The sequence below is a fragment of the Narcine bancroftii genome, chromosome 1 (assembly GCF_036971445.1).
Source record: "Narcine bancroftii isolate sNarBan1 chromosome 1, sNarBan1.hap1, whole genome shotgun sequence".
Classification (NCBI taxonomy): domain Eukaryota; kingdom Metazoa; phylum Chordata; class Chondrichthyes; order Torpediniformes; family Narcinidae; genus Narcine; species Narcine bancroftii.
In genome coordinates, this window is record NC_091469.1 from 427,811,849 (window position 1) to 427,883,937 (window position 72,089).

The window sequence follows — 72,089 nt, forward strand, 5'->3', positions numbered from 1 at the left end:
AACTTTTTTTTCCCCTGTTTAGACATTCACCTGAATCATGACTAGTGCTCTTCAGCCACAGAAGAACTTGCTTTTAATTATGCTTTAAGGATAAAAATAAACATAAGGGGTCAGATACACTTGCTATCATGGGAAATGTGCTGGCCACAACCCTCTGCCAAACAAACCTCAATTAGTCTGATCCAAACTGGAATCCTAGATGCCATGTCCCAGTTGGTATTAACAGGTACATCTCAAAATTAACATATTTCTTTTCAAAAATAGAAGATGAGCTAATCAGCAGATTGGGCTTCAATTCCTGAAAGATCTCGAGGCTGGGTCTCTGAGAATGAGACTCACCCTGATTTTCACTTCGAAAGAAAAGTAGCCACTTGAGTTTGAAAATAATAATTAAAAAAAACAACTGCCGATGTTAGAAACTTGATTTGAAAGTTGAAAATATTGGAAACACTCATCAGGCTAGGTAGAGTCTGTGCAAAGAAAAACATAGTTGATATTTCAGGTCAAAGATGATTTGTCAAAATTGTGGTCAAGAAAAAAACAAATTCTCTCTTTTTGAATTCTAATATATATATAATCTCTTTAAATTTTAACCTTCCACAGATGCAATCTTACCTGGTGAGTGTTACCATTATTTTCTGTTATTATTTTATACATATGCATATTTCAAATATATAAATAAATATTTTTTTGTATATGTAAGTGTCTCGGATGGTTAGTGTGAGCAGTTCCTGTTAGCATTCTCACTGTCCATGGGAAGAAGTTGTTCCTCAGCCAGTGGTGCGGGCTTTGATACTCCTGTATTGCTTCCCTGACGTGAGCAGCTGAAAGATGCTGTGTGCAGGGTGGAAGGGGTCCTCAATTATTATGTGTGCCCTCAACAAATCCTTGGATATTTGACAGGCCACATATTAGTTTAATTCAGTTACATCCATTCAGTTCTGTCTTTTGCTGTTGAACAGTGAGATCAAGTTTGAAGTGTCATTGAGCATAGATCATAAAATTCAGAATGCAATCTGGACTGGTTGGGCATTATGAACAATTCTTCTTTCTTTCTTTATTTGGCTTGGCTTCGCGGATGAAGATTTATGGAGGGGTATGTCCATGACTGCTGCAGGCTCGTTGGTGACTGACAAGTCCGATGTGGGACAGGCAGGCACGGTTGCAGCGGTTGCAAGGGAAAATTGGTTGGTTGGGGTTGGGTGTTGGGTTTTTCCTCCTTTGTCTTTTGTCAGTGAGGTGGGCTCTGCGGTCTTCTTCAAAGGAGGTTGCTGCCCACCGAACTGTGAGGTGCCAAGATGCACGGTTGGAGGCGATATCAGCCCACTGGCGGTGGTCAATGTGGCAGGCACCAAGAGATTTCTGTAAGCAGTCCTTGTACCTCTTCTTTGGTGCACCTCTGTCTCGGTGGCCAGTGGAGAGCTCGCCATATAACACGATCTTGGGAAGGCGATGGTCCTCCATTCTGGAGAGGTAACCCACCCAGCGCAGTTTTAATAAATCGGTTCCAATTGTACAAATAAGCTTAAAATGTTGCCCAAACAATTCTAAATATTCTCTGTAGCTTTCTCTCAGGGGTTCTTAGTGTACAGCCAGAATTAATACATAACTTAAAGCAAAACATTAGATATCCTTTTATAGCACCAAAACCAAATAGGAAAAAAAATGTTCAGCCTTGGTGAAAAACAGAAGCTAAAAGGAGCATTAAATGAAGACTTGACAGGTTTTTTCCAAAATAAACAATAAACCTGAAAACTGAGATAATTTCAAAGAAAAGTTATTTGGAAATAGATAGTATAATGTATTACAGGTACTGTATCAAAGGTTAGGGATTTGCTATTCTGCTATGGGTAGTACAGAGGTTCAATGGTTAGCACTGGATTCAGTTTAGGAAAGAAGCTAAAGAGTAAAACTTTGTCTGGGATCTCACTGAAAGCAAAAGGGGTAAATGGCCTACTTCTGCTTCTGTTCTCATGTTCTTATTAACGGTGATCATAGCTTAATACTTGGATAGGATCACAATTATATTTTAATAAATGCAAAATTTTTGAGATATTTTACCGTGAGAATAGTTTGTAACTACCAAATATGCTCAACAATTCATTAATTTTTGCTGGTTATTTATCTGCAGGTTGCCTGTGGATGAGTAGACTATTATTGGCAGTATACTCCAAAAGTGAATCTATGAATGTTGGATATGATTTATAGATTAATATATCATGTGAATTTGTGAGTAATGGGGTTGGGATGCATTAAACACCACGTGAGACCACTTGGTGTTGATGGCAATTGGAGAAGCATTAATTGATTTTGCCGTTTCTGGCTGAAAACCTTATAGCAGCAAATTCCTGATGAAGGGTTTCAGCCCAAAATGCCAACTCTCAAATGCTTTCCATGAGATGCTGACTGACTCATTGAGTTCCTCTTTCACTTTGTGCATGAAATGTGAACATTATCTCTTTAATTCATCATTTGAACCCTCCCCAATGCGATCTACCCAATGTATCCCAAGGATGAGAGCCATGAGTGTCAACATCAGATTCACATTTTCAGTTTTTCTATTAGGAATCATGGATATGTATTAGTTCTGGTTAGATTATAGTTAGGTAGTAAAATGAATTATTAAAACTCTAATACCAAATTATACAAATATCATATTGATAACAGCTCTCCTGTCAATATATTACCTCAATATTTGCAGATGAGTTTTAATGTTTAGGATTTGATTGTTTAATGAGGATTTACCAGGAATTAACATAATTTTTTTGAGAGCACTGTATTTATTGCCGTAAGTCAACAGGATTGTGGTTCGATGTGATGCAGCTGGGAAGCTTTTTGTGCTGCTTAGAACCAGCCATTAAAGATCAAAACAATGTGTTAACAAAGCAAAGGTGAAGTCGAGTGCAACAGCCCAATGACCTGAAAAACTACAAACTTAAATTTAATGTTAAACTAAATGAACTTTCCTGACAAGAACAATTGACTGTTGCAGTGATTGATTGCAAACTCATCTTGTAATTCTAAGTACACAGCCCTGTGATTTACACTGAAGAAGAGTTTAATACCTTTCAATGTTTCACTTCAGATCAACTATTTAAACATCTTTCCAGTGGTTTTTTTTTTGTTTCTGTTGAAAATATTAACCAACTAATCAGAATGTGCTGGTTACTGCCAATGTCCTAAACACTTATATAACTGACTACTATTTCCAAATGATTGCTTAATATTCAGGTGAATCCCATGTCGACTTGCAATGCAATATTTCATTATTGGTTAAGGGCTAATTTAATATAACTATCATGAATCTAAAAATAACCATATTGGAAGCTAACAAAATGGCTCTGCTGCAAATGGATCAAGCAGTCCTGTTGGGCATGTGAGAGGGAGGGCTAAATTTACTGATGGAATCAGAAACATTTCCTTTTCTATTCAACCGTTTGGGTTGTGCTGCACTTTTGGAGCTTTTAAACTGGGTTTGTTTCTCCTGGCCAAATTACTTCCACCTTGTTCTTTCAAATAGATTGACTAATTTACTTTTATTCTGAATCAATTAAGTCCACCTTTTTGGTGGTGCTTAGCTTTCAAGCACTAAACATTGAGGTGAAATGTTAAAATGGAAATGAGTTGGCCCCTGTGGTAGTGGTTATGAAATATTTCATGAATCTAAATAATAACCTCTTCCTATTTCAAGTGTGAATAATTGGGGATTTAGGATCTTGAGCTGTGTGATGTCATCAACTCCATCTCAACCTTGAGTTTCAATAAAATAGTCTTGCTGTCCAATTTAGCCTATCTCACCACTGAGGTTTTAGGTATTATCATCCCCAGGTCTGGTGGGCATATAAATATAAATTTTGGTTTTTAAAGCAACTGATTTCAGGTCTGAATATCACAAAGAAATAAACCAGCATATTTTTTGGTATTAATGTAATAAATGTTCTTTTCCCATCAAATAGCCTTCTTAATATCAGTTTTGAAATGCATCTTTTCCAGTTCCATACTACTTCATTAGAAACCAAAAACTAAAATATAAATGTGCAAAAAAAATCAACTAATGATATATCAACAGCTCTGGAGATATGGTCAATGTCATACCAGAAACTGAGGCTGAAATTTATACTGGCCAGCTTGTGGCACTGTCATTTTATAACATTACAGTTTTGGAATACAGTTAATGCAGAAAAATCAGACTTCAACATCTGCACTTATCATTATTATCTACATTGTCTGTCTACTCTGGACACCTTCTCATTCCCCAAAAGGTTTTTCCCCAATAGAGCTGTGGTGATACAGATAGCTTTTTATTAGAGTCACCATGTTTCCCTGGTTTCATATTTCCTTGGAAGGACTTGATGCACAGCTTTGATATTTTATATTTTAATTGCCAAGGCCAGTCGCCAAAGTGTCTTGTGATAAAAGCCAACCATGTGTTTCAAGCCTTTTCATTATTTAATGTGTAGAAAATGTCAAAAGGGGGCAGTAGTGTCTCAGTTGCTACTTAAAACTGAGGAAATTCTGCACATCAACCACTGCCACATAATGTTTTGCTTATGGAAAGGACTTTATCCTTTGTAAATTCATCACCCTCTACAGGTGACATTAAGTGTAAATGAACATGTCCTTTTCACCATTCTTCCCTGTGATTGCGTATAATAATTAGCTGGCTTTGAAACTCTTTGCTTTAATCACCCACAACCACATTTTCCTTAGTGTTTTTGTTACGTGACACCACTCAAATCCTTGAGTTAACATTAACAGTAAGATGCTGTGTCTACACATTCAGGTTGCACTTAATTGTAAAATGTATAGACGAATCCGCTAATTCAAAAAAAACAGTAAAACGGGAATGTTTTCATGAATGGTTGGAGGGGCACTTTTTAAATGTATATTCAGGGGTAGAAAGTGTCAACATTTCATTACTTTAACCATGCAGGAGCCTTCAGGCTTTATGACTGTTTATTTTAAACTGGAACCAATTAGCTTCTGCTTCTGACTGCCTCCTTCTCTCCTTGTGACAATTTATTTCCAGCCGTGTCTGCCTTTTCCTAGCTTCACTGCTGATGTAAAAGAGAGGAGGTTGATATCTCTTCATTAATTACAGTTTCTGCCCATTTATTTTCCTTTCCATACGTAGATGATTGTTTTTGAAAAGCATCTCACGAGTTGATCTTTGGCAAGATAATTATTCTTTAAAGAAAAATAAATAATCTAATAATATAACACATAAAATTTTTATCTTCTACTCTCTGTGTAATTTGAATTCCTGATATTTTTTTATTAATCCTTAGCACCACTAGTCACTTCCATTCTTACACTTAGACCATTATTCAGGACTGATAACAAACTCTTTTCCCGTCCTCTTTTCCTTTCAGTCTTCTTTATAGCCTTCTTATTCTCTTTTTTCCCCCCTATTTGGCTGTTTCCATCTTTCACAAAGACGGAGAGAGGCAGATCAGTTTTCATTATGTTTAATGGCTGTCCATTGATTTCTTACATTAAGTAGATTTAGATCTCAAAGCACAAAAGGAAATTCTCATTCCTCATCTAGCTAAACTGGGTCAGGTGTATCCGTCCACTACCAAATTGTCAATGCACTGCAGCAGTACAGCACCACAGGCAGATGACATTCACAGGCTGGAGGTTTTCATAAACATAAAGTCATAATGAGAGAGAGAGCAAAAATAATCTGAGACAGAATAGGGAATGAGCATTGCAACATCAATTAATTCAGTGGATTAAAATAACAATGAGAACATTTCAAGGAAGGGGGCTGGTCATATTGGAGCAGTCTATAAATTATCTGATAGCTATCAAGCAATTTATATCAACCCACTGAGCTTCTTTGTTTGCTTCCATTTTCACTGTTTGTAAAATTGTAAGAATCATAGGTATTTGAAGACTATCGTTTTTTTTAAACAATTCATAGAAATCGTGGGGGCTGTGAGACCTGGGAGAAAATAAATAAAAGCAAAATATTATTCAGAAAGTATTAATTTTGCATTTTCCCCCAAAATTATTTGGTTCATATGTAAAATTGCTTCATATGGGCAATGTGTCTTAAGAATCTTTTAGTTCATTTTAAATGATGGACAGAACAATGAGAAGATGAAACACTATTCTCAAAGTTCAATTAGGATGGATGAAATTTCCATGGGTAACAGTCGTGCAAAATTCCAATGTGAATCTTTTTAAAATAACCATTTATTTTGAAGTGAATTGTGGAATATGGTACACATGTATTTTACTCAGTCTATTAATCTGTATAATGAAAATAGTAGATACTCAGCCCAGAAAAGAATATGGCTGCAAACTGTTAAGAGAAGAAGGAAAAATCTTTGGATCAGTTAAAATTGGAAGAATAGATACTGTATACTAACGCCATTAATTTATTTTGTTTCTGCCTTATTCCATCCTTATTTCTTGCTACCTACCCAGATTTTGTTCTGCCTTTGTAAATGATCCTCTATTATCCACTTTCTTCTTGAAATCCTTGACTCTCTGACACTTTCTGTCTCAGACAGTGACCTTTGAAATAATTCCTTGTCCTATAGACTGACAATATCTTCCTGCAGGCACTGGGTATAGCTCAGAGGACTGTTCCAAGATGAGCCCTTCTTCTTCAGTCTGCAGATTGTCTGGATTAACCAGACAACCTTGCAGTGTCTGCCTGTCAAAACTTGACTATTACAGCTATAGGTCAATCAGCAAGCATTCAATGATAATAAGAAAGTAGTTGTAACAGTGAACTCTCGACATGCAGTACTGGAAAGCAAGGCAGAGAGAGGGGAAACTGAATTTCTGCCAATAAAATTATTGCTCATTATTTTTAAAGAGCCAATATTTGACATCTCGGGGATTTCTAACTTCATTCTCATTTCTTGGATTCAACATTACAGTGAGAAAGAAAAATTACAATACATATCTTTTTTACTGTGAATTTAAGCAGTTCGAGAATTCTAGCTATAAATTTGAATTTACTTCTGTCTCTCCCTCTGGTTAAATTGGCTAGATACTCATAACATTCATAGCATACTAACACTTGTGGACAGGGTTACTAATAGCTTTACGTGGAATAAACTTTTGGAAGAAAAATGTGATTTTAAAGGTTTATTTGCAGGTTGGTGGCAAGCATTCAGGCACACAAGCAGGCAAAAAGTAAAGACACCCAGAATTAATTTTAACTATTGGTCAGTTATTCCTGGTGAGTAATGGGATTTGGATATCTCCTATTTAGAGCTTTCGTTTGCACTTGGATATGGTATTACATTTGATGCTCATGTCTTCAACAGAAGCAAATCTATTTTCTGGTTGTTTGTTCCTTAGTGATCATTTAAAGAGAATTTATGGACCATCCAATCTTTACTATGGTATTAAACTTCAGATAGCACAAAAATGCTTTATATCATCTATCAAATGTTACAGTATGAAATCAACCCTTACACTTTTATCTGTTTTTTTTTATTTAAAGGTTGCTGGATTCCAATCTACTTCTTTTAAATGTGACGACAATTGTATCTTCATGCTGTTTTGTACTTCTTAAAAGGAACCATGCATATTTGAATATAAATCAGGGAAATTAGTTTTTAACATGCATTCTAAAGTGCTCCACACTAGCCAGGCGACCAGTCACTTCACCCCAGTTAAGTGGATGTCAAAGTACCAGTGTGACTGTAGCAATTGACAGCTTGACAATGACAACATGATGTAACCATCCTAGAAAAGAGTCAACCACACTTGAATGTTGAATCACTATGAAATATTCAAAATGAAATCCAACACAAACTGGGGAATGAAAAAGGACCTTTCTCTTTAAACTCGAGGTCATCTCGTGGGGTTAGGTACTAAATTATAATAACATTTAAATTAAATCAAAGCAGCTGTTAAAAGGGATCACTGCATGCCAACATGGCAATAGAACTGTTTATCTTGTGACATTTTATGAAGATCGCATTTCATTTATTTCCATATATTACAATGATAATTTCCAATAAAAAAAGCAATTAAAGAAATATGAAGAAAAATAAAACCAATGGAAAAAATCAACTCCTTATTTAAATCTCCATCATGAAACAAAAAGTGACAGAATAAAAGTCTAGACAGTAATGTCATTTTACTGTGATTAAAATATAATGTCAGAGTTTTGGGGCAAGTCTGTACCTTCAGATCCATAAAATCCCAATTGAATTTCAGGGAAATTTCCACATATTTCTAGCCAGAAGTTTCAACCCGCCATATTGAAGGGGAAAAAATATCTTCTTTTATCTTTGCTAAAACAGGTTTAGACTCTGAATTTATCCCCTTCATTCCTAAATTATTTTAAGTTGAGATTCTCAGCATCAGTTCTGGAAGAGTTAGAAAACCCAGGGTGAAGGATTACCTGCTAAATTCAACCAACAATCTGGAACATCTGGATAAGGAAGCACCTTGGAAACACTTTTGAGGTATCAATAAGCATACTTTACTCTCCATTGCTGCTTTTATTAAACTTCCCTTGTCAGGTTTAAATCTCAACCTCCTTCCCCTCAAACTCCTACTGAACCTATCTGCATTTCAACCCAAAATAATAATTTGGATCTGACACTTATCCTGGATCTGATGTCTGTCTAAAATCCTTGGATCCCAGAAATATAGCTCTGATCCAAAGATTTGGTAGGTCACTTAAAGCTGAGCCAAACTTGTGTTGTTCTTTATTTCTCGACTCTGGATGCATGATAATGAATTTCTGAGGTGCCAGTCCTGCATGGGTTAAATATGAGCCTTGTTTAATTTGGAACAAGTTGAGTTTTACTTAAATTAAGTAGATTCAGTGCCATACATAGGATGATTGATTCACACAATACAAAAACACCATTATTTATACATTTATAATGAAACTTCATTACTTAAGAGAGAAAAAGGGGAACTATGATATTTACCAGTTTGTTTAATATCAGCAGTAGTGAAATGGAATTTATTATGAAAGTAATTGTAACAGGGGACAGAAAACATTGGTAGGGTTGGGAAGTCTTAACAGAGAATTTTTTTTAAAGAAGGAAACTATTCTTGACAAATCTGTTAGAAGTTTTTGAGGTTGTAACATCGAATAGTTCAAAGGAAGGTACAATTGTGATGTTTAAAGCACATGTGAACAAGTACATGGATAGGTAAGTTTTAGAGGGACATGGGCCGAATATGAGCAAGTGGGACTAGCTCAGATAGGCAACTTGGTTGGCATGGATGAGTTGGGCTATATGGCCTGATTCTAAGCTGTATAGCTGAATAACTCCATGGCTCCAAACAGGCCTCTCAGCTCACCATGCCTGTGCCAATCACCTATATGCATCCCATTTACAAACACTTGGTCTATGACCTTCTATGCTTTGGTAATTCAAGTGCTTATGCAGATACTTCTTGAATGTTGTTTTCCCTCCATTACCTACACAGATTGTGAGTCTCAGACTATAATCACCCTCCAGATAAAAAAAAACTTTCTTAGATTCACTTTGAACTTCTCCTAAACCTATGGCCCCAACAATTTTTCACCTCCGTTATGGGGAAATTTTTCCAAGTATCTCCTCCATCTGTGTATAATTATCTAATTATGTATACTTGAGTTAGGTCCCCCTCAATCTATCGGCTCCAATCTTTTGCCCATAATTGAAATATTCCATCCCAACCAACATCCCAGTGAAATTTCTCTGTGCCTTCTGCAATGTAATTATGTCCTTCTCATATTGTAGAGACCAGTATACAGTTTCTATTTGTGGCCTAACCAATATTTTATAAAATGTTCTCTGACCTTCTTTCCATTAAAGTCTATTTATTACTAATGAAGGCAAGTATTCTGTATGAGTTCTTCAACCTGTATCTGACTATGCTGCTACTTTCACGGATCCTTGGACTTGACTGTCAAAATTAATTGAGGTGATTTTTGGAAGCCATTCATCTCAGTCCCAGACATCATAATAGTGGCTGTTCAGGGGAGTCCACTACAATCCTATGTGAATGAAATAATCAGTGCCCACTTCCAGCACTAACTGATCAACATTCCAGTTCAAGATAATAAGTGGGAGATAATGTCACATTGCCTAAGTGCATACCAATAATGATTTTCAACAACAGGAGGGTCCATCCTAGTAGAAACGCGTAGTCAATGTTCATGAAGAATCAGTCAACATTCAGTGGTTCAGAAACATATTGGTTAGAAACATAGCTGGACCAACCACATAAATATCATGACTACACATTCAAAGTCAGAAGAAAATGGGCAAAAGTGTTGCAGATCATGTAGCATCCAAAAAGAGCAACAGGCAGACATAATTTCTGTTTATTGTTTTTCATGGATGCTGAGTGATCTTGCTGAATTCCTTAAGCTCTTTTGTGTATTGTATTCATTCTCCAGCATCTTCAGACTCCTTTACCCTTTATACACTGATACTTCAAGCTAGATATAATCTGCCTTTAATACAGCTTGCATACTTGTATAAATGCAACAAAGGTAGACTGAGGGGGGTCTTTTATCCGCCAAGTGAGATAGTATCAGAGGTAAAGCAGGGTAAGTGTAAAAGGGTGAGTCATGTTGCCGGGTCCAAACGAGAAAGGAATGTGATGTCGTGATGACATCTTATATGAGTGATGTAAATGTAGGAATTGTAAATTTAACCAACAGCTACAAAGTTGCCAATGGTTAGGTTATATTCAAATCTCAACATGACTGTCAGTTGGGGAGATAATGAGGACCGTGAGCTCCTTATCCTCAGAGCACAGGAGGAAATTAAACAATAGTTAATGGGAACCCTGAAAGATGGCCTAATATTCAAAAAGCTGGCTACATAACTTAGGGATCACAGCTTTGCTCTGGGCCAGGTGCTTGTAATAACCAAGTTGAAGAGCCTACGGAAAAAAAAATTCATTAGGTCATTTGACCATAATGGCAAGAGTTGCCAGAGTGTGTCTGGACTGGCCCTATTTTGACCTGTTCCATTCCACCTGCGGAACAAGCCACTCTGCCAACCAAATTGCTCTACTGAGCAACATGGAGGATCTAACTTCCTCCCATCCCATTTCTGCTGCATCTCCCATTGCCAGCAGCATGGCTGATGCCAGAGACATTAGTGGCTTGGGAGACAGAGCTGCCATTAGAAACAATCAAGCTGTGCCTCATGCTCAGCTGAGTAAAAACATTCTTTTTTTGTTTGTGATTACCATCTTTCTCATGTGTTGTTGTGAGTGTGTTTGCCCTTAAGGACCCATCTCACTAATGTTGCTTGTGCTCTTTTGATCTCTAGGATGCCAGTCGCATCTCAAAAAACCCAGAAAGTAACTAAAGAGCAGGTGGTTACAATGGAACTAAAGGATGATGATGATGCGGAAAGGGATCACCTTCGTTTGGAAGGGCAGAAGGACCATGAGGAGTGGATGAGGAGAAATGTGCAGGAGGCAGAGATGGTGGCACGGGAGGCCGACAGACAGGAAAGCACAGATCAGATAAATGCTCCAAGGCATTCAGTGTGAGATGCAGAATCAGGCCTCACTTCTGCGGGACTTGATTGCACTCATGGGTGCTCCCGTACCACAGCGCCCTGGTCCCACTCCACAGCATCAAACTCCTGTAGGCCAGTACCACGCTCCTGCATCCCAGAGGCAGTCTTATTCTTTGCCACCACATGACGATAACTGCCAGGATGAAGATATGAATTGTTTAATCTGCCTTCTTCTTCCTCCTTCCTCCAGATGCTGGAGTGATTTAACAGTTGTCCACATTGTGATGTGCCTTACTGCTTTTGGGCATGATAATAGATGTCTTCTTAATTTGCACAGTTGCACAAAGACATTTGCAGTTGTACTTGCAGTATTTATTGTTGTTGTTAATTACAGGTTTTCCGTGCACTCCAAATTTATGACATGTGCCATAAACATTTACTAAAAGATGTTACTTGTTGGCTTAATCGGTTTACAGATTTAGATTACAAAATGGACACAATTGCTTCCTGATAGCCTGGTGACTGTGGGGTGGTGCACCATAATAAGCAATTCAATCAGGCTCTTGAGGGAGATCAGGTAGATCCTTGTTCTACTCTGGCAAAAAGTGTTCCTTGTTGATTTCACATATCTTGTGAAGGACACAACATGCCACAACAACGTCTGATGCAAAAGTGGTACAAGTATCAAGTTGTTTTGTCAGGCACTTCCAGCGACCTTTGAGATGTCCAAAAGCATTTTCTATCACCATCCTTGCTGAGCTCAAGTGGTAGTTAAAGCTTCGGTGATGTTGTTCGAGTGTTTGGTGGTTAGTGAACCCCTTCATCAGCCCTTCCTGAAGGGGTAAGTGTTGGGCACTACCAGTTTCCCCAATAATCACAGAGACAAAGACTGAGGGGAATGATAGACTTTATTATACAAGATACTGCTGGCCCGGGTCAAGGCTAGGGAAAATGAGGAGAGGAAGAGGGGAGTCGACCTTTATGGCCTGGGTAACATGGGAGGAGACCAGGGAGGAGTCAAGGTGAGGATGTCATAAGGAGGGCGGGCCAGCCTGTACACAACCATATCACTACAGTAAGTTGGGTCTCCAATTAGGTGCAAGGGGATTTCCAAACAATTTTGGATTTGTAGGCAGAGCAATGTACTTTCTGCAACCTTTGAAATCACAAACAATCAGTTCATTAATGTTTTCTAGTGGCTGTTTTACAATAACAGGATAGAAACTGACCCTTGCACTTGTTATAAGTTTCATTTGAAATAGAGTCAGTTCGCCATTCCTTCAGTTTATATATATATATATATATATATATAGACATTGTATCTTATATGATTAGATGTGACAAAAAAAATGATTGCTTGATTGATCCACACATACATTACTGTACAGTGGGGTATATAAACTTACTTCACATGGGAAGAGGTACCTGCCTTGATCTTTGGCCTTTCTGTAGATGAGTTGGCTAAAACGCAGCATTCCTTCTGTTTTGTGTGAACAAGCAAGCTAGCTTTCAGAAATGGGTTGTGTATTCGGCAATAATGTGGGTTTTTAGTGTAAAAAGAGAACTTGTTTAGCTCTGGGGCCAGAGGCTGGCTCTCCAACAGTGAGTGACTCATTTGCAGATTCCTCAGATCCTTTGCACAACTACAAGGCATAAGTCAAGAGAGCAAACCTTAATTTGGCTGGTGGAATGAAGCTCCACAATGAGGCAAAGTCACACATTTAAACTGCATTTAGTATGAACCTTTATCCCTTCATTCTTGGCAAATCATTGTGGCAGTATATACTATCAACATATGCAATCTTTGCCTATATGTGGGCTTATGTTAAGACAGATCAAATCTGTTCAAAGAGGCCAGGATTTAACAGGCTTTACCCTCATACTAAACTACTTGCAAGAATTTCTTGTAGGTCTCAAATTTCTTGTTGCAGCATTTTCTGGATTTTAACTTGATAGACAACAGCAATATCAAACATCCAGAAGTGGAAGCCAATGAGCAAAGTTTCTCCGCTGCTTTTCCTTAACTTTAGTACATTAAGATTCCATTATGATTCCTTAATTTAGTGTCTATTCAGCAGAATTGGTGCATGACTTCCCCCCCCCCCCACCTCTTCCCCACCCTCCCCTGAAATATTGGGGCTAAGTCAAGTGGACTAATGGAAACCACCACTGCTCCTCAACAATTAAATCCCAAATTTCTGTGGCCTGGCTGTAAGTCCATGCTGTGCTGAGTGATAGATCCAATGACAGAGTCCTATGTAGTTTGGATTCTCTCCATCTTGCTAGTGAATCTGTCTCTCCCATTCTCTGCCAGTCATACTCAGCTTTGATCAGTGTTCTCTGTAATGTAAAGGTTTTTAAGCATGTTGTTCAGAATAAAAGCGGTTAGCTGCTGGGAACATTTTACTTCTTGAACATAGAATGTAAAACAGGCCCTTTGGAGCACAACATAAGCAGTGAACATGATGTCCAAATTAAGCTACTAATATCTCTCTAATTCTTGTTTATCTCAAATCCTCATAAATGCTACAATCATGTCTGCTTTCACCACTACCTACATTTTATTTGTTTCACTTTATTTTATTTTTTTAATTTTAATTATTTCTTCCTCTTTCAAAAGTTATAATTAATTCAATTGTTCAAGGCATTGTAAACTTTTTCAAATGTTCAAGATGTTTTTATTCAGTGAGAAGCATGTAGAGTGAAGCTGTTGGTGAGACCTTCTGAGTTCTCACCAGATTCCTCCCAGATTTGGATGTAAGTTTCAATCAGGCCAATTTTAGATAATAAATGGTGGTAGAGTGACAGTGGAATGACGTGATGAAAGGTTTCAGTGTGCAATTAATGGAAACATTAAATTACAGTAACTGGTTCTTCAATTTATTTGTGCTCCATTTATACACTGGTTTCCTGCTTGGTCACTGCTCTGCAGACCACTGATTTATTGCAGAAAATGTAATGCTCTGGTTTAAAGAGATACATATATAATTGCTGCTACAGTTCAAAGAAGGTACCCACTAGAGCTGTGCACTCGAATAAAAGGAACCTGGTGCAATCCCTGGCCCTCTGGTAAAGAATTGCCCAAAATATGGAGGAGTTGCCTATGAGGACTAGTGTTGGATGGAGAGGTGAGGCCACTCGGCATGAGAAGCAGGTTGCAGTACTGCTCCCTGCCCAGTACAGTGAGTGGAGCCATTTTGGGGACTGGCACCATTTGCTCAATGTTTGCCAGATCCTACATTCTCATTACCTCCTGACAGTTATGAGGCAAGTTGCAGGCTCTCCCCCAATATTCCCCTCCAGGCCTCTCACTTGTATGGCATTGCAAACTCAAAGGGCAGTATTGAGCTTGTTAATGTAGACATTATTCTAGTATGAGGATAGAGAATGACAGAAAATTCCATCACACCCAGCACGAGATAGTGAGAGATCATAACAACCTGATGGACTGTTGGAGGATGAGTTTCAGTCTGCAGCAAAGGCTGGACTCACTGTGCTGGCTCGGGTGCAGCCCCAACTCTTTTTTTTATTATTTTATTTATACATTTTAAACCAAAGTAAGAGTAAGATTACATTCAATTCTAGAAATTAATTCAAAAAATTATGCATGTGGTATATATAATTCCACCCTCCTACCTCCCCTCCCCCAACCCCTAGAAAAAAAGAAGAAAGAAAAATAAAATAGAGAAGGCCAAGAAAATAAAACATTTATACTATAAAATCTATATTGGAGTTTACCAAGAGATGAGGTCTTCAGAGAGTCTATTAACATACAAACCAACATTTTGTAAATACGGGCACCATATTTTCCAAAACATGATATTTATCTCACAGACTGTAGGTAATCTTCTCCAATGGTATATAACTACAGAGTTCTGTGTGCCATCTTTTCATACATAAATATATTTCTGACTTCCATGATATTGCCATATATTTCCTGGAAACTGCTAAAGCAATTAACTCAAATTCAGTTTGATACAAATTTAATTTTAGTTTTGGTCTCATAACTTTAATATTACTCAATAAAAATAACACTGGATGTTGTGGGAATTTGACCCCCATAATTGGTTCCAAACAAATTACCTACCCCTAACCAAAATTGTTTAACTTTGGGGCATCGCCAAGTTGAATGCAAAAATATTCCATCTCAGATCTACACCTAAAACATAAATCTGATACAGTAGGCTTTAATCTATTTATTTTTTGTGGAGTCATTATAATTGATACAAAAAATATATATATTGGACTAACCTATATTTTACATTTTTGGTCCTATTACTCTTACATTAACTTTATCCAATCCTTTTCATTTATTTGTGTCTGTAAATCTACTTCTCGTCTTTATTTTATTATTTTATTTTAAAATAAATTTATCTACAGTGGTATTACAAATCAATAATTCTAATTCACTTTGATTAGGTAACTACAAAGAAGGACCTATTTTGCCAGATAATAAAGTTTTAACTTGAAAATAGCAGAATAAAGTATTGCTCGGTACATTAAAATTTTCCCTCATTCATTCGAATGTTATAAATTTCCCATTTTCAAAGCAATCTTCAGTCTTTTTAATACCCATCTGTCTCCAAATCCTCAAAGTTTGTTATCCATTAAAATAGAATAAGCTCATTTTGACATAGAGATATTTTCATACATATTAAACCTTTCATACCAATTTCATTGTCAATATTATTCCACAACTTAACCAAATGTTTCAAAATGGGTGATTCCCTACTTCCAAGTAACAATATAGAATTTCATTTAAATAAAATCCTGGGATTCATATTCCCATCACATTAAATTCTATAAAAACCCAAGATGGAATATTATCTAAGTTAAATAATACATTTATAAATCTCAATTGAGCTGCTTTATAATAATTCTTAAAATAAGGAAGTCATAAATCCTCTAATTCATAATTCCAAGTCAATTTTTATAAGGAAACACTTGGCATCTTATCTTTCCATAAAAAATTCCAAACTGCCGTATTAAATCCTTAAAAAAATGAAAGAATTGGAATAGGAATCGATTGAACAAAGATATTGAATTCTAGGAAAAAAAACATTCATTTTAGGACAACTTACTCTGCCATCTAACATAATAGGTAAATTATTCCACTTCCTTAAATCTACAACAATTCCTTTAAGCAACGGTAAATAGTTTAATTTATATAAATGTTTTAAATCATTATCAATTCTAATATTTAATACCTACATCTGGCCACCTAAATTTAATAACCATTTTGCAATCTATTAATCACCCACAGCTAAGGGAAAAATCTCACTGTTTTCCCCAGTTAATTTTATATCCAGAAACTTTCCCATATCCTTCCAATCTGACCTGCATTTGGGACAAAAAATTTATAGGATCAGTTAAATAAACCAAACATTGCCAGCAAACAAATTTATTTTATATTCTTTCAGGTCCACCTTGATTCCTTTAATCCTAAAATCTTGTCTAATAAGTTCAGCTAAAGGTTCAATTGTTAAAATAAACAAAGCTGGAGACAAACCACACCCTTGTGGATTTGATCTAGTTAATGGAAAAGAAGCAAATATTTGTCCATTAGTAATCTCTCTTGCTAAAGGATTTATATAAAGCTTTAATGTAATTTATATATATAGAACCAATACCAAACATCTCCAAAATTCTAAACCAAAAACATCCATTCTAATCTATCAAAAGCTTTTTCTGCATCCAAACTTACTGCAGTGGGCCAGGGATTGCACCAGGTTCCTTTTATTCCAGTGCACAGCTCTAGTGGGTACCTTCTTTGAATTAAACTAATTATTCTTGCAATATTATCTGATGAATATCAGTTTTTAATAAATTCTGTTTGATCCATATGAACTAAATAAGGAAAATATTTAGATAATATATTTGCTAAAACCTTTACAACAATTTTATAATCCACATTTAATAAAATTATTGGATGATAAGATGCAGGATTCAGTATTAAAATACTTTTATCAGCCACTATCTGAAACCTTGAAATTGACAAATTTTCTGAACCATTATCCTCAAAATAGTCTCCTTCTCTTAGTAAAGAGTAAGCATGGTGATTGACCCGGCAGTGGTTTCTTTCTAAGTGCTCTGTGTACTCTATCCATTTTAAGTTCATTTGGGAAATTTTCAGGTACCAAAATCTCCGGAAACTATTTTTGAAAAAATTGCACTGAGTTAGGACCTTCTGTTATGTCTCTGTGTTATTTGGAAGCTTCTTAAATAACAAGATTCATATAACAGAAGAAACTTTACTTACTGATGCCTTCCACCATCTCAGGAAACTGTTCACAAACATGCATATACATATACATAACACCCCACAGTGGTGCACTATAGTTACAAAAGTGAGAAGGGTGTATTCTTATGAGGTTACAAAATAGTTCACATTAACCTGACTATATAACACCTTCAAAACCTCTGGAAATCCTACAATCTTCATGTAATTTCTTCAAGTATGATTCTCTAATGTATCGATTTTTTTTTGTAAAAGTTCTTTCTTCTCAACGCCATAACTGAGTCTTCTAACTTATTGACCACATCTTTACACTGATCACTTCATTATGATATTCTTGTAAATCTTCTTCAACTTTTTGAACTTGCGTTTTAATTTTTTATTTTACTTTGACATTTCTTTTCATCTCCTCCTTAGTTATCTTCATTTCTCCTTTAACATATTCAAATTGAGTATTAACATCACACTTAATAGACCCACACTGTAAATCCATTTTATGACTCATTGCTTGCAACTGATTCATCAGTTGCCTGCCTATAGCTTGCCCTTTAACATCAGTACCTTTACTTGCACAGTCTCTTCCTGCAACTGAGCCTGTTGATAATGCTCTACTGCCTCCTCCTCCACTTGTTTTCTTTCGTCTTCGTTTTCCTGCTCCTCGTTGTTGATAGATGAAAAAAAGTGCCTCTTGTTCTGCCTCCGAATACTAAGGGGGCAGGTCTTGCATTCAACACTCATAAAAGCTAATTTATCGGTCTCCCATTGTATTAATTCTGATTGATCCGTTCTGCATGTGTGAAGGTTTGCACCTGCGCACTTGGTCTTGTAAATTTTGTAGTTCCACAGTCTTCTTCGGGATGCCAGTGCCATTTTATTCAGCTCCCTGGAGAACTGGTTCCAGTGTCACTTGAATTCTTGTTGCCGTCACCTGTGGAGGAAGAGAAAATCCAGCCCAAAGCTTCAACATCAAGGTAGCCCCAATTCTTGCAAATCTTGCGATTTCTTTTAGAACCAGTTTTCTACTTGTTGGAGGCTTTCCCTTTCTCATAGCCATATTTAAAATTATGCAGGCGGGATTCACAATAACTTTTGACTAACAATTTTATTTTAAAACTTTTTTTATTCAGTTATTATTAATTCTCCCAGGGGCGTGCTCTCCCATGTCCTTTGCTCACACCATCACGCCATGTTCCCCCTCCCCCCCCCACCCCAGCCCCAACTCACTTGATTGAACAGTTACATAATATAAATGTGGAAGGCTGTGAGCTTTATTAGCTGAATAGGATTAATTTTGATAGTTACTTGATGGATAGTATGAGAAAGGTGGGCAGAAGGGACAGATTTATGCTAAAGGGCTCTAGGGTTCAATCTCAGTGCTGTGTTGCCTCACCACTCAGCCTGGCCTGCCCAGAATCAAGCTGCATTGGCAGCCAATCTCCTTGCTGTTGAAATCCCAGTGGAGGACAGGGGTATGGACCATGTTCCTGACTCAGGAGTGAATAGCAAGAAGAACATCTTGGTTTTATATCAGATTCTCAGCACAGTAACAGTGCCACTAATGAACCTCTGTCTATATAAAGACTCCATTTAGTTCTGATTACATTAACATTCTAATTTCTGAGACCATGATCTGGGTGCTGAGCAAGGTAGCTGGTTTATACTCCTGTTTGTTTAGCTCAAAGAAAGGAGTGTACTCATTCACATTCAATCCCAATGTCATTATACCCTGTTTCAACTATTTCTTCATCACAAAATAGGGACAGCAAGATTTAATTTTGAACTGTTATGTCCTACATCAATTGAATTGCCTCGTCTTTCTTTAGGCCAATTTAAGAAATATGTTTGCTCACTGACAAACTACCCAAAAGTGTCCACTATATGGTTACATCCTGCAAATATAAAGAAGCCCCAGGCCAAAGAATGAATGTTCTCAGTATGTTCATTCCAGCCCAGTGAACATTCCTTGGATCCACTATATCCCAGCCTGCAGAGACAAATCCATTCATGCAATAAAGAGGGAAATTCAAAAGCTCTCTTCTGGTCTGTTGCACTACCAACTGCTGTGAGCTTGAATAATGCTTCACTCAGAAAACAAACAAAAGCTGGAAATTAAGCAAAGCGTTACATTAACTTGTTCAGGCTAACATTGAATTCGAACTATATTAATTAACATTTTATGCAAGAGAAGTACACTGGAACCTTTTGCAAATTAGACCAGTTTCATTTATTATGTTGTGAAACAGAAGTCTGCAGATGTTGCAATTGTAATAAAAACACAGAAATGCAGGAGGAACTTAGCAGGTCTTGCAGTGACCACAGGAGATAAAGATTTATTACCTAAGTTTTGTGTCTGAGTCCTTCTTTATGCAAAAAGCAGTCTCAATAAAGACTGTGAGAGAAACATGGAAGAATGGAAGTGGAAGGAGTCCAGATCAACAAACAAAAGGTGTTAATTGGGTACTTTGATTTAGTAAGGCCAATATGCCAAAAGCTCTCTTTACAACCCTAGTGATCTGCGATGTCGATTTCAAGGAAATTATGTATCTGTATTCCCAGATTCCTCTGTTCTACAGTATTCCTCAGTGTATGACAATCCTTGGTTTGCCCATCCAAAATGTCATACCTCACACTTGTCTGCATTAAATTCCATCTGCCTTTTTTCAGGCCATTTTCCAACTAGTCCACATCCCTCTGCAAGCTTTGAAAGCCTGGCCACAAAATCTTAGTGTCATCTGCAAACTAGCTGATGCAATTTACAACATTATCATCCAGATCATTGATACAGATGACAAACAAATATTGACCCCTGAGGCACACCACTTGCTACAGGGCTCCCATCTGAGAATCAATCATCCAAATTCACATTTGGCTTCTCCTGTATAGTTAATGTCAAATCCAGATGACCACATCACCATGAATACTGACCATCTGAAACTTCCTGACTAACCTCCCATATGGAACCCTATAAAAAGATCTGACTAAAATCCATGTAAACAACCTCCACTGCCTTTCCTTTATCAACTTCCCTGGTAACTTTTTGAAAACTCTATAAGGTTGGTTAAACATGACCTACCATGCACAAAGCCACGTTGACTAAATGTAAATAATACCTGGCTATCCAAATACTTGTATATCCAGTCTCTTAGGACACCTTCCAATAATTTACCTACTGCTGACGTCAGGCTCACGGGCCTATAATTTCCAGGGTTAGTTTTGGAGGCTTTTTTAAACAACAGAAAAACATGAGCTCCCCTCCAATCCTCCGGCACCTTATTTGCGTCTAAGGACAATTTAAATATTTCTGACAAGGTTCATGAAAGTTCTATGCTAACTTATCTCAAGTTTGAGGGAATAGCCTGTCAGGCCCTGGGGATTTATCCACACTTATTTGCTTTGTGACAGTAAGCACTTTCTCCTCTTAAGCATTTATAGGTTCCACTGCTTGTTTTCTTAAATTCCCAAGACACTGCCAGTTTCCTGAGTAAATATTGATTAAAAAAAAACATTTAAGATCTTTCCCATCTCTTCTGGCTCCATGCAGAGCTGAACCACTCTGATCTTCAAGGGGATCAATTTTATCCATTACTATCCTTTTGCTCTTAATATAACTGTAGAAACCCCTAAGGTTTTCCTTCACATTGTCTGCCAAAGCCACCTCGTGTTTTCTTTTAGCCCTCCTGATTTCCTTCTTAGTTTTTTTTGCATTCATTATACTCCACAAGTACCTCATTTGCTCCTTGCTACCTCTATCTGCTATACACCTCTCTCTTCTTCTTAACCATATCCCCAATATCCCTCAAAAACCAAGGTTTCCTATGTCTCTTAACTTTGTCTTTAATCCTGACTGGAATATGCAAATCCTGTACTCTTAAAATTTTGCCTTTGGATGCCTTCTCTTTACCAAACACATTCTTTCCAGAAAACAATTTTTTCCAATCCATGCTTTTTAGATCCTTTCTCTTTCCCTCAAAATTGGCCTTGGTCCAGTTTAGAATCTCAACTCCAGCACCAAATGCATCCTTATCCTTAATTAATTTGAAACAAATGGCCTTATGATCACTCCACACAAAATATTCCCTGCACGTACTGTATTTTTGTCACCTGTCCTGCCTGGTTCCATAATAGGAGACCTAGTTTTGAACTCTCTCTAGTTGGTAACTCTACATTTTGATTTATAAAACATTCCTCAACACATTTGACAGACACAAAGCCACCCTGTCCTTTTACAGTATGGGATTCCCAGTCAATTTGTGGTAAGTTAAAATCTTCTTCTGTTACAACTTTATGTTTTCTACAGCTGTCTGGTATCTCTCTACATCCTTGCTCCTCCAATTCTCACTGAATTGGGCAATCTATAATACATCACCAAGAGTGTGGTCATACCTTTCCCGTTCCTCAGCTCCACCCATTTCGCCTCAGTAGATCGGTAGATGAGCCTTCTGGACTGTCCTGTCTGAGGACAGCTGTGATATTTTCCCTGACTAGCAATGCCGCTCCTCCCCCTTTCATTCCTCCCACTTTTTCATATCTGAACCAGTGGAGGAGCGGAGCATTGAGCTGCCAGTCCTGCCCTTCCTGCTACCAAGTTTTACTAATCGCCACAATGTCGTAATTCCATGCGGCATTCCACATTCTAAGCTCATTTGCCTTTCCTACAATGCTCTTTGCAATTAAATACATTCTTTAGAGATCGCTTACTCCAAGATCCTTTGGAGACTTAACCTGAAATGCTCTCTTTCCACAGATGCAGCTTGACTTCTACTTCTGCTGCATTTAATCCTAACTGCACTGCAACTGAGCTGATACTTTCCTTCTTTTCTCACTAAAATTGTCTCGATGAACTCAAGCCTCCTGCAAATTTTCAAGGTTTATTCTACTTTTTAGCCATGCGTTTACCTTGTCCCCTTAATTTTGCTTTTCAATTTGGTGCTGCTTTAAGAACAAGTGCAGTCAGACAGCAAGCAAACTGCAGCCTGGAATTCTCCCATTCTCCTTTTGACCTGATTTCTGGGACCAGCAGTAAACAGCCTTAACAGGTCTACAATCAGCAGATTAAACGTAAAGGGCCCATTTTCTGACACCGTTTCCATGGTTGTTATAGCCATAGTGTGTTTGCAGAATTCTCAAAGTGAAAATACTTATTTTATTGAGACATTGCCTATTTTTTTAATGTTCCAGTTTTTACGGCCATTTGTAATGTGTCAGAATGCAGATGAGCAATGTCACTGGAGTTCAGTTAAATTCTAGCTACAATGGTCACTATGCAACATGAGAGATTCAAACAAGGCTGTTTAGATCATAATATATATGTCCTGAGGGATAGCAAGAGAGAAACGATTAATATAAATGTATATCCACTTTGATGACATTACATCCTTTGATCAAATGACTTATGCAAAAAATTATCAAAAATAAAGCACTGGAACCTCTCTTTTAGGCACAATCCTAACAATCAAAGGAAAAACAGTGGAAATTATGGCATTTAGAAGCTGAACTAATTAAAGTGGTGACAATGCTGATTTTTTTTGATTGCAGGATGCAAGGAATTATTTTGAAAATATTTAATAAGATAATACTGAAAGACTGTTCAATAAATTTCATTTTTGTGCTTGAAGATTTTAAGTAGATATTGGGAATAAAGGGGTTGTAGCAACTGAGTTGCAGTGCAAAATTAAGAATAAGAAAATGATCAGACAGAGTCGAGACAAAGTTCAGTAAAAGTCATTTACTCAGTCACCTGCAGCTTTTTAAAAACTCCCCACATTCTAAATGACATCATCACATCATGATGATGTGATGATGTCACTCAGAACCTCCTGAGCCGATTCGATTAAGCCTCTGGAGAGCCAATACATGGAGCCTCCCTCCAGAACCGGTGATCCATTTCTGCCATTACGGTCCACCACTCGGGTGGTCATCCAACCTTCACATTGGGGGTCATGGTAAAGGCCGATAAAGGTCGAGATGAATAGGCTTTAAATGGTCAATTGTAAATGTCCCTGGATGGCCCCAAATGACCAGTACACAAATTATATGATTGTTTTGTAGCACTCTGAAGGGGCCCTCATATGCCCTCTGTCAGGGTGGCCCTTGTGCACCTCTACGCACAAACACAAGCTCACAGTCCCGGAGTTCCTTTGGGATGAAGGGTGTCATTGTTCCATGACTTGGGAACTGGGGCTATTTTTCCAAGCTGTTCCAATAGTCTGCTCAAGACTTTAGTCGGTGGCACCTCCTATTCGCGTGCTGCAGGCATGAACTCCCCAGGTACAATGAACAGGGCTCCATAAACCAACTCAGCTGATTAGGAGTTGAGATCCTCTTTGGGTGCCGTTCTTATTCCGAGGAGGACTCAGGGCAGCTCATCCACCCAATCAGGTCCCTGGAGGCAGGCCATCAGTGCAGCCTTCATGTGCCTATGGGACTGCTCCACCAGGCCATTCAACTGAGTGGTGGAGCTGCATTCCAAGCATTTATGACATAATGTCCCAGAGTGCAGAGGTAAACTGTGGGCCTCTGTCAGAGGTGACATGTGTGGTTAGGACAAACCAAGATACCCAGGCAGAAATAAAAGCTCTGGTGCAGTCAATGAGTCCATCATAGGAATCACCTCTGGCCACCTAGTGAATCTGTCGATGACCTTTTACAAGTACAATGTCAACATGCATGTGCTTGAATCTGTGCTTCAGTGTCTGGAAAGACTTAAGTATTCGTGAATGGACCAGCAATGTCGCCTTCACTATGGTCTTCTGGAATGCTACTGTCTTCTCCTTTGTCCACTCGAGTTTTTTGGCATCACTAGACATGAGGTTGAAGAGGGGTTTCATAATATGAGCTGCAGAGGGTAGAAAGTGACAATAGAAATTGGCCATCCCCACAAATTCCTGGAGTCCTTTGATTGTATCGGGCCTCGCGAATTTGAGAATGGCTTCCCCCTTGCTAGGCATCTCGGCTGCTGACCTGATGTCCCAAGAACTCGATAGATGACTGCCCAAATTTGCACTTGACAGGGTTCACAGTTAGCCTTTGAGGGAGTGGCTGGCAACGAGTATGTCGTCCAAGTATATGAAAAGGAACTCCTTGTCATGCCCCACTTCTTCCATTAGTCACTGGAATGTTTGTGCAGAATTTTTGAGCCCAAAAGGCATTTTCAAAAATTCGAAGAGACTGTGCACGAATTTTCGTGCTTGAAGATTTTAAGTAGATATTAGGAATATCTACTTAAAATTGTAGCAATTGAGTTGTAGTGCAAAATGAAGAATAAGAAAATGATCAGACGGAGTCGAGGCAAAGTTCAGTCAAAGTCACCTGCAGCTTTTTAAAAACCCCCACATTCTAAATGACATCATCACATCACAATGTGATGATGTCACTCAGAACCTTGGAGGTTCTGAGGCATATGGAGGTCTTGGGCACATCCTCTGGGTTTACAGGTGGTACCCATGCACTGTCAATTTTAGAAAATATCCTGGCCCTATGAATATTAACTGTGAAGTCCTGTATATGGATCCCAGAGTAGCAGTCTGCAGATTGAAATTTCTGTAATCCCCACAAGGTCTCCAGTCTCCTGTGGCTTTAGGCACCTTATGTAGTGGGGTAGCCCATGAGCTATCAGACCTGCATGTGATTCCAAGTTCCTCCATTTTGTGTAACTCTTGTTTTGCAAGCTGCAACTTCTTGGGCAGCACATGTCGAGGGTCAGGTGTGTAGAGGAGGTTCCTGTGTGAGGATGTGGTGGGAGACACCATGTTTGGGTGTGGCAGTAGAGAACTGGGGAGTGACAATGTCCAGAAACTCCACAAGAAATTTGGCAAATTTGTTGTTTGAGTATTTCACGGAATCTAGGTGCGGGGCCAGTAGTTTGGCTTTTCCAAGGTGGAAATTCTGTAACATTGTGGTGTTCACCAACTGGTGCCTTTTTAAATCCATCATCAGTGAGTGAACTCTGAGGAAGTTGACACCCAACAACAGCAGCGAGAATGAACTTCCATGTGAACTATTGTCGCCGAATTTCAGAGGTATATTCCATGTCCTATACGTACGAATTGAACTGTTATTTACCCCAGGGAGTTCCACACCCGCACTCCTGTTATGGATGTCAAAGCCCAAAGTAGGAAGGACACTAACCTCCGCACCTGTGTCAATGGAAATTAGAAGACAACTTGAGAATACAACAATGGTACATAGAAATGAATAAATGTATTCCATTAGAAAAAATAACATATAATTTAAGAAATAACACCACAATATTCAAACAAATATGGGAGCCATACATGAAATACAATAGAGAAATCCTACCATGGACTTCCACCACCTAAAATGACAGAAGGAGAAGACAATGAAAAGAACTGACTCAGTAAAATTTCTTTATTTTTATTAAGTGACAACATTGTTTAACAGGTTTAATGTATCTTATAGATTGAACTTCAAATAAATGGGAAAGGGGATGAGGGAGGGAGGGAAGGGAGGGGGGAAAATGACACTGTATATATTCAAGAAAAAAAAAATGTCTGTATGTATCTTGGTCAATATGTTTATAGTGTGAAAAATAAAAAAAAATATTAAAAAACAATAGAAATTTGCGTTGGGAGAGTTCATCCCAGACATAGAGTAGGCTGTTACAGTGGCCATTAGTGACGACTGACCATGGCGTTATCCTGGAAAAGTGCAAGGGGGTTGGCAGCGGCGGGCTGCAGAACATCAGCATTGATGGTAACAATTACCAGGTGGTTGTCACGGAGTCAGGCTTGTCCGGGGGAACGTTCCCTCATCGCCGGTACTTGTGGAGCCTGGGCCTTTGGGTTTGATGCAGCATTAACTTCTGTGGGCCTTGTGCCATCCTGTTTCGCACACCACAGAATGTCTGCACGGACGCCTTCTGTTCAAGGTTTGTCAAAGTCCTCATCAGCCAAAATGACATTGACGTCTTCTGGCATATACTCTAAAAACCACTGCTCGAAGAGCAAGCAAGGCTTATGGCTGTCTGCCAGTGCCAACATGTCGTTCATTAACTCCAAAGGGGCGTGGTCCCTCAGGTCATCTATATGGAGGAGCCATGTAGTTCGCTCATGTCCTGTGAGACCATAAATCTAGAGAAGGAGGGCTCTTAGGGCTTTGTATTTGCAGAGAGCTGGTGGGACCTGAAGGAAATCCACTACTTGTTCGGCCACGTCTCGGTCAAGAATGCGTACATGATAGTACTTAATGGCGTCCACTTCTATCTTGCAAATGTAGAACTATGCCTCGGCCTGCCCGTACAAAACTTCAAGGTGAGTCGTCCAAAAGACAGGCAGTTTGAGCGAAACCCCTGCGTTGTCCATGTTGGGTCCAAAATCTGTTTGGGCCTGTCTAGGTCATCAATGTAGCAACTGTGTCACAGTGCAAAATGAAGAACAAGAAAATGATCAGACATAGTCGAGTCAAAGTTCAGCAAAAGTTATTTACTCAGTTATTGGCAGCTTTTCAAACTCTTCACGTTCAAAATGATTCCATCACATTGTGACGTCCCTTGGAACTTCCTGAGCCCATTCAATTAAGCCTCTAGTGAGCCGCTACAGATACAGCAGGTGGGGTACTCCAGTGGTCAATTTAGAGCTCTTAATTATTTATAATTTATATTATGGACACACAGATAAAGATTAAGTTCTGTGTCCAAGTTTGTTGAAGATACAAAGCTAGGAAACAAATTAACTTGTGAAGAATTTTTGTTTTAAATCTATGAAAGGTTAACAGCAGGTATAGTAAAATATGGGAAGATACGAGTTTATACGCAGGTTAAAACAATAATAATACAGAAAAAAAAAACAATGAAAATAGTGAAAGTTAATACAGAGGAAATGGTGAGTACTAGTTCATGAGATGCAGAAAATAAACATACAGTTACAGCAAGCATTCATGAGGGCAAAAGCATGTTGGGGTTTACGGAAAGAGAGCAGAAATATAAATGGATGTAAGTCATGTTGAGAAAATAAAGGGCTTGGGGAACTGTGTGCTCATTATATTACCTGGAGGAGAATATACTACAGTTGGAATCAAAACTACAGAGGAATAAGAAGAGAAGACATTTCTTAAACAGAGGACTATAAATCTTCAGTTTTCTGTACTCTTGCTGTAAATATATTCAAGGCTGAGATCAATGGAATTTTAAATGCTAAAGGATTCAGATGATTTAGGGATCAGACAGAAGAGTGGATTTAAGGCATAGGATTAACCATGATCTAACATAATGAAAGATAATTTTTCATTGCACTGAATGGTCTACTCCTGCTTCAATTTCTCACACTCTCATTTTCTTTGAGCATCTACGGACCAATTTGCACTGGAGATTCACTTCACAATTGACAGTGCAAAATGTTTGAGGTGGAAATGCTCATCCATCCTGTAAGGAAAGTGAATAGGCCCAAGACACAGTGCCACACTTGTTCATAGAACATAGAGCACTATAGCACAGTATAGGCACTTCAGCCCTCGATGTTCCTGAAAAAAAAATGAAACCCTCCCTATCCTGTAACTCTCTATTTCTTTTCCATCTATGAGTCAGTCTAAGAGTTTCTTAAATACCGCTAATGTTTCAGCCTCCACCTCCATCCCTGGCAAAGCATTCCAGACACCCACAACTCTCTGTGTAAAATACTTACCCCTAAACTTCCTCCCTTCACTTTTTACACATGTCCACTGGTGTTTGATATTCCTGCCCTAGGGCAAAGGTGCCAGCTGTCCATCCTATCTATGCCCCTCATAATCTTGTAGACCTCTATTACATCTCCCCTCACCCTTCTATGCTCCAAAGAGAAAAGTCCCAGCTCTGCTAGCCTGGCCTCATATGACCCATTCTCCAATCCAGGCAACATCCTCGTAAATCCCCCATGCACCCTTTCCATAGGTTTCTTATCCTTTCTATAATGAGGAGACTAGTACTGGACATAATATTCCAAATGTGGTCTCATCAGAGATTTGTAGAGTTGCAACAAGACTTCTCTACTCTTGAACTCAATCCATCTATTAATGAAGCCCAACATCCCATTAGCCTCCTTAACTATCCTATCAACCTGCATGGCAACTCTGAGGGATGTATGGATTTGGTCCCCAAGGGCCCTCTGTTCATCCACACTCCTAAGTAACTGATCATTTACACTGTACTCAGCCTTCTGATATGTCCTTAAAAATGCATCACCTCACACTTATCCAGATTGAACTCCATCTGCACTTTTCTGCCCAACTCTGCATCTTCTCTATATCCTTTAATAACCTTCGACAACATGATCCACAAAGCCTCAACTTTTATATCATCCACAAACTTAATGACCCATCCTTCCGCTTCTTTATCTAGGACATTTAAAAAGATCACAAAGAGAAAGGGTCCCAAAACAGATCCTTGAGAAACTCCACTAGTCACTGACCTCCAGGCACAATACTATTCTTCCACTACAAGTCTCTGCTTTCTAAATACAAGCCATTTTTTTTTATCTGCACAGCCAGGATTCGATGGAATCTATTCTTCAAGACTTTCTGAACAAGTCTCTCATGGGGGACCTTGTCAAATGCCTTACTAAAATCCATAAAAACCACATTGACTGCCCTACCCTCATCAATTTCCTTTCTTACATCCTGAAAAAACTCACTTAGACTCATGAGGCATGACTTTCCCATAGACTGTACTTTTACAAATGCTTATAGACCCTATTCCTAATAATCATGTCCACACCACTGGCATAAGACTTGCCAGACTATAATTCCCAGGATTCTCCTTATTACATTTTTTTTAATAAATAAGGGTACCTCATTTTCCACACTCCCACCCTCCAGCACTTCCCTTGTGGCCAAAAGAAGACTCAAAAATCATAGTCACTCCCCTGCTATCTCTTTCCTCATTTCCCACAGCAGCCTGGGGTTTATTGCATCCAGCCCGAGGGACTTATCAATCTTAATGTTTTTAAGCAGATTCTACACTTCCCCTTGTTTAATCTCAACATTATCCAGCACAAAAGCCTCTTCTATTCCAACCTCACCCTGATCCAGGTCCCTTTCTCTTGTGAAACAAAGAATTCATTTAAGACCTCCCCAACCTCCTCCACCCCAAGGCACACATTGTTTCCCCACCTTCATTCTTGTAATCCTTCTGTTCTTCACGTATGCATAGAACACCTTCGGATTCTCTTTAATCCTGCATCCCAAGGCCTTCTCATGCTCCCTTTGTGCTCTCCTAAGTCCTTTCTTAAGTTCCTTCCTGGCTAATGAATACTTCCCATGAGCCTTTACTGCTTCCCCTATCCAATGTATGGTTCCTTCTTCCATTTAACTAGCTGCTTCACCTGTTCCATCAATCACAGATCCATTTTCCTATGATAGTTTCTCTGTTCCAGTGGGACAAACCTATCCTGAACTAGCACAAGTGGTTCCTAAACATTCTCCATATTAGTTCTATACTTGCACCTTTGAACATCTGTTTCCAATTTACTCTTGTTAGTTCCTGCCTCATACCATCATAATTAGCCCTTCCCCAATTAAGCTCTTACCTATTTTTGTCTGTTTATATCCTTCTCCATAGCTATGCTAAAGCTTAGGGAGTTATGGTCACTCTCACCAAAATGTTCACCTACTGAGAGATCTGCAACCTGACTGGGTTCATAACCCAGAATTAGATGCAGTGTGACCTCTCCTCTCATCAGCTGGTCCACACAAGAATCCTTCTTGAACACACCTGACAAATTCAGTCTCATACATCCCTCTTGCAGTCAGGAAGTACCAGTCAATATTAGGGAAGTTGAAGTCTCCCACAACAACAACCCTGTATTTCCATCACGATTCTAAAATCTGCCTGTGGCCACATTCATCCCTTCCTACCAATCTTCCCCCGTCACCTTCCCTTGAGGCTACAGGAGGTGCCACACTTGTAATCACACCTCCTCCTTCATCAAAGTCTGAGCTCCAAACAGGCCTTTCAAGTGAAGCAATACTTCACATGTATCTTCAGGACTGATTTACTGAATCTGGTACTCCCTTTGTGCCTTCTCTTCATCAGAGGGAATGGAAGCTGAAAGAGAGCTCACTTTACTGAGTACTTTCGGTCTGTCAGCAGTAGCGACAGGAACCTTCCAGTGTCCAACCATTTCAGTTCTGCATCTCACTCCCATCTGTCCATACGCTCATGTACTATCCCGCCAAGATCAATCGTAAATTGGAAAATTAACATCTGATTTTCCGTCGGGCACTCTCCAGTCAGATGGCATTTACATTGAATTATCTGATTTCTGCTAACCTGCTCTCCTTTCTCCTTCCCTTCCCTTCCTCTGTTTTCTTTTCCTCAGCTCTCCATCCATTCCTCTCTATTCACCCAGTCATCCCTCCTCCTCTACTTGCTGCTGCACCCTCCCTCCCTTCTCCACCTATTACCTCTTGCTTTTGGAACCATGCTCCTCCCCCCTCCCCCACCCCCATGCCTCCCCCTCTTACTCTTTTCTTCAGACACTTGCCGACATTTTTCCATACCTTGATGAAGTGCTCAAGCCCAATATGTTGGTTACATGCCTTTGCTATATAAAGGACACTGCATGACCCACTGAGTTTCTCCAGCATTGTTTTTACTTCAACCCACAGTGTTTGCGGACTTTTGTGTTTTACTTCTAGATATACTACAAAACAGTTTTAGAGGACCAGAGAGTTCTCTCAGGTTGGAGGGGAGGGGGGGAATAGGATGTAGGGTGGTAAATGGCTGCTACAGATAAACGGGCATAAGCCCAAACAATGTATATACATGAGAACCTGGAATTTAAAATAGTGTTCACAGTATTTATGCTATTTGTCATTCCACTTGAAACATGTGGATCAGCTAAAACTTGGACTTGCATTCAATCTCCAGGGACAAATGAGAAATCCTTTCTTCCAGGTTCCACCACCTTTATGGATGTGTACAGGCACATAACTTCCATAACAGAATACTGCTTTGTGAGATGCACATAAAAACACATGAAAAAGCTCTTTTTTTTTTCATTTCAGTAAGGAATCCACAAAAGACCTAAATATTTCAGTGTAGGCATAAAAGAAATTTGAAGTGATTGGCTTTTAAAAGCGGGCATAAAGCTTCTGATGTTGGGAAACCAGAATTCATTGCCTTCATTGCATCAAGCACAAAAACCTTCTTCTAATTGTTCATTTATATGGAGGCATTGCCGGAGCTGCTGTAACAATAGTGTTGCTGCTGGTACAGATCCGCGGAGAGCGATAAGCATTCCACCACAGTGTCCAACCATCCAGTCTGACTGCCATCAGCTCTGCACAGGCTTAAAACTGCTTGCTAAAGGAACTGATGGTGATTTATTTTTAAATCATGCGACCACGGGGTCTGGGCCCAAGATGGCGGCACCTATGATTGGCAGCAGCCATGATGAGTTACAGACTTGGGGAAGCAGGGCACCAGAAAACTGAAACCTCACCCCGCCCCACCACCCACCCCCCTCATCCTCCACCCACTCAATTTGAGAAGGGAAAGCAGAGGATCCGACCTACAGGACAGTAACTACAGCTGCAGATCAGTGGGAAACTCTGAGGCTGAAGGAACTGTTGGTGACTCGAGGCAAGGAACCCATCTAGGCTGCAAGCTGCTGGCAATTGTAGTCAAGGGACTCACACCAGTCTGAGGACTGCTGGAGACTGGCTTGAAACTGACTGAAGGGGTATTAGGTATCAGAATTGAGATGCAAGAGGGTTCCGAGCATGCTGAACGATTCCTGATTGTGTCAGAGGTTTGGATCTGGAGCTCGAGTTGCCATTGGTTTGGACTGAAGGCTATGTGGCTTTAGTGGCTGCAGGAGCACTGGAGGGGAATCAATGGACACTCAATGACTTGGTGGGGGGGGGGGCTCTAATTTGCTTCTCTTTCTCTCACTGTAAGGGGCGGCAGGCAATTTGTGCTGATGGACCATAGAACATTACAGCACAGTACAGGCCCTTTAGCCCACAATGTTGTGCTGACCTATATAACTACCAAAAAAAAAACCACTAAACCTTCCTACCTCGCAACCCTCTATCTTTCTTTCATGTGTGCCTGTTTAAGAGTCTCTTCAATGCCCCTAATGGTGGTGAAACTTTATCTGCCTTACTATATAATAAAGAAAATTTAATGTAATATTGGTTTTATTACATAATTATATATAAAAAAAAGAATCTCGAATCTTAAATCTACAACCAGATTATCTGAGATTATGTTTAGGCACAATCTTCCAAAAGGCAAATGTCATGAGAAGATAGTATCTCTTAAAAGTTGTGCTTGTAAATTAAAATATGCTTGATCTTTTAATCAGGAGGTGCATTGTCACTGGAATAAATGGTGATTTTTGGAGAACTCATTTTAACATAAATATACAATAATGATCCACCATGGCATAAAGTTAGTTGACTCCATAACTTCCTAAAAACATAATGATTAAAAGGAAATGGGAGCTTTCTCAATGGGAGAGGGCAGGTCTTTGCATTGCCCCTTGATAGTTACACTTTGGGGAAGTCTACGATGTGGACTTCCAGTGCCTACTGCTGCAGATCACAAAAAAGAGATAAATTACATATCCCCTCTTTGTGTATGGAGCTTGGGACAACCTTCCTTATGTAAAACCAACCTCTGGTGTGTGACAGAGATCAGCAACAGCTGCGGCATGGATGGTCCTGAATTGAGGAAACTGAGGGTGACCACCCAGAGTAAAGCAACCAAGGCTTTGTTTGAGGTCCCTAGACAATTTGGTACACAGTAATAAGAAAATAATTCACTTTGAATTTTAGTCTTTTAAAATAAATTTGGGGAAGAAATCAAGTTAGTAGAACTTGGTTGTTCTTTGACTAAGTACAAAATATTGTAATTCAGGCCTCTAAAGGCACCCTATATTCCACTCAATGTGCAGTCTGTGGAAGAATCTTGCTTTCTTTTCCCAGTCCTCAACTGTATATATCTTATAGCCATACTTTCATACAAATTCAGGTTGCTGCAGTCTAAATCTCAAGCAGTGTCAAAGCTGATAATACAGTGAAATCACTCGGGAAGTTCTGTGCTCTCACACTTAGCCTTGTGGCAGGTATTAATTTAGACAGAATAAGACTGTGACTTTTCAATTCCAAGTACAATTTGTTTCTATAATGCATCTGCGAGTGCAATGTGTGATGGAATTTTTCCTATTTGAGGTGAGAAAGTTCTGCACGATGATATGTTATAATAGGTTTACTGCAGGCCATATCCTTGCAATAAACAGCACAACACATGTACATCTGTGGCCAAGTGTCAATCTTTTAAATGTACATCAAAAATGCATTAAATCGTCTGATTGGTATTCAGGTTGAACCGCTATTTCTGCTGTTGCAGGATTCAGGATAAAGGCTTGTCAACTGCAAATTTATTTTGTGATGCATTGTGTTGATTACTTTGAATTATTGTTTGCTTGATCTATGTTTGCCACCCCATCGTGGTCTGAAGTGCATTGAGTGCAAATGCTTCCACTGAAAGCACAAAGCATTCCTTGATGTGCCTGGTCAATCCTTTTCAAAAAGATGGGCATGGAATCATAGTCAATGTGGCCAAGGAGAATACAAAGGTTCAGTTCTCAAAAGTTACAACTGTCTTTTTAATAGAGGTCTTGAAACTTTCAACAGAATTATATGGAGTTGAAACAAAATGAAAACCATATTCACCTTATATTTAATTTAAGGGCTGTAATGAATTATATTTCATTAGTACTTTTTTTACCTTTATGCCTTAGCATTCTTTAAAAAAAAGTTCTAATCATGGGTTTCACAGAAGCCTTTTAGCATTGTACCATTCAGCTTTGGAAGCTATAACGAAGTCCGACTATCAACAATTGATTTTTGAAATGACTGCAATACTCAAAATTACTATTGGGAGCTGCATTAGATCATATTTAGTGAATGACCTATCTGTCTTTATGAAAAAATAATAACTAATTCAAGTAGCTGCAGGTCCAAACTATATTTACATTCATTTAATTCTGTTCTTTTAGTGAAGTTACCAGAATGGATAAAACCAAAAGGTTTAAGAAGCATAAAAAAGACCGAGTGTTCAAAGAGCACTGATAGTTATCAGATTCCATTAAAGTGATTATACTTCCTATAACTCTATTATTAATGGAAACATTTTGTTTTGTTTATATAATTTCATTTATAATGAAATTTTCACATTGTATGATTTCTGATCTCTTTCAATCCCAGAAGGAAGGAATAAAAATGCTAATTTTCCTTTGATATTGGATTCATTGGTTACAAAATGCACTTCGTCATCTTAAGTTTTTTTTTCCCCCAAATAGTATTAGTTTTTCCAGTTCCAGTGGCACTTCGATGTACATGTGACGTATGTAATTTTAGCTGAAGAGATGGAAACTGGCAAAGAAGATTCAAAGAAATGCCACAGTTTGGAATATAATTACTTCAACATAGACATTTTGCTTACACAATACCAATTTAGTGTTATTAAAAATGAAAAACATGGATCAGTTCATCCAGGCATTGCAATCACATTCAATATGGATCTTATCATTTCTTTTTATTCTTCCAAAGACACTTTAAAATATATTAAATAATTGCATCTAATTTTGCAAAATCTGTTTGATGATGGTTGGTATACAGACCATTGTCACATTGGACTGTAGAGTTCATTGTGGTAGCGCATGGAAACAATCTAATCAATCTAGTCTCAATGATAAAAAATACTGAAAACTTCAATGACATCAACACCATCTCCCACAATAATGATCATCGAAGAACAATAATGCTTCTTTACAGAAGGGAAATTCTGCATTTGTATTATTATATTTCCAAGGATAATGCAATAATGTTAAATAAACAATAGGTCTAAAGCATTTTTTTAATTCTCTAAGAGAAAAAATACATAATGAATTGATTGAAAAGATACCAGAAAGCATTTATTTCAATAAATGATTTTTTCTGGTGGCAAGAAATTCTAGTGGATACCAATTTCAGCCAGGACTTTAAGACTGTGGAGAGGCATGAAGTGAGTTTTCCCTTTAGTTTTTCATGACTGAAAACTCTACAGTATACATCTGGGCTTCGATGTGCCAAATATGGTTACAAGATCTATGATGATCTTTACCAATGTGCTACTGAAAATTCAAAAGGGCTTAGGAGAGCATCGTCTTTTTGCCGTAGCCTGTCACATGAGACTTTGTATTAAGTTGTTAAACTAGGAGCACCTTGGCATTTGGGGAATAATATGTTAGCTTGTAAACCAGAGGGTTAGGATTTATGGGTCATATTCAGATTAGCAAGCAGTTTCTATTGGAGTGCCACTGAAATCAATGTCAGGGCCCCAACTATTTAGAGCATAAGGCCATAAGATACGGGAACACGAGTTGGGCATTCATCCCATTGAGTCTATTCTATTATTCCATCATGAGCTGATTTATAGTTAATACAGAGAGATGTAGTGACTGAATTTGCTGACAATATAAATATGTGTGAAAGTAAGTTGTAAGGAGGGCACAGAGAGCAATTATGATTGGTCTAACCTTTGGCAGGTGAAGGATTATGTCAAGAATTATGAGGAAAGAACAGAACACCAAGAATAAGAGAAAGAATACAAAATCCTGCTGCACAAAGAAGCCTGAGTATTCTTGTGCATGGAAAACAAATTTAGTATAGAGGTACAAGAAGTGAAAAGGAAGTTGAATGGAATATTTGCCTTCATGCCAATCAATACTAAAGTAAGGACATTTTGCAATAATTTTATTGGATCATTTGGTGTAGTATTTCATGCATGTTTTGTCCTCCTTATTTAAGAAGATAATACTTTAATTTTAGACAGGTTTTGAAAGGACGTCAATGAGGAGTTTTATATATTTTGGAAAAAAGAATAAACTCTAGAGGGTTATTAACTAGGCCTGCGACATCAAAGGAACCAGACATCACTGCATCGAGGACATCCACATGAGGAGGTGTCTTAATAAAGTAGCCTCTATTCTCAAAGACCCCCAGCATCCAGGCCATGCCCTCTTTACTCTGCTACCATTGGGAAAAAAAGTACAGGAGCCTAAAGATGAGCACTCAATGACACAAGGACAGCTTCCTCCCCACTGTCATCAGATTCCTGAATAATCAATGAATCCAAGTCATTGCCTTACTTACTTTTCATGCACTAGTAATTTTATTTTTTTATAGTAATGTAAGATGGTTATGATATGAATGTTTGCACTACGATACTTCCACAAAACATCACATTTCATGACTTGTTCATGACAATAAATTCTGATTCTGAGATGAAGAGAAACAGAGAAGCTTTGTGAATATTTGGAACTCTTCATGATAAAGTCAATGAAACTTGAATCAATGTCGATAATCAAGACAAATATTTGGGCTATAGAGAATTCAGGTGTGAGGGAGATGAAGCAGGCAAGTGGCGTTGGAGTCACTATCAAATAAGCCATGATCTTGTTTAAGGCTAAAGTAGGCCAAAGAGCTATATTGCCTTCTTCATGATCAGAGGTTTGTTTGTTCTGCAAAACTGCAGTTAGACATTTGACCCGGTGGATCAGGAACTGGAATTTGGCATTCGTTCCCACAAGAAGGATAGCTAACCATTGTATAGGATAAGGAAACTTAGGTTTGGAACAACTAATTTTGAAAGTTATTACTTGGAATTAGATATGAAAACTTGCTAGAAATCTAATGTTTCTTGTCCACTAGAATTGGGCTACAAGAAAGATAACTGGCTGTTTATAAGTTGTGCATGTGTGTAAATGTTGCAATCAGAAGATCGGTGGCAACGACTTTATCCAACATTTGCATATGCTCATGATGCCAGTCTGTTGCTGAATGTTGCTCTCTTTGCTTCATTTTTGAGCACAGATCCACTGCCTGGTTCCACTGAGTTCCTCCAGCAGATTGTTGTCTGTTCCAGATTCTACCATCTGCTGTCTTATGACTCCTTTTTTCCGCCACTAAAAAAAATACACATGGCATTGTATTAGTTGATTTTGATGAAATCTCACATGTCAAACCAATGTAACCAAAGCCCACAGAATGTAAAGGGAAGTGGCAGGTTTGAAAGGCAAAATTGGATCAGTGGTGGAAGACAAAATGCAAATGTTAGCAACAGGTTGTGAGATTGGAAGACAACACACAGTGGCATTCTGCACAGGTCAACAGCTTGTCCCATCTTTTGGTTGCTTTAAATTTAAATCTTAAGTTTAAATTTAGCCATACAGCATGGCAACAGGCCCTTTCAGCCCATGAGCCCGTGCTGTTCAATTGCACTCAATTGACCGACAAACTCCCAGTACATTTTTGAACAATGAGAGAAAACTCGAGCCCCTAGGGAAAACCCACGCAGACATGGGGAGAATGCACAAACTCTTAATGGAGAGTGTGAGATTTGGACCCTGGTCCCGATCGCTGGCGCTGTAACAGTGTTGTGCTAACTGCTATGCCAACTGTGCCCCCCAATTACTTAGTCTCAAATAGCAAAATTAAGAAATTGTGAGATGACACCAAAATTGATCACATAGTTATTGGTGAAGTAATTTGTAGACTGGAGGAAGCTTTCAAAAGACTGGAAAGGTGATCAAAAAGAATGACCTGTGGAATTCTATCTAGAAAACTATGAAATTATGCAATTCACCTATTAGCACACCTTTTGGTTGGGGAGGAAACCAGACCATCAAGGTCACAAGGAGAACATGCAAAGTCCATGCAGCTATCACCGGAAACCAGGATTGTGCCTCAGGTGCCACTTTGTAGCATCCCAACAGACTCCTGAGCATCTGAACTTGATCCGAGGCAGGTGATGCTCCTGTTGCCAGGCAATCTCACCCTGTCAAAAATATAGCACGGATCTGGTGTCCAAGAGATTATGTACCTCCTTGCACCCCTTTTTGATATGAGGTCACAATGGTGAGGGGTAAGCTTCTCTCTGATTTCTGAGCCGGCTACACTTCCAATTCTCAAATTATTTACGTGCATGGAACTTCGAGTAGAGAACAGGAACTGGTCCTTCAGCACACATGTCTGCACCAATCATGATGCCCAAATTAATCGAAAACTTTGTTGCTTGCACATGACACATATTCTTCTATTCCGAGTATATAAAGAAGCCTCCTAAATGTTATTATCACATTTTCTTCCTCCGCTACTCCTGGCTGCCCGATCTAGGAACCTCTGTGTGAAAAAAAATAAAGGTCCCACATGTCTCCCTTCAATTTTTCCCTCCTCACTTTAATCAAAAGTCCTTCAGTTTATGACAATGTCACTGAACTGCATGGGCTTCCAGACAAACTTTAACACCATATTTTTGATGTAGGCTCATCCTTCAGACTTGCTTCAGGTGTGAGTTGACATTCACAAATACATATAGGAGAGTTATCATCATGCCCTGACAATATTTATGCCTCAAGTTAAAAAAAAAGAGAAAACTGGATTATTTGGCCTTGTGGGGAGCACAGTGGTGCAGCTGTTAGTCTGCTGCTGTACAGTTGCAATGAACCAGGTCTGATTCTGACCTTTAGTGCTATTTGGTATTTGTATTCTCCCTGTGACCAGCTGGGTTTAGCTCTAATTATTCCACTTCCATCCCACATCCCAAAGACCTGAAGATTACCATTACTGTAGGTGGGTGGCAGAATCAAGGCAAAATTGGATTTTCAAAAATTTACTCAAATGCATTTGGCTGCTTCTTCAATATCTCTGAACAAAACATGAGATATTCAAAAATTGTTAACAATCCTTTGTCGTCTGAGAGTGGGGCCTCAGGGTATACTGTCCGAACCCAGGGTGCTGAAAACAGAGCATTCTGAACTCCACTTAAAACCTGCCCAGTCTTCCACTTCATCAAAAGTAAATCTGGGTGGGTGGGTCCTGAGTATAAAGTGCCCAGTGCTTCAGCATGATTGTCTAATGCATTGTGTTTTTAGTAAAACGTAATGCCTCTAACAGTACAATTTGCATAACTTTGAGGGAACTCCAGCCGACTGAGTTTTTTTTTAAACTTTAGACATACAGCACGGTAACAGGCCCTTTCAGCCCATGAGCTCATACGGCCCAATTATACCCAATGGACCCACAACCCCCAGTCCATTTTGAAGGGTTGGAGGAAAACAGAGCACCCAGAGGAAACCCACACAGACACAGTGAGACAAACGCCTTACAGACAATGACAGATTTGAACCCGGGCTCCTGGTGCTGTATTAGAGTTACACTAACCGCTATGTAACCATGCTGAGCCAGGTCAGCATGTTTATTTGTAAGAAAATAGGATTCTAATACCAAACATAATCAATTAAGAAACCCTTTGATTAATCAATCATCAGGAAATATTCACTGTTGAAGAGCTCACTGCTAAAATATTAGTGCATCACTAGCACAATTAAAACAAAATCATTTCTAAATCCTTCATTCTTTTTCCTTCTGCTTTGAAAAAAATATAAATGTATGTCAGACTCTTTAATTATTTGGCTTCATTAAATAATCAGCCAAATTTTCACTCTCACTAAATCTGCAGATGGGTTGAGGTTAAGAGGAGATATCCATAAAACTCCAATTAAAATATGGAGTTTCACTAAATTTAGATCCAATGTTCTTCTTTGTTCACAGCTCCATTTCCCCCTGAAGACCAGACCCCTTGCATATCAGCGGCAAAGGTGAGGAGAATCCTATCCAGGGTGAACCCAGCCAAGGCAATGGGGCCAGGCAACATACTCAGTTTCTACAGAAAGAATGTAAACCAACTGACAGAAGTCCTTATGGACATCTTCAACTCGTCATTGCAGCAGTCTGTGGTGGACCGAGTGTGCCGTACAGCTGGACAGGCAGAATCGCCACACCAAGTGGTTAGTACAGAATGGTGAGGGCATCCCTTCTTTGCCCACGAGAAGCCTGCGTTTGCAGACCTGAATGGGTTGACGAAGCACGTTGCTTCCCTGCTGGCATGTTGCCAGAGAGACAATGACTCTGCAGCACACTAACTTCACTCCCCTTTGTGAGGTGCACTGACATCACTCCCCTTTATGAGGTGCACGATTGTTTAAAATAAAACCAGTTTGTAGTTGACTCTTCTCTGATAAGCTGTGTTTCTTGAGCTTTGCAGTTAGTCCCACTAGATTGGTGACCCTGATATGTGCTCAATGTCTTTTGAGCCCCGACAGTGAAACATAGTGAGAAAGCCTGCAGAATGGATGCCCATGGTACTGTGGAATTGTCCACTTCCTCACAGACCACGTCCATGGTTCCAGCAGGCTGAGGCTCAGTTCCACATTAGGAACAGAACAAATGAAGTCACCAAATTCTGAAATATGGTCACCTCATTAGATAAAGATTCTGCTGCCAAGGAAAATGATTTTATCAACAACCTGCCCAAGGAGGATCAATATAGTGGTTTTAAGGCAGGCCTCCTTGCGACTTTCAGCATGTCTGACCTGGGAAGAGGCACACGCTTACTCAACCTTGACAATTCGGGAGACAGAAGGCATTCAAAACTGATGAATGAAATGCTTGTGTTAGCAGATGCCCATTTCAACTGCTTACGTTCAAGGCAGCCTTCTTGGATTGGCTCCCTTGTGATAGCACCCTGCTGCTCTCTTCTGCTGACTTCTCCAAACCAAGGGAGTGGCGAGGGAGGCAGACAAACTTCACAGGGCACCACAGCCTCCCATGCCAAAGATTCAACTGGTCACCTTGGACAGTCAAGTTAATGCAGCCAGCAGTTCTACAGCCCTCCACAAGCTACCGAGGAAGAAAAAGCCATTGGAGAACAGTGAGCGGTGTTCCTACCACAGAAAGTGGGACAGGAATGTGTGCTGCTGTGTGTCACCATTCAGTTACTCCCAGGGAAATGACAATGCCTACCACCACTGATGGGTTTGGCAGTTGGCAACCAGACTGGCCTGTTATATGCCACTGATAAGCGCATGGGATGCAAATTGTTAGTCGACACCAGAGCTCAGCTCAGTATCTTCCCATCATCCTCTTAAGAGCAGGAATCCTGAGTGCCTCAAGCCGACTTGCGTGCCGCAAATGGCACTATGATTAGCAGTTATAGTACCAAGTCGATACAACTAGTATTAGGTGACACACCTTACTGCTGGATTTACACGCTAGCGGCCATAGGACAGCCCATTTTGGGAGCAGACCTCCTGAGGAGACATGACTTGTTAATAGACTTGAAAGGGCTCTGTTTGGTTCACACCACCACATTCCACCCATGCCCACTTTCGTCAGGACATTGGCTGGCAACAGTGCCATGTATGCAAACTCACCACTGATGATTTTATGAACTTATTAGCAGAGTTTCCTGAACTACTGTAATGCACATCGAAAGAGCCAAAGACTTGTTGATCCATACCAAGGCTATTATTAACTAAAAGACTGGAGCATATCACAAGTAGGTCGACCAGTCCAGAATGACCTGGCTTGGCTAGGAGCAATCCTTTAAGACCTGCCAGTAGGTGTGGCTACTCAGCCAATCATAGTCATCCTACACTATAATCTGTACATATACACATTGGTGATAGAATCTGTATATCACAACTACTTACACCAAATTTCCATTTAGTCTCTTCACATCATGGAATTCAGCACTACATCACCACCACTAGCCCTCCCCTACATTCCAAGGCACACAGACTTCCCCTTGACTAGCTACTACAAGCCAAAAAAAAAACTTCAAACTATGGAGGAGCTAGGCATCATCCGAAGGTCTGATAATCCTTGGACATTGCCACTCCATATGGTGTCCAAAGCATCCAGCGGCCTAAGACCTTGTGGAAATTGCTGAAACCTCAATGGTGCAACTATGCCGGATAGGTATCCAATACCACACAATCAAGATTTTGCCACCAACCTCAATGGCAAACGTATCTTCTTGAAGGTAGACTTTGTAAAAAGTTATCACCAAATCCCTGTTCACCCGGAGGACATCCCTAAAATGGCCATTAATACTCCATTTGGTCTATTTGAGGATGCCTTTCAGTCTTAAGAATGCAGCTCAGACATTCCAATGTTTAATGGATGCCATCATGAATGATTTGCCTTTCCTTTTCATCTACCTCAATGACATCTTAGTGGCCAGCGAGTCAACACAAGAGCACAGACTACACCTGCAACAATTGTTCCAGAGGTTTCAGGATTTCGCCCTTTCTATCAACCTTGCGAAGTGTGCATTTGACACATCACTGTAGGGATGGGGGTGGTCCTAAAACAGACAATCAGTGGTCACTGACAACCCCTGGCATTTTTAAGCTGCCATCTATACCCACCCGAATTAAAGTACAGCGTATTTGATCAGGAGTTGTTAGCACTTTGTCTGGTCTTCAAACATTTCAGGTATTTTCACAAGGGCAGGCATTTTACTACATTTTCTGGCCATAAGCCTTTAGCGTTTGCCCTTGCCAAGATTACAGATCCTGGGTCAGTGCATCAATAGAGACATCTAGCCTATATTTCTGAATTTACCTCTGATATACGGACAGAGGTCAATCCGATTACAGGAGGGCTGGATCTCCTGGCTCTCGCAATAGCCCAACAAGAGTGCCAGGAGGTACAAGCTTTCCATACAGCTATTATGGACCTGCTTTTAGCAGATGTTCCATTGGGCCTTGACCAGATGAACATACTTTGTGATACTTCAACCGGCCACCCACGACCCATCGTCCCACTGTCTTGGATGGGACAGGCCGTGAATGTTGTCAACTGTCAAGCTTATGTCCTCAAAATGTCTGGCATGGTTTAAGGAACCAGGTCACTCATTGGGCATGAACATGCCTCTCCTGCCAAGCAGCTAAGGTCCAATGACACACCCGAACACCGCTTCAACAATTTCCACCTACGACTCAAAAGTTTCAGCATGTACACATAGACATTATGGGCCCTCTGCCCATGCCAATAATATATTCTACCAATGGTTTTTCCTGCTGGCCGTAAGCTATACCAATGATGGACATCATGGCTGAAACATGTGCTTGGATTTTTCTCTCAATCTGGGTTGCTCAATTCAGAGTATTAATTCATCTAACCTCTGAAAGAGGAACTCAGTTTACTTCAACCTTGTAGGAAAACATGGTGAGACTTTGTGGTACATAATTAGACCATACTACAATGCACCACCTGCAGACTAATGGGCTAGTGGAACGTTTCCACCGGCATCTGAAAAAAGCCTTGCTGGTAAGACTTAACGGGCCTCAGTGGGCAGATGAGTTACTTTAGGTGCTGTTGGGTATTAGAACGGCACCTAAGGATGATCTGGTGACCTCTTCAGCAGAATTAATTTACAGTGCTCCACTCCTAGTATTGGCAGACTTCACTCCTTCTCCAGCCAAAGATAGATCCTCGGTTACAGAGGAATTACAAAAACTAAAAAACAAGATGGGTTCCCTGGCTCCGATTCCAGCAACTCATCATGGATCACCGCGTACACACAGGGGGCAGGGGGCTCATGTGGCTGACCGAGCGGCCACACAGCTGGACAGGCAAAATCGCCGCACTGAGCGGCCGGCACAGAATGGTGTGGGCTCCCTACTTTCCCCAGGAGAAGCCCACGTTTGCAGACCTTTGTGGGTTGATGAACTGTGTTGCTTCCCTGTGGACATATGGCCAGAGAGACAATGACTCTGCAGCACATTAACTTCACTCCCCTTTGTGAGGCACACTGACAGCACTCCCCTTTATAAAGCACGCTGACATCATTCCCCTTTATGAAGCACATTGACATCACTTCTCTTTATGAAGCATGCTGACATTACTCCCTTTTATGAAGTGCATTAACATCACTCTCCTTTATGAGGCGCGCGATTGTAAGCTGTGTTTCTTGAGCTCTGCAATTAGTACTACTAAAAGTCCATCATTCCCGCAGGTTTCATTGCAAGCAACATTGTCCTAGTACCAAAGAGTGTAGCAGTAACAGGCCTCATTGACGACCACCCAGTGGCACTGACCTCCACCATTATGAAATGCTTCGAGGATCTGCTGATGGAGACTATCAAAGTGCATTTCACAGAGATACTGGACAAATTTCAATTCACTTAAGATGTAAGCATTTTACTAATAATGCAATGGCCTTGCCCCTCCATTCCATCCTGACCCAACTGAAGAATGATGCCTCATATGCCAGGCTGCCGTTCATTGAATCCTGCTCAGCGTCTAATATAATCATAACCCAGAGGCTGATGGAGAAGCTGTACTTGCTGGGGCTCAACACCCCACTCTGTAATTGGATTCTGGTCTTCCTAACAGAAAGAATAGAGTCTGTCCAGGTTGGCAGCAGAACGTCAAGCACCAAAACACTCAGCACTGGCATACATCAGGCTGCGTGCTCAGCCTGTTCCCGTTCATGCAACTCACCCAAGACTGCATCACCAGATCCAGTTCCAACAGAATAATCAGGTTTAGAGAACACACAATAGTTGGCCTCATCAGCACGACAGAGAAGAGATGGAAAATCTTGTAAAATGGTGCAAGAATAACAACCTGAGTCTCAAGGTAAAAGAGATGATTGTAGATTTCAGGAGGACCAGAGATGACCACCCTCCACCACACATTAATAGCTTGGTGCTGTAGAGAGTAGAAAGTACTAAGTTCCTCAGAGTGACTTAAGAAGTGACCTATCTTGGACAAACAGCAGGAAGGTGAAACAGCTACTGTTCACCCTTGGAAGGCTGAGGTGTGCGAGCCTACTAGCTTACACTGTGTCAACTTTCCATAAGAGCTCTATCAAAAGCATCCTGGCTGGCTGCTTCACAGTGTGGTAGAGTTATTGTAGAGTCCATAACACCATAAAAGCAGCAGAAGGAATCAGTGGAGTCTTCCTCCATCCCATCGATGTGATTTACTGGAATTGTTGTTTAAAAAGAGCTTGCAAAATTGGGGAGATCCCCTACCAACTCACATGCAGCATATTCCAGTTACTTGAGTCGGGAAAGAGATACAAAGTATTAGAGCCAAAACCACCAGACTGAAGAACAGTTTCTTCCTACAGGAAGTGAGAATGCTGAATGACTGGTGAACTCCTACAACAATTCTCTGAGACTCTCCTATTTATTAATATTATTTATTTTAATACGTATCTATATGTACTGTGTACATGTATCATTTGTGTATACGTGTATTATGTTGGTATGTGTGTATGACCAGAGAATGCTGTTTTGTCATGATGTACTAGCACAATTAGATTGCAAACAAACATGAACTTTTTACTAACTCGTAACATATTTATCAGGTTATCAGCTTTTAATATATGCTAGAGCACTGAATATGCAACATCATGTTCATTAACATATATCCTATTTCATGATATGCATATATCCACAATTAATTAAAGAATATAAGAGTCTGTTCTGTGCTAGAACTCATCAGTTCAACTTGCTGCCTGTAGAAATAATTATCGAGTGTTTCTACTGGCATAACTCAAGATTTTGTGAGGGCTGTTCATTTCTGTATTAGATTTTCTGAGTTTGTTGAAGTTACAGTAAAGTTGAAGCTCCATTTAGAAAACTGAGTTTGTTATCTTCATGACAATATTATGTTCACTAAAAAGAAATCTATTCCATTGCAATAAATGATCTTAATTGTGGCAGGCACTCAAGGTGAACTAAGAAAAGTAATATTGCATCTCAAATTACACCAGTCTCTAAAGCTAACTTCCTGATGGCAATGATTTGGACACAAGCCCAGAGTAAATTGGTAGCAGTTGAATTAATGAATTTTCATTTCACCACCACTCTGTGTCAAGCTGATGTTTCTGTAGTTTACAATCTTACTTTGTCCTGGCAAGTTGCTTGCTCATTTAGTAAATAAACCTTCATAATTCAAAGTTCAATATTCAGATTTATTGTCAGAGAACAAACATGACATCACATACAACCCCGAGATTCTTAGTCCTGCAAGCAAGGCAGAATTTCTACTTAGCTGTAATGCAAAACAACTTTACTCCAGAAAAGATATATAAATAAAAAAGTGAAATGTAAACAAAAAATGTAAATTGTGCATTGCAGAGAAAAAAAATGTTCAGTAATAAATAATGAGCATAATAAGAGTCCTTAAGTAAGTCTGTCCCAGGTGTCTGACTGTGGGGGGGGGTAGCAACTGTTCCTGAATTTGATGGTATGAATCATATGGGAACTCTATCTCTTTCCTGATGGCAGCACAGAGAATGTCCTGGATGGTATGGATGTTTAATGATTGCTGCTGCTGTCCAACGGCAGATGGTGGGGAGAATTCTGCCTGTGAAATACTGGACTATGTCCATGAACTTTTCCAGGATTTTCCACTCAGGAGTATTGGTGCTACCATACCAGGCCCCGAAGCAGCTAGTCTGCATACTTTCCACTAAATATCAATCAAGGTTTGCCAAAGTTTGCGGTGTAATACAAAACCTCTGCAAACTCCTAAGAAATTAGGGTGCTGATATGCTTTTTTCACGATGGCATTAATGTGTTGGGTCCTGGAAATGTATCCTCTAAAATAGTGTCTCCAAGAATTTAAATTTGCTCACCCTTTCTACCTTGGATCCCCCATTGATCACTGAATCCTCTGGTGTTCCCTTCGTAAAGTCCAGAATCAGCTCCTTGATGCCTCATTTGCCAGGCTGCTGTTCCAACCTGCTCTTGTTCACACTACTTAGCCATGACTGCATCACCAGCTCCAGCTTCATTAGTGTCAAGTTTGCACATGATACAATAGTAGTTGGCCTTATCAGCAACAACAATATCGCATTATGGAGTAGAGAAAGAAAATCTCGTGAAATGGTGCGAGAGTTACAACCTGAGTTTCAACATGGACAAGATGAAGGAGATGATCATGGACTTCAGGAGGACCAGGAATAACCATCCTCCATTACACATCACCAACTTTGTAATGGAGAGCACCAAATTCCTTGGAGTTCAATTAACTGGTGACTCAACATCACTTCACTTGTCAGGAAAGCGCCACATCGACTGTACTTCCTGAAAAAACTGAAGCGTGCAAGGCTATCAGCCATCAGTATGTCAAACTTCTATAGAAGCTCTATCGAGTGCGTCCTGGCCTGCTGCATCACAGTGTGGTACGGTTCCTGCAGAGAAATGAATCGAAGGTCAAGGAATACAAGAGTAACAGAGGGGATCAATGTAATCTCTCTTGCCCAACGTAATCAACAGGATTGTTGTCTGAAGAGGGCGCAAAACATCATTAAGGACCCCTTCCACCCTGCACACAACATTCGTCAGCTGCTCCCTTTGGGGAAGAGATACAGAAGGATCAGAGCCAGCACCACCAGGCTGAGGAACAGCTTCTTCCCAATGGCAATGAGAATGTTGAACAAGCAAAGGAAATGTTCGCAGTATCCAAGACTCTCATATTTATTAATCAATATTTATTTTAATTATTTGTATTGATGAAATACTTGTCCTGCATATGTATTTATTGTGTTATGTCTCATTGTACGTCTGCATGTTTTGTACCAAGGACCAAAGAATGATGTTTCGTCAGGTTGTACTTGTACAATCAGATGACAATAACCTTGATGACTTGTCTTTGGTGCTATTGAGTGCAAGATTGTTGTTAGTGCACCATTCAGCCAAGTTTTCAATCTCCCTCCTCTGTGCTGACTCATCTCACCTTTTTATACAAAACAGTATCGTAGTATTATCGGAAAATTTGTTGAAATGGTGTTGTTGTTGTACTGAGCCATAGATGTAAAGCAAGCAAAGTATGGAGTGAAGTAAGCAGTTCTGTGGTGCTCCAGTACTGATGGAGTTTGTAGAGGAGATATTCTTTACAGTCCTCACAGACTGTGCGTGAGGAAATCCAGGATCCAATTACACAATGTTGTATTGAGGTCCAGCTCTTGGAGTTTACAGATCATTTTCAAGGGGATGATGGTGTTGAATGTTGGACTATCAGCAAAGAGCATCCTCTGATGTTCCAGGTGTTCCAGGAGCCAGTATGATGGCATCCGCCATAGACCTGCTGCTGCGGTCGGCAAATTTGAACAGATCCATGTTGCTGCTCAGACAGGAGTTGATATCCTTCAATTTTTTTTTTATTACTGTACTATCATGATCAATTTATTTTCCCCAATTCATTGGTTAATTTGGTTTCACTGCCTTTCCATTTCTGCATAATCAAGCAAAAGTATTTTGGTGACCAATGGCCATATATTTCCATGCCTTCTGATGCCTGGTATTATTTTGTTTTGTTTCATGTTTTAGCAAGTTTCCCATTTGCTTGCATAACTGATCAGTAAGAGTAATTTCACTTGAACATCAATGTTTCAGCAAATGAATGGCAAGATTGCTTCAGTTAACTATGTGATCTTTCCCCTCCTAATATGCTTGTCAAATTGAGTTAATGGTCTATTTTTTAATATGAAGTAGCACCCACAGGAATAAATTACAATAACCCTTCCCAAGCTGCAAATAGATTGCTCAGAGTCTGCAGATAAATAACCAGAAGTGTATTGCTGATGGCATGTTATAGGAAAGGTTAACTTCTATGTAAACATTCTCCCATTCTTGTCTCTGCTGGGCCAAATTACAGAAAAAAAAATCCAAATGTCAGAAAATTCAACGTATTTTTATTCATTTCCTTGAAAATTGTGCTTCATTCTGCAACATGGCTCAGCAGAGTGATGCAGCAGGTAACACTGATGCCTCACAGTTCCAATCGCAAATTAAGAGACCTGGGTGTGACCCTGATCTTGGGTGCTGATTGCGTGGAGTTTGCACTTTCTCTTTGTGATGTTTCTCTAAAAATGTGCATGTGGGTTCTATGAATTGCCTTTCATATAGATGGGCGGCGGGAGAATTGGGAGAAGTTGTTGGGCATGTGAGAGAGTCTAGGTTTAAAAGGAAATAAATGGGAAAATAAAAAGTGATGGGAATATTTGAGACCTTAGCATAAATTTAATGGATGAGTGACCTTTCTCTACAGTGTAAATAAAGTAAGAACATGAAATATAATATTTGCATTAATCAGACATCTCCCAATCCATTCTATAATCACAATATTATCATTCCAGTGGAAGGGAACCTGATGAATGTTCAACCTGAAGCTCTCATTAACAGATTAATAGGGAACCAAAAGGAACATAGCAGATCTCCACAAAATGAATCTATGATTCTGTATTGAAGTCTGGCTTGAAGTCTTATATCATTCACAGATATTGCAAATCATCTTTTCATTCTCAAACTAAAGAAATAACAAATCCCAATTATAATATCCTTTAGACTTACAAACCATGGCCAAGAACTTAGGGTTAGAATAGAAATTAATATCATAACCATGCAAAAATGTGAAAGAAAATTTCAAATTCATCTCAAAAGAAACTGAGGAAAACAAAACAAACAGCCTTTTACTGATGAGTTTATTTGATGAGCTCATCTCTGTCGAATAGGGTGAGCATCTGATGACCGATACCGAAAATTACAGGTATCCATTTATAAAGGAGAGTAACTACTGACCAGATTTCTTAACCTTATCATTCAAATCTTCTCCCACTCCTTGATCAGAAACACTTAGCCAGGATCTTGTTGATAAATGCAAGTGAATCTGGTCTCATTTGACATATTAGGTTAGACCTGGTTTAAGGTCTGTAAACCACTCATATTAACAGTACAAGTAAGGCAATGGGGGGGGGGGGGGGAGGAGAAGTAATCATAATGTAAATTACTTCATTAAAAATCATGTTTGTTGATTTTTACTATTACAAACTAATAAACCTATCAGTACTAACAAAGGAACAACAATGGAAAATTAACCAGACAATGGTAAGTTAAAAATAATAATTTTTATTAAACTATTTAATATCATAATATTTCTTACTTAGCTCTAAACTTAACTCTAAATGTAACCCCACTATACACAAATATAAAATGTATGTGTGTATTAAAGTCCAAAACCATCACAATTTAAACTTGATTCTGAAAAAGTCACTTTTAAAAGTCCAGTTTCAAATATCTGTTTGACTTCAGGATCCTTTTAAAACACAGTTCAGAAGTAATTATGAAGCACTTTTAAACATTATATTTTCAGATCTCTTTCAACTCACGATGCTCTTGATGAGCTGTCTATCAAAGAGATATTCTTCAAACAGGAGTGGCCATTTTCTGGGCACAGATGAGAAGTGATCTTACTTATTTTGAAGCTTCATATTCCCCTTTTGTTAGGAGTAACATATAACAACACTTATTCTGGTTACTGTAATTCAACCTTTTCTTTTACAAGGTTCCCATTCCTGTGTGAGTCACAGGGTCTTGACTTCTAAATTGAACCAAAAATGTCTGAATTTAATACTATATTTCTCCAAATCATGTGACATATCATCAATGAGGCCAGTCTCATTTCTCAGAAGCCATGTGCAGGAATCTTTAAAAGTTTTAGTTTCATTTCTGAAAAACTTTTTGTCTTTTCCAAAACCTCTCCATATTCATAACAACCTCTGACCTAATCTCTGTTCAAGAGGCTTGATTGTTTTTAAGAACCACACCTGCTACTAGAATTTCAATTAAGAACATTTCTGTTTCATTATGGCTCTGTTTTCCAGATGTGTCAACCCAGAGAACTCTCTCTCTCTCTCTCTCACTCTCTCTCTCTCTCTCTCTCTCTCTCTGATTACAATGGTTCTCTGTAAATATGCTGTGACCTGTGTATGACCCTGTAAGAGGCCAGAATTCTCTCACTAGAAATACATTATAACTTACTTTACTAATACATATTTATTTGAAATATGACTTAACATTAACTTAAATATTAATATAAACACAGATCCCTGACACCTTCTTTCACAAAGGAAAACTATGAACTTCTAAAAGGTCAAAATTTTCACATACAATCAACTATGTGTTTTTCATAGGTTTTTAAATAACATAATATAAACAAAAATTGCAGAAATTACATATTAATTCAACATCTAGATAGGCAATCATCAATAACGTCTTATTATGTCATTATAATGTCTTATAATCAACTTATATTCTTACAAATCTAAGCTTCACTTCAATAATCTATTCTTAGGCAATCATCAATAACATTGTCTTATTATGTCATTATAATGTCTTATAATCAACTCATATTCTTACAAAATTAAGCTTCACTTCAATAATCTATTCTTATTTTTAATTTTAAGAAAAATACCAACATATTATGATCAGTGTAAACAACAATTGATCCCATAGCTGTGCAAACATATACTTCAAAATGTTGCAGAGCTAATACAAGAGACAATAATTATTTTTCAATACTAGAATAAATCTTTTGATATTTATTGAATTTCTTAGATAAGTAAGCCATTGGATGTTCAATAACATCATAGTCATCCCTTTTGTTCCAAAAATCAGGTAATTTAAATTACAGTTTTGTCAAATGCTTTCTGACACATGGCTGTCCAAATAAACATTTCACTCTTTTCAAAATATAATTCAGGTGAATAGCAACATCAGCAGTTTTACAGAATTTCCTATAATATCCAACCATTCCGAAAAAAAAAATCTCCTGACAGCATTCTTACCCTTGAGCATAGGAAATTAAGAAGTTGTCCCAACGTTAACCTGAATATGCTCCAATATTCCTTGGCCAGCATCAAAACCAAGTCAAGTCAACTGAGCATGACAAAATTCACTTTTAGTTAAATTTACATAAGATTGCCTTTTAAAAGTTTATCAAACAATTTCACTTTAAAATGATCCTCACAAGAACCAGCTTGTATGGTCTCATGATCCTCAGCCACATTAGTTTTGCTCACAATCAAGACCTCTTTTAAAGGTTGTTTCTAGCTAACATCCAAATTCTCACAATAAAGTTTTAACCTGTTGACATAGCAATTTTGTGGTTTACATCTCTAATCAGGTATTTTAACTACATAATTGGCTTCATTTACCTTAGATTTTTATCTTATAATGCCCTGAAAATCTTGCTGCAAGATGTTTAGACATTGTTAAGAACTGAATTTACACTTTATCCCTTGGTTTACAACTTCTCTGTCTTGCTTTTCTGTCATTCCAGACTTCCATTTTATCTTGAGCCACTTTTAAATTCTCCTCAACTATCTTACACATATTTTCCAATGATATTTAAACTTTGAGACATAATCTAACACATTCAAATGCACTTCCTCATTAACCCACTGTTCTTTCCATAACATTAAAGGTCTTCTAACTTCATGTCAAAATACCAATTCCCCCACTGCAAACAAAATAAATGAAAACCTTCATCCCAATGCTTTTCATTTCCACAACAATATGTCCTCATCATAGTTTTTAAAGTTGAATAGAATGTCTGCAAAAAAAGCTCCTTGAGATTCTAAGTGATATGCAGATGATGTAGTTTAGCTCTCAATTTAGAAACAAACTATTGAAATACACCTGACACAAAATTACTTTCCTGATCTGATTGTATTTCTTTAGGCAAATCAAATGAAGTGAAAAAAATTACCAGAGTCCCAGACACAATTTTTGCTTTAATATTCCTAAGTGGTATTCCTTTAGAAAACCTGGAAGCTGCACACATAATGGTCAACAATATTAATTTCCAGCCTTTGTTTTGGACATTGGACCAACACAGACAACAATTACTTTAGAAAAGGTTCTCCAAAAAAATGGGAATAGGTTTTAAAGTTGAAACTGGTGGACCCTGATTAGATTTCCCCACAATTTGACAAGTGTTACATGTCTTACAAAATTTCTTAACATCTTTTCTTAAATTAGGTTAATAAAATTGTTTCATAATTTTATAGGTAGTTTTCTTTACCCCAAGGTGCCCATCTGAAGGTGTATGTTTAAAATCTCATCCCTATAGACTTTAGGAACTACAACCTGGTGAACAACTGTCCATTCTTCATTAGCAGGAATCTCCTGTAACCTCCATTTTCTCATCAATAAAACCTCATTAAAATAATATCAAACTAGCACTTTCTTAATTTCCTCATTAAAGAGTTATTTCTCTTTAACTTCAGCAAGATCAGTATTTCTATTAGTTTTTATCTGAATAGTGACAAGTCCTTTTCCAGCTGCTATTCTCTGTTACAGACTTCCAAACATTTTTTCCATCATCCTCATCATTATATATGGTGGATATATATCTAAATCTGTCTCTGTTTCATCAATTACTTGCTTATCTATTAATTTCACTGCAGAAACAACTTTATCCTCTGCTGAATCATTTCCTAATATCAACAAAATACCATCCACTGATAAAAATTGATCTAATTCCTATTTTAACAGGTCCATTCTTTTCAAGTTTAATAAACAAATAAACATTTGATTTGGCTGATGAGTCACTTCTTAAAAAATCTCACAACCTGTCTCTTGTTTTTGAATCTGACAGCCTGTTTCTTTCAGTATCTACTGGTGTATCTCACAAGCTTTTATTCCTTTTAAATGACTCTGTCCAGTATTTTTTCCACTGGCAAAGTTTTTAGACTTTAAATCAGTTTGCACAACACTAATGCTGGCAACAGTTCCCCATACATCTTCAAACTTAATTGGATACTTTACTACAGGGACAACCTTATCTCCTGACACAAAAGGTTTGAATTCCTTCCCAGTTTTACCAACAATTCCAGACTGTTTTTTACTGCCATCTCTTTGAGTATAAGCATCTGGTGCTGTTGGTTCTTTCTTTTCCTTGAAGGAAAAAAACAATTTGCTACCCCATGACCGGCTTTCTTACAATAATTGCAAAATGAACCAAAAGGTTTCCCCATTTATTTTCTACCTTAATGATACCTTTTTGAAAAGATATTTTGCAGATAAAAATTGGATTCTTATCTGCTTTAATTTAAGATCTGGGTTTAACACATAATCATCTGTAACTTAAAAATAATTTTCCTAATATTCCTTTTCTCCCTTTTTTTCTGGCTTCCTCAACTCTACATGCTTCTAATTCTAGCTTTATCTTCTTTTGCTCCTTTTCAAACTGCCTTTGTCTCTCCCCCCCCCCCCCGCCCCCAACCCCCTCTAATCTAACTTTTTCTATCTCTTCCTCTAAGCTAAGTTTTTCTATCTTATGCTTTTTACTGGTTTTACTCTCTCTAGCTCAAGTTCTTTATGGTTGTTCTCTCTCTTACACTCAATTCTATTTTTTTTCATGACTCCACCTGTCTCAGCTGTAACTGCTGCTCAAGAGATTTACTCTCAGGAAGTTGGTCCAACACCTCCTCATCAAAATTATTTTTTATTTACATAAAAGTCAGACATAATTCTTTGAATCTTAATTTTCTTCAGTGATACTTTTAACTCCTTAAGTTTCAACTCTTTAGTGATAAGCAACACCTCCTCCTTTTTTGTCTTTTTCAAATCTGAAAAGTTAGGGGATTCCAAAACTTTTATTATCCATTTGGAAAGTTTAACTTGGCCCAAACTTAGTTTTAGGGTTTAAAACATAATCAACTGCAATTTTTGCAACCTTTGACCAAGTCTCCATTTTCAAATCTACACAGATTGGCATTGCCAAATATTTATCAAAGCCCATTGCTTTTGTTTTTCCACACACACTATGAGCTCTTTAATTAGCTTTCAAAACTATTTTTACCTTAATAAATCAAATATTAATCGATCAAATAACCTCTAATTAAGATCAGATTTTTGGTTTTCTCCCAATGAGCCCCCAGTTTTGTTACAAACTAATAAACTTGCATTACTAGTAACAAAGGAACAGCAATGGGAAATTAACCAGACAATGGTAAATTAAAAATAATACTTTTTATTAAACTATTAATAACATAATATTTCTTACTTAACTCTAAATTTAACTCCACTGTGCACAAATATAAATGTGTGTGTGTGTGTATTAATGTCCAAAACCATCACAGTTTAAACTTAATTCTGAAAAAGTTACTTTTAAAACTCCAGTATCAAATATCTGTTTGACTTCAGGATCCTTTTAAAACATGATTCAGAGTAATTATGAAGCACTTTTAAACATTATATTCTCAGATCTCTTTCAACTCACGATGATCTTGATGAGCTGTATTTCAAAGAGATGTTCTTCCATCAGGAGTGACTGTTTTCTGGGCACAAATGAGAAGAGGTCTTACTTATTTAAAAGCCACTTATGTTGTATCTCCTGTGAATAGGATAATACAAGTCCTGTCTTTCCAGGAGATCAAGTTTTCTTCTTCTTCTTCAGTTTTCTTCTTAGAGTCACAGAGTTTCCTTCCACGATGAGGCTGCACTATTTATTTTCAAAAGAGCAGTCAGACAGTTTTTTTTCCCCCCCTTTTGAAAGCCACTTATTTTCTGTATTCCCTTTTATTAAGAGTAACACATAACAGCACCTATTCTGGTTTCTGTAATTCATTCCTGTCTTTCACAGAGTTCCAACTTCTATGTGTGTCACAGTGTCTTGACTTCTGAACTAAACCAAAAATGTCTGAATTTGATAATATATTTCTCCAAATTATGTGATATTTACATCATCAATGAGGTCAATCTCAATTCTTGGAAGCCATGTGCTGAAATCCTTAAAGATTTTAGTTTCATTTCTGAAAATAAATACTTCTTGCCTTTTCCAGAACCACTCCATATCCATAACAACCTCTGACCTCATATCTGACCTCATATCTGTTCAAGAGGCTTAGTTGCTTTTAAGAACCTGGTACTAGAATTTCAATTAAGAACTTGACTGTTCCATTATGGCTCTGCTTTCCAGACACATCGACCCAGAGAATGATCTCTCTCTCTTTCTCTCTCTCTCTCCCTCTCCCTCTCATTACAATGGTTCTCTGTAAATATGTTGTGACCTGTGTGTGACTCTAGACCAGTCCACAATTAGCTCACTAGAAACACATTTAACTCTATAACTTAGTTTACTAAGATATATTTAAATGAAATATAGCTTAACATTAACCTAAATATTAACATTATCACAGATCCATTACTTTACTTTTTAGCCATTGAAAAGCATGCAAATGATAATTATATTAATTTTAAATCTATTAAGTATTTCTTCTTTTACAGTTTTTAATTGTTTTCAAATGTCAGTGATATTCAAAAATTCTGACCATTTTGACAGGCAGCTAAACTTGGGGAATATATTTTTAGACCTCAAGGTTTGTTTGAGCCCAACACCTTTAAATTGCTTCTTCAGGTCTCCACCAATAATAAATAAATCAATTCTATATACTATTTTAAATATGATAAAAATAGGAGCCTGGATGTTTATTTCATTCTCTTGGAATATTTTTATTGCAGAAGCACAGAAATCCTGAATTTGGTATGTCTTTGCTCAGTGTTATTGACTGACAGACCATTACCATGTATTTTAAAGCTTGCACAAATTGCTATTGAGATTCTGCCTGTGCCTGCTCAACTAATGGGGGTGTAACCCAAAGTTACAGTCTAAAACAACTCAACCATGACAGAAATGCTATAAGGTATGAAATTCTCAAGCTGGTCTAAGATACTTCTTCTACACTGCCCTACTGAAATTCCCCAAAAAATGGGATCTTAACAGTATGTGGGTCTGCCACAAGTATAGTTAATTGTGCAGCTATTTAAAATCCTAGGAAATAAAAAGCAAAATTGTGTGCAGAATCTGTGAAAGTGTTGGGTGAAAATAGAGAGCCAGTTTATAATTCCTTTCTTTACTGAAGCCTCTAAGTCTTTCAATGGTCACATCTTTATAAAAAGCAATCTGACAATTAAATTGTATTTGGAGAAGGTTTTGTGTTCATATTTCTGATTCTGAGAACAAATGACTGCAGAATGATGTATGTTTGTTTGGTGATGGAGCAGCCATCAAAACCTTGGTTCGATTTTGCAGTCCTAACTATAAACTCCTAGCTACTTGAAACATTAACCATCAATGAACATCAGCTGGAAATATCAAGCATGATATCTGAGGTGAGTACTGATTTCCAAACCCCTTCAACCTCAAATAAATTTGCATAACCCATTTGTGGGAGAAGATAAGAGGGGTTGAATGTATGAAATGGAATATTAACTCTTGAGTGCTGCAAGATATTTTCAGGCGTCAGATTCTGGGACAAGTTTTTTTTTCCCTGCAGATTTTGTTGTTCATAATTATGCAGAGTAGAACAACTACAGCGATAAAGCATGTCCCTTTTTCTTTTTTGCCCTTTCAATAAATTCATAGAGGAAGATGTATTTTTGTAACTCTTGCAAAAATGTTGCTCAACCCTGAATTGCAGAAAATGCAATTTGGAAATCATTACAAATTACCATTTCAAAAATGGTTGATGCACGTCAGCAATGCTTTGTCGACTATCACATTCGAGAAAGTGCATGAAAAGTGGTAGCAGCTTTCTTCAATGTTGAACCATTTATTGCGGCAATGTTTTCTTCACCACTTTTTAATGCTGTAATATTCTTTGCCGTAACAAATGTCAGAAAGAATTTTGAATTCCTGTTTCTCACCTTTTCATTAAGAAAAATAGAAAAATCTGGTCTCAAGGAACAATGTTCACTGAGCAGAAGAAATCACTTGAAATATACATGCTATTGCCTTTATCCAAAACTTGCTTTTACCATGTAATAATTTCACAGAGTGGGCACTATCCAGCATAATGAAAACAAATTGCTTTATTAATTAAAAGTTAACTTCATATAGATTACAATAGAACCAAAAGTTTTATGAGATGATTCTCTGAACACTGGGCATTATAAATAATAAGAATGTTCCAAGTTAGTTACCTATTCAAACTACAGGGAACATTCTCTTCACTGCCATTCTTCAAAAGCAAACTGAAAGAAAAAAAGACAAGGGGAACGAGAGAACAATTTTAAAAATGTGTAATTTCTTGCATTTCAAAAGATAGGTATCAAATTTGCATTTAAATAGTTTTGCCTCCCTCCTTCTTGTCCGAGGTTTCTGTAGAGGTCATTGACCCACACCGGTATTTGGGTTTTTCGTATCTGTATGATTTATATGACTTTATTCTTAATTGTATCGAGGTAAGGGGCAAGGAGGGTGGCAAAGGGGTGAGGGGATAAAAAAAACAGACTTGGGACGTTATGCTGGTGTTGAAAGAGATTGCATTGTATGTTTGAATTTATGCAAGTCTGTGAAAATCAAAAATAAAATATTCAAAAAATATATAGTTTTGCCAACAATTGCATGTGAAATGGTGAAGCTGAAAAATATGTGAAATAGTGAAAATCTTAAGTGTGAATTAGTGCTGTCAATGAGATTACAGTTTGACCAGGCCATTCACACTAGAGTTAATAAGAAGGCTGAGGCAGATATCTGAACATTAGATTCTGAAAAATGGACAGAGTTATGAAGACCCAAAGTAATAAATTGAAAATTCAGAAAATACAATTATTGCTTACCTACAAATTCTTTCGCTTTGGAAGTAATGTGTATATCAAAAAAAGTTGTTTTTCCTCAGGCCTATTCAATAAATGAACGTTCCACCAGGACTCTTACATTGAGTATCTCTGAAATGGGTTTTGTATTGATTTTTGTAACTACCCTGTTAGATGACGTTATCCCTTAGCGTGTCATTTTCAGATGGGTCCGCCCGGAGCAGGTCATTGAGGTGATAACTGTCATTCAGTGGGACAGAAAAGCAATCATAGGTTTTTCATTACTTACTGTTTTCCCTGCAAGTGGGATCACTTGACATATTATGGCTTCTGTGATTTAGTTCCACACTGAAATTAAGTGCTGGAATATCAAACTGTAGGTTTAGAAAATAAACCTGATGTCAAGAAATCAAATGCCTCATAGGCCAGAACAGTGAGTCTGTGGCAGTGAAGCCGGCAGAGCAAACTTATAATGATGTAACATTAAGGCTAGGCCAGCGTTCTCAACTGCTGCTATCAGTTTCATCAGTTTCAGAGATGAATAGATTATCTTTATTTTGTCAGAACAGAGATAATATCTATTTTCTATGAGCTAAATCGGCTTTAAAATTGATCAAATATGCCTGGTGGTCTCTGCAAGCTTGCTGCACTGTTTGAATCCTTCTTAAGATTCCACAAAATATTTAACAATTCAAGAAAAGCACATGAGCAATTATCATTCATAAACATCATTGGTTATGCATTGATTTTGTGTTAAAGCACCCAGTACCATACAAACATGTAGTCTTATTCAGGTTGGAGTTTTTTCATTTTAAATTAATGCAGTAATGTCAGACTGTCAATAAAAACTATGATGCCTTTTTCATAGGATCTTTATCACACAAAAGTTTACAAAAATATATACATTTATACAAGCAAACTAGTTAGCGTTTATTGTTTAGTTGAACATAATACATTAAATGCAATCATAAAATATTACTAAAATGAAATACTTTCAGAAATTATTCCTGATTAACATTTCCAGATGTGTAATAAAAGCAATACAAGTATTTCACAGGAATCTTTCTTGTTCTGGTAAAATTGAGTACATTTATACAGCGTGACTTCTTTTGGAGTTGCTGTGCAACTGAATTACTTAGTTAGCATCCTCGTACTCTTACGCTATTTCCATCATACTGACAATTAAAACTGCACAATGTGGCGTTAATCATCATGAATTTATATTAAAATCAGTATTACAACTGCCAAAAATACATACTCTCTGTTTAATAATACAATAGCTCTAAAACCTGATCTGTTAATGTGTATTTAATAGGACCAGCACTGTATTTTTTTTGAATGTCTACATTTTTACAGGACGTTAAAGGGGTTATTATGTCATTTAGATGCTCAAAACATTCAATTAATGAATGTTTCAGACCATGAAAATACCAGGCTTATACGTGCTGCAATCAACTAGTCTACATTGATTAGATTCAATCTAAGTTTTTTTTTGCAGCAATAGGTTATGATTCAATTGTTGTGGAGGGATAAATCATCAATTTCCATAATACGTTCTTATCCTGTGGTGAAATTTTCATCTACATGCAAACCCTTCAAATTCCAGTTTTTCTACTGAAAGTATCACTCCATTTGGCTTGTGAGCTTGTGACACAGCTCATTGTGCGCTCCTGGGAGTGGCTAAGATGCTTGATTGCACCCTAAGGTAGTCTATTTCCAAGCCGTTTCCCAGTGGGCTCGTAAGCTTTATTACCAAAGTAAAGAATTTCACTGTGAACCAATCCATCAATATAATACACAAAAGGCTTCAAATATTAGTTCTATTAATTTTGAACCTATAAAGTCTAAATAGTCACCAAATCTGCTCCTGAACCAAAAAAAAAACAAAAAATGACTCTGTATCATGTTTAATCCTCTGTGTGAGACCACCATTTTGTTACTTTGGTATGGGCAGAGTCTGCTAAGCATAAAGGCTGATTAAATTATGCTATTGAAATTGATGCAACTGTTTGTTGAGAGATGCACATTAGGATAATTTTGCTGTATGTACTTTTGGCAGAATATGCAGGGTGACTAATACAATCCTCTGGTTTAGCACAACATTTCAATCTGGCAGTCATGTTTTGAGATCATAAATGAGATTTGCAGACTCCCTCAGATTCAGGCCAATCTGTCCATGTACAAATAATATTGCTGAAGCCCTCAGTGGCCAGAGACCCTTCCTTTTTCAGGTGATGGTCCTTGTATGATATCAACCTTTGTCATAAATAGAGCACTGGTTGCTGTTTTCGATATGAACTGATGAGAGCAAAGTCAACTTGCTTTTATAGGTGGTGGAACAAAATGCATCACTAAAATTTATAATAAAAGGTAATGCAAAAAAAGTTGTTTTTCAGGTTGGCTTGTGAGCCAGTGTGGAGAACATTTTGGGAAAGGTTAAATTTAGTGAAGAAACCCTATCTGAATAAAATAATGTTGGCATTACTTTGAGAAAACCCATGAAAGAGTGAAGAAATGTAATAAAGCAAATTATGCAAACTGAAAATGCAACTGGAAAATGCTAATACTGTTCTGATCAGGTGATGCCCTCTTGAACTACAGTGTATTACAAAGTTTACAATCTCTTTCATAACTCTTGTTTTGTCATCAAACTTGGAAGCAACTTTATTTGTTTCCAATTTCTATGCTTTTTAAAGGTATTAGATAATTTTTAGTATGTTGGTTTTATAACCATACTGTATCTCTCTGGGGACAAGGGAAGAAACCTTGGCAGAAGTTAGAATAAGCTGGTGCTTTTAGGAGGAGCTAGAATGGTGAATGAGGAGATAATGGATAGAAAAGTACATTGATTGTTAAATGAAGTGAAGCTCATGCAACAGTAAGCACTAACAAAACCTCCCTGACCTGAACAGGTTGTTTCTGTGCTGTAGAAATCGGTGCAGGTTCATGTAACTATGCATGTGAATAGGGTGGGCATGTAGAGACAGATTATTTTGGATAAGAGATGCTGATGGAGGAACAGGCCAACTTTCTTCAAAAGGAGTAGAATCTCTCTCTCTGCCATTCTCAAGCTCTTCAATCATGTAATCACTCAGATGCTTATCTCCTTTTCCCCTTCCCTCACCATCCGAAGAGCTACCCTCTCCTCCTATCTCTTCAAACTTTTTTTACTCCTCTGCCTTGTCACCCATATCAAAGATACTCTGTGGTTAGTAAGGGAATACTGAAGGTGGTATGTGAGTGGACAGAAAAAAAGTTGGGAACCACTGCTCTAAATGCTGCGTGACCTGCTGAGTGTCTCCAACACTTTTGTGTAATGCCATCTGAACCTTTCCTATCCATGTATCTGTCTAAATGTAATTTAAATACTGCATTTGATCCTACATCTGCCACTTCCACTAGTGCAGTGGTTCTCAACCTTTTTCTTTCCACACACATTTTCTTTCTTCTTTGGCTTGGCTTCGCGGACGAAGATTTATGGAGGGGGTAAAAATGTTCACGTCAGCTGCAGGCTCGTTTGTGGCTGACAAGTCCGACGCGGGACAGGCAGACACGGTTGCAGGGGTAAATTGGTTGGTTGGGGTTGGGTGTTGGGTTTTTCCTCCTTTGTCTTTTGTCAGTGAGGTGGGCTCTGAGGTCTTCTTCAAAGGAGGTTGCTGCCCGCCGAACTGTGAGGCGCCGATGCATGGTTTGAGGCGATATCAGCCCACTGGCGGTGGTCAATGTGGCAGGCACCAAGAGATTTCTTTAGGCAGTCCTTGTTCCTCTTCTTTGGTGCACCTTTGTCACGGTGGCCAGTGGAGAGCTCGCCATATAACACGATCTTGGGAAGGCGATGGTCCTCCATTCTGGGGACGTGACCTACCCAGCGCAGTTGGATCTTCAGCAGCGTGGATTCGATGCTGTCGGCCTCTGCCATCTCGAGTACTTCGATGTTAGGGATGAAGTCGCTCCAATGAATGTTGAGGATGGAGCGGAGACAATGCTGGTGGAAGTGTTCTAGGAGCTGTAGGTGATGCCGGTAGAGGACGCATGATTCGGAGCTGAACAGGAGTGTGGGTATGACAACGGCTCTGTATACGCTTATCTTTGTGAGGTTTTTCAGTTGGTTGTTTTTCCAGACTCTTTTGTGTAGTCTTCCAAAAGTGCTATTTGCCTTGGCGAGTCTGTTGTCTATCTCGTTGTCGATCCTTGCATCCGATGAAATGGTGCAGCCGAGATAGGTAAACTGGTTGACCGTTTTGAGTTTTGTGTCCCCGATGGAGATGTGGTGGGGGGGGGGGGGGGGGGTGGCTGGTAGTCATGGTGGGGAGCTGGCTGATGGAGGACCTCAGTTTTCTTTAGGCTGACTTCCAGGCCAAACATTTTGGCAGTTTCTGCAAAACAGGAGGTCAAGCACTGAAGAGCTGGCTCTGAATGGACAACTAAAGCGGCATCGTCTGCAAAGAGTAGTTCTCGGACAAGTTGCTCTTGTGTCTTGGTGTGAGCTTGCAGGCGCCTCAGATTGAAGAGACTGCCATCTGTGCGGTACCGGATGTAAACAGCGTCTTCATTGTTGAGGTCTTTCATGGCTTGGTTCAGCATCGTGCTGTAGAAGATTGAAAAGAGGGTTGGTGCGAGAACGCAGCCTTGCTTCACGCCATTGTTAATGGAGAAGTGTTCAGAGAGCTCATTGCTGTATCTGACCCGACCTTGTTGGTTTTCGTGCAGTTGGATAACCATGTTGAGGAACTTTGGGGGGCATCCGATGCGCTCTAGTATTTGCCAAAGCCCTTTCCTGCTCACAGTGTCGAAGGCTTTGGTGAGGTCAACAAAGGTGATGTAGATTCCTTTTTTCTGTTCTCCGCACTTTTCTTGGAGCTGTCTGAGGACAAAGACCATGTCAGTAGTTCCTCTGTTTGCGCGAAAGCCGCACTGAGATTCTGGGAGAACATTCTCGGCGACACTAGGTATTATTCTATTTAGGAGAATCCTAGCGAAGATTTTGCCTGCAATGGAGAGCAGCGTGATTCCCCTGTAGTATGGATGGAATCCTCCCAGAGGTTTGGAAGGCTGGCGGCAAAACTCTGCATGTCAAACTGCATGAGTTTTTCAAGCTTTGTTGGGACCAAGGAAAACTGCCTCGGGACCTCGGTGATGCCATCATCATCACCCTGTACAAAAACAAAGGCGAGAAATCAGACTGCTCAAACCACACACATACCTCCTTAAGTAATCCCTTACTAACTACAGAGAACCTATTGCATCCTAAAGTGATATGTGAGTGGAAGAAAAAAAGGTTGTGACCACTGCTCTAGCAGCTTGTTCCATATGCCATTAAAGAAGTTGCCTTTAAATCCCTTTTAAATTTTTGGTAAACAAGACCAAAACACTGGGTGTCTATTCTGATAGATGTTGTCTGACCTGCTGAGTTTATAGTTTCTTTTAAATCTTTCCCCTCACCATAGATCTTTGCCCTCAAGTTTTAGATTCCCCTACTCTAGAAAAAAAAATGACCATTTATGTTATCCACGCATCTAATGATTTCATAAATCTTTAAAAGTTCTCACCTTATCATTCAAAGCCACAGGGAGAAAAGTTCCAGCCTATCCAAACTCTCCTATTACATACTCGTGATCTTCTCTACCTGTTTTCCTAGATTAATTATATAATTGGGTGACTCAATAATGCACAGAATATTCTAAGTGTGGTGTTAAACATTGTAAGATTATGTCCCTGCTCCTGCCCTAACTGATAAAGTCAAACATGCTAAATGCCTTCTTTACAACCCTATCTACCAATGTCACTACTTTTATGGAACTATGTACCTGCAACACAAATTTCTTTGTTCCACAACAATGCCCAAGACCTGACTATTCACTGTGAGAATCTTCTCCTTTTTTATTTAGCTTACAACACCTCGCACTTACCCTACTTAAATTTCATCTACCATTTCTTGCCCCATTTTTTCAGTTCATCTGTTATAATCTTAAATAACCTTCTTCACTTTCAATAACCATCAATTTTTGTGTCAACTGTAAAATTGTTAACCTTGCTAACCTCATAGTTATTCAAGTTGAGAAAGAACAGTAGCGCCAGCACTAATCTGAGTGACAACCCTCTGCTACCACACTCTATCTCCTCCCATTAAATTGTTCATGAATCTAATTAGGTATCTCATCCTGGATCCCATGCAATCTGACTCTTTGGACCAGACTACCCTACAGGTCCAAGACAAAGACCTTAATTTGTGAATCACAATTTCCTGTGCATAAAGTCACGTTGGACAATCCCTAATTGGTCCTTGCCTTTCCAAATGCATATAGATCCTGTCTCTCAGGATTCCCTCCAGTAACCTGACATGGCTGATGTTAAACTCTTGTGCCTGTAGTTCCCTTATTTGTCCTTACAGCCTTTTATTTTTAATAAATGCACAATATTAGCCACCCTCCAGTCTTCTGGCTTTTCACTTGTGTTCAATGATGATACAAATAGCTCTGCCAGGGCTCTTGTTGTTTCTTCCCTTTCTTCCCATAATGTCCTGGGATATATTTGATCAGGTTCCAAGTATTTATTTCCCCTTTAAAATGCATAACCTCCCACATTACCTCTTCTGCCATGTGGACTCACTTCAAGACATTGCTATGCACTTTCTCGAATTCCTGAACCTTCATGTTTTTCTCCACAGTGAACACAGTTGAATAATACTCATTTAGGTCCTCACCCATACCCTATAGCTTCACACATAAATAACCCTCTTGATCTATAAGGGGCCCTATTCTTTCACAAATTAGTCTTTTTCCTTAAATATACTTGTAGTGTAGCTACAAGTGGCTCTGCACAGCCTATAGCACAAGAGAAGTTATAGCTATAGGGAGGTTAGCTCAGAAAGAACATGCTGTTCCCAGAAAGAAAGACTTGAACCCAGTTGAGTATAGTTAACACTTGCTTTATTCATAGCCCTGCTTTTATTCTCAAGATGAGGGATGTGGTCAAAATCCTCTCAGCACTGATTGGTGTGTTTGTGATCCGCTTTCCCTGATAGGCCAGTTAATCTTTTTTGGTTGTGGCCAATTGGAGGGCAGTGTTGTAGGCCTCATGCATCCTGTTGGATCGTCGTGTTCATTCTTCATTTTGTGAGGCCCCTTGGGGATGCTGCGAAGGGCCGCCACAGTAGATTCTTTTAGTATTCTCCTTCACCTCATCTTCTAGAGCTATCCCATTCTCCTCTTTGTTCCCCTTACTTCCCTCCTCGGTGAACTCCTAATTGCTGCTTGTGGACTTCAGGAGGGAGAAGTCAGGAGAGCATGACCCAGTCCTCATTGAGGGATCAGCAGTGGAAAGGATTAAGAGCTTCTAATTCCTGGATGTCAAGATCTCTGAAGATCTGCCCTGGGGCCTCCATGTCGCTGCCATCATGAAAGTTCACCATTGGAAATATTTCATGAGGAGTTTGAGGAGATTTGCTTTGTCAATGAAAACTCTTGCAAATTTCTACAGGTGTACCAAGGAGAGCATTGTGACTGGTTGCATCAGTGTCTGGTATGGAGGTGCCAATGCAAAGGAAAGAAACTACAAAGTTGTGAATTTGGCCAGTGACATCATGGGCATCAGTCTTCACTCCATCGAGGACATCTGCAAGAGGTGGTATCTGAAGAAAGCAGTCTCTATCGTCAAGGACCGTCACGCCATGCCTCTTCACACTGCTCCCATCGGAAAGGAGGTACAGGATCCTGATGACAAACATCCAGCAGCTTCTTCCCCTCTGCCATCAGATATCTAAATGGACACTGAACTACAGACACTGCTTCACTGTCTCTTCCTTTTGCGCTTATTTTTTTTTAAGTGATTTATAGCAATATTTGCACCATAATGCCACCTCAAAACAACAAATTTCATGACAGGTTCATGGCAATAATTTCTGACTCTGAATAGGGATTCTCTTGATATCAATGGATTAAAACTGACATATGCCTTCTTTTTCTTGACCAGAGCCTCAATACTGATGTTCAACCAGGGTTCCCTAATCTTGCCAGCCTTGCCCTTCACCCTAACAGGAACATGCTTTCGTGAATTCTCCCCATCTCTCTTTAATTCTCAGTCATTTTCCAGACATTCCTCTACCAGTAATCAGACTTTCCCAAACAATTTTTGTAAGCTCCTGTCTTAATGACATTAAAATTTGCCTTCTGACATTTTAACTTTATTTTGAATATTTATTAAAATTATAGTGATCACAAAGTTATGATCAATCTGTTTCAGGGATTAATGTATACTAATCCTGACTAAAATCAGCTTTGTGGTTCATATTTTAAGAAAAATGTTATTCTTTGCAAATGGTCCCATGCAAATTAATATGTCAGTAGTTTTAATTCCCAAATGCACAATAGGGTAAGGTTGTGATGAAGTGTAAAACAAGTAAAAGTGGCCTGTTAGGCCTGTTTTATATCTCCCACAATTTTCATCTCAATTAAAGACCAGGAAAGATTGATGAAAGTATAAGAAGGAACTTGCTACTTTGTAAAGTATGTGGATTGGTGAAATTCTAAACAATTTAACCAGCAAACACAGAAAATTCAGTTAACATTGCTGGGTACCATATAAAGTGGAACATGGGTATGCACAAAGATTGAGGGAAGAGTGGATAAGGACATCACTATTAACATTGGAAATAATACCATTTGAAGCAGTAGCTTCCCTGGACAGAGAATTCTCGTCAATTAATATATTTAAAATGCAGATAGATATATTTTTGCATCATAGGAGAATTAAGGGCAATAGGGAAAGGACAGATAGATGGAAAATTGAATCCATGGCCAGATCTGCCATGATCTTATTAAATGGCAGAGCAGGCTCGACGTGCTCGGAGTTCTTCTGCTCTTCTGCACAAAAATCCCTCCAAAGGTCAACAAAGTTAAACATCTGTGCATGCCCTTGAGGTAGAATGTTTGTGGAAGCATGTCCGGAGCCTTCTAACTTCATGCTTTTGTTTTTTTAGATGGCAAAAAGCTGGGAAAACCCTATCTGAATATGAGACAATCATAACCTAGTTTAATAGAACACAAACTATAGAATAGGCCCACAATGTCTGTGTCAAACACAAAGCCAAATTGAACTAAATATATTCTGCTTGCACATCTTTAAAACTCCTCTATCAAAAAGGCTCTCTTACACCACTATCTCTGGCAGCTCATTTCAGGCACTTACATCTTTCTGTGTAACTCCTCCCCATCCTCATCCTCCCCATCCTGTGTAACTCCTCCCCATCCACACATCCCTCCCCATCCTGTGTAACTCCTCCCCATCCACACAACCCTCCCCAATTCTGTGTAACTCCTCCCCATCCTCACATCCCTCCCCATCCTGTGTAACTCCTCCCCATCCACACACCCCTCCCCCATCCTGTGTAACTCCTCCCCATCCTCATCCTCCCCATCCTGTGTAACTCCTCCCCATCCTCACACCCCTTCCCCATCCTGTGTAACTCCTCCCCATCCTCATCCTCCCCATCCTGTGTAACTCCTCCCCATCCTCACACCCCTTCCCCATCCTGTGTAACTCCTCCCCATCCTCATCCTCCCCATCCTGTGTAACTCCTCCCCATCCTCACACCCCTTCCCCATCCTGTGTAACTCCTCCCCATCCTCATCCTCCCTATCCTGTGTAACTCCTCCCCATCCACACACCCCGCCCCCATCCTGTGTAACTCCACCCCATCCTCATCCTCCCCATCCTGTGTAACTCCTCCCCATCCACACACCCCTCCCCATCCTGTGTAACTCCTCCCCATCCTCATCTTCCCCATCCTCCCCATCCTCATCTTCCCCATCCTGTGTAGCTCCTCCCCATCCTGTGTAACTCCTCCCCAGCCACACACCCCTCCTCCATCCTGTGTAACTCCTCCCCATCCTCATCCTCCCCATCCTGTGTAACTCCTCCCCATCCTCACACCCCTTCCCCATCTGTGTAACTCCTCCCCATCCTCATCCTCCCCATCCTGTGTAACTCCTCCCCATCCTCACACCCCTCCCCATCCTGTGTAACTCCACCCCATCCTCATCCTCCCCATCCTGTGTAACTCCTCCCCATCCTCACACCCCTCCCCCATCCTGTGTAACTCCTCCCCATCCTCATCCTCCCCATCCTGTGTAACTCTTCCCCATCCACACACCTCTCCCCATCCTGTGTAACTCCTCCCCATCCACACACCTCTCCCCAATTCTGTGTAACTCCTCCCCATCCTCACACCCCTCCCCCATCCTGTGTAACTCCTCCCCATCCTCATCCTCCCCATCCTGTGTAACTCCTCCCCATCCACACACCCTGCCCCCATCCTGTGTAACTCCTCCCCATCCTCATCCTCCCCATCCTGTGTAACTCCTCCCAATCCTCACACCCCTCCCCATCCTGTGTAACTCCTCCCCATCCTCATCCTCCCCATCCTGTGTAACTCTTCCCCATCCACACACCCCTCCCCATCCTGTGTAACTCCTCCCCATCCACACACCTCTCCCCAATTCTGTGTAACTCCTCCCCATCCTCACACCCCTTCCCCATCCTGTGTAACTCCTCCCCATCCACACACCCCTCCCCCATCCTGTGTAACTCCTCCCCATCCTCATCCTCCCCATCCTGTGTAACTCCTCCCCATCCACACACCCTGCCCCCATCCTGTGTAACTCCTCCCCATCCTCATCCTCCCCATCCTGTGTAACTCCTCCCAATCCTCACACTCCTTCCCCATCCTGTGTAACTCCTCCCCATCCTCATCCTCATCTAAACATATGTCTTCTTATAATTGACATTTTTAGCCTATGGAAATAGTTCTGATTAAGCTACTCCATCAATGCCTCTCATCATTTTATATACTTCGATCAGGCCTTCCTTTACCCCACAATGTTCCAAGAAAACAATTCCTGTTTGTTATGGATGCTGTGTGATCTGCTGAGTTTTTCCACCACATTTGTGTAGTGCAGTTGATGAAGAGCTCACCCAAAATCTTGCTTACTCTTCCCATGGGTGTCCCATGACTTGCTGAATTTATCCAGCACATTTGTATATTACACTCCACCCCAGCATCTGCAAACTTTCTTGTTTAACTCAGTGTTTATCCAACCTCTCCTTATACCTCAAACCCTCCTATATAGGCAGCATTCAGGTAAATCTCTTCTTTCCACTTTCTAAAGCCTCCACATCCTCCCTGTAATGGACCAACTACTTTGTCCTCATATGTCTCATAATGCTTTATGATTTTGTTAATACAATAACAGTTGAATTGTAGCAATCAGAAATGGTGTTAAAATTATTAGCCTCCCTTTACTCCATCCTCTCTTCCTTCCTCCATCCCCATATCCCAACCAGCTGAGCCTAATTCCAAAGGCAAGCAATACTAGCACACATGATTTTGAAGTTACATTGTCCTCAAGGCATATCTAAATAAATCAAGTCTGTTATGCACACCTGTGACCCACGTGTCCATAGTTCAATCAAGTGAGTTTCATACTGTACTGTAGCCCAAGAATCCATCCTCTGGGTAAGAGGAAGAGAGAGATAATTGGGTGCAGCAAAGGTGGGCTTGTTTTTTGGAACACAAAGGTGTTCTCTGCCTTTTTACAATATAATAAAATATTGAGCCGTTGCACCCCACAACGTTGTCATACCCACACTCCTGTTCGGCTCCGAATCATGGGTCCTCTATCGGCATCACCTACGGCTCCTAGAACGCTTCCACCAGCATTGTCTCCGCTCCATCCTCAACATTCATTGGAGCGACTTCATCACCAACATCAAAGTACTCGAGATGGCAGAGCATTGAATCCACGCTGCTGAAGATCCAACTGCGCTGGGTAGGTCATGTCTCCAGAATGGAGGACCATCACCTTCCAAAGATCGTGTTATATGGCGAGCTCTCCACTGGCCACCGAGACAGAGGTGCACCAAAGAAGAGGTATAAGGACTGCCTAAAAAATCTCTTGGTGCCTGCCACATTGACCACCGCCAGTGGGCTGATCTCGCCTCCAACCGTGCATCTTGGTGCCTCACAGTTCGGCGGGCAGCAACCTCCTTTGAAGAAGTCCGCAGAGCCCACCTCACTGACAAAAGACAAAGGAGGAAAAACCCAACACCCAACCCCAACCAACCAATTTTCACTTGCAACCGCTGCAATCGTGTCTGCCAGTCCCGCATCGGACTTGTCAGCCACAAACGAGCCTGCTGCTGACGTGGACCCCTCCATAAATCTTCATCTGCGAAGCCAAGCCAATGAAGAAGAAGATGGAGAAAGAAGAAAATATTGAGTAATTTAAATATTGTTGAATTCTACAAGGTATCAAAATGTGTATGTTGATTATAATTTCTTAGGCAATCAGCAAACATAAGTGGATATCACGTAATATCCAAACTAATTATTTTCTAAAGATCCAAAGAGACATTATATGATCATTTTTTTCACTATATTGTTGATTATCTGGTTCTAAATTCAAAAGTAATTTTAGAGTGAATATGACTGGAAACAATGCCAAATATCAAACAAACCAGAAGCTATAATGAGAGTAACATAGTTCTTTCACTTTCCAATTGATGAGAAACTGACGTTAATAACTGGTAATTAACTAAAAGTTTGAGTACCATTACAATCTTCTTATAAATGTCAGAGTAATTTATTGGAATCTGACCTAGAAGTCACATATTTTCCATCATCCAGAATTAATATAGATTCCCCTACTCAATTTCCTTAACTCTAGGGAAGATTGTAGACATATTTAGATTAATACATAGATAATTAAATTTAACTTAGACATTCAGCATGGTAACAGGCCCTTTTGGCCCAAGAACCCATGCCGCACAAATACCACAATTAATTTATGACCATGGTAGATTTTGAAGAGTCAGAAGAAGCCAGAGGACCCAGAGAAAGAGAAAACCCATACCTACATGGGGAGAACATACAAACTCCTTACAGGATTTGAACCCTGATTGCTGGCGTTGAAACAACATTGTTCTAACCACTATACTAACCTTGCCACACATAACGTCCACATGTTGTGACATGTTGCCCATAACACCCATAATGAAATCACCCGTGAAATTCAAAGTAAGGAAAATGGAAAAACTGTGAATGTAAAAAGCTTTTAAAAATAAAGCTTAAATCTCTGATCAGCAAATTATCTGAAGGTGTAATTT

At 39.2% G+C, this 72,089-nt stretch overlaps 1 long non-coding RNA gene across 1 annotated transcript; it reads right to left on the bottom strand.

The window, feature by feature from the left end:
• Nucleotides 1–37,459: 37,459 nt before the first annotated feature.
• On the bottom strand, nucleotides 37,460–40,670 carry LOC138751649 (uncharacterized). Its single transcript, XR_011350103.1, has 2 exons — nucleotides 40,430–40,670; nucleotides 37,460–37,643 (listed from the first exon to the last, which is right to left on the bottom strand). It is a non-coding gene; the product is annotated as an uncharacterized lncRNA (long non-coding RNA).
• Between the last annotated feature and the right edge of the window lie 31,419 nt (nucleotides 40,671–72,089).